This window comes from Aplidium turbinatum, chromosome 7 (genome assembly GCF_918807975.1).
Source record: "Aplidium turbinatum chromosome 7, kaAplTurb1.1, whole genome shotgun sequence".
NCBI lineage: Eukaryota > Metazoa > Chordata > Ascidiacea > Aplousobranchia > Polyclinidae > Aplidium > Aplidium turbinatum.
This window is the reverse complement of record NC_137478.1, coordinates 32042316-32098863: the sequence shown is the minus strand read 5'-3', so window position 1 is coordinate 32098863 and position 56548 is coordinate 32042316. Positions and strand designations below refer to the sequence as shown.

The 56548-nt window shown below is 38.0% G+C and overlaps 2 protein-coding genes across 2 annotated transcripts; both read right to left on the bottom strand.

Moving 5' to 3' along the window:
* Window positions 1-3245: 3245 nt before the first annotated feature.
* LOC145773989 (protein NLRC5-like) lies at window positions 3246-11318 on the bottom strand. The gene is made up of 6 exons (XM_082585118.1): window positions 10160-11318; window positions 9208-9294; window positions 8818-8886; window positions 3857-4131; window positions 3438-3620; window positions 3246-3349 (listed from the first exon to the last, which is right to left on the bottom strand). Exons 1-6 carry the CDS (start codon window positions 11106-11108, stop codon window positions 3296-3298), a joined length of 1617 nt encoding a protein of 538 aa, XP_082441244.1. The 5' UTR covers window positions 11109-11318; the 3' UTR covers window positions 3246-3295.
* A 116-nt stretch (window positions 11319-11434) lies between these two features.
* Window positions 11435-26943, bottom strand: LOC145773992 (uncharacterized). The gene is made up of 8 exons (XM_082585120.1): window positions 26803-26943; window positions 21728-21768; window positions 21413-21566; window positions 17638-17727; window positions 15054-15225; window positions 13973-14206; window positions 12779-12971; window positions 11435-12051 (listed from the first exon to the last, which is right to left on the bottom strand). Exons 1-6 carry the CDS (start codon window positions 26876-26878, stop codon window positions 14185-14187), a joined length of 555 nt encoding a protein of 184 aa, XP_082441246.1. The 5' UTR covers window positions 26879-26943; the 3' UTR covers window positions 11435-12051; window positions 12779-12971; window positions 13973-14184.
* Between the last annotated feature and the right edge of the window lie 29605 nt (window positions 26944-56548).

The following is a 56548-nucleotide window of genomic DNA, read 5'->3' as shown; positions in this document are numbered from 1 at the left end:
TAAATACATCAGTAGAATATAGATAAAGAAGTAAAAAACCTTATAAGATTACCAGTAGCCTACCCAGCAGGGTTTAAAAATTCCACCAATGAAGAAATGTAGGCTAGTGTATATCCAAATTTTTATATGTATTAGTAATAGCTTACCTCTGCTTGCTAATTGCATTATTTTACAGATATATACTGAATCGAAGCTTAACATTCTGCCCAAATTGCAATATACCAAATACAAAAGTTCCAAAATTGATGACACTACATTTAACATTTAAAGAAAAATGTTAATGTATTTCATACAAAATGCAACACTATAAACAAATTCCTAAACTAGAAAGATTTTGATAACTCATGGTAAGATTGATTTTCCCAATAACTGGACATTTTGCCCAAATATTTTTACAAATAAATACATTAGTAGAATATAGAGAGAGAAGCAAAAAACCTCATTAGATTACCAGTACCCAGCAGGGTTTCAAAATTCCACCAATGAAGAAATGTAGTGTATATCCTAATGAACATCAGTAATAGGCTTACCGGTACCTCTGCTTGCTAATTGCATTTTCTTACATTTACATTTTGCGGGTATATACTGAATCGAAGCTTAACATTCTGCCCAAATTATATACCAAATACAAAAGTTCCAAAATTGATGACACTACATTTAACATTTAAAGAAAAATGTTAATGTATTTCATACAAAATGCAACACTATAAACAAATTTCTAAACTAGAAAGATTTTGAAAACTCATGCTAGGATTGATTTTCCCAATAACTGGACATTTTTGCCCAAATATATAGTTTTGCAAATAACTACATTAGTAGGACATAAAGTAAAAACCAAAAACCATATAAGGTTATTAGTAGGCTACCTAGCAAGCTTACAAATCTCACCTGTGAGGAAATACAGCTTGTACGTAAGCTTACTGGTGAATATCAGTAGCCTACTAATAAACTTAACAATTTTCAAAATAGATGAAATTGCATTTTACATAATTGACTGGAAAATATTAATGTATCTCATAAATTATAACAATTATGTAAACCTTCTAAACTGATAAAATGTCGAAACATCACGATAAGATTGATTTGCCCAAATAAGTGCAGATTTTTGCCCAAATTCGCGGCGTTTTTTTTTCAGCGGGGGAGCGACCGCCCCCTCTGCCCCCCCATCTCCTACGGCTATGCACAAATGTGACCACTTTTGAAGTGTTTTCATCTTTGCATGATGCATATATGGCTTATATCTGCATTTTATTTCTTTGTGTTTGCATGTTTACACGTTTAATAGAAAACTATGCTGGTTAATACAGAAAATCTCTGAGTAAAACTAACAATCAGAAAAAGTGACATTTTATCAAAAGTAAGGACACTTCAGAATTTTTTTTGCTATTTTGGTGATTAGTTTGAAGTAACAGAACGCAATACATAAAAATTTTTCCGCAACTAAAAATTTCCCGAAATTTTGTTACATGGTGTTATCCTTTTATTATCCTTATTAATTAGAGACTTAGAGTCTCTCAATATTCTTCTAAATTATCCTTTTTATTTTCCTTGTATAAAAAATAATGCCACAATTAGATAGCCAAAACCCTGCACTAGAGGATTAGAATAAGCAAAACCCTACAAGCGCACTACTTTTGTTATCGAATCATAATGTTACCCTTACCCAAACTTTAATCAGCAAACTAGTTCAAACGAAACTAGCAACCCTGACAATGGGTATTTAGAAGTAACGCTTGCAGGGCTTGGATTTAAGTTTTAAAAAAGCGATTTAATCTGGCAACACTGTATACCAATAAACTGATTTCACCTACAATGTGGCTCATATCGATGGTTACTTTATATTGTTATCTTTTTCTATGGTTACTCAAATCGAAGTTACAAAAAATATTTATCTAATCTGGCAACACTTTTAACAAATAAGTTAATTTAAATTTTTATTGAAATTACAGTAGAACTCGGTTAATCCGGATTCGATTTGACCGGCGATTCCATCCGGATTAGGCAAAGATCCGGATTAACCGATGACGGTTTTTATCAAGCCTGACGTTACCTAGATAGAAGGGTATCGGTAAAAATCACCGAAATTGAACGCATTAGTGTGGTCATCTGTCAATTCCGAGACGCACGATCACTATATTAGCGATAGAATTCTTTTGAAATGCAGTAGCCTATGCATGTAAAACGATTGTATTTGTAGACTCTGCGTCTAACGCAAGAACACACTGGCAAAAGTTATATCTTCAGACATGCGTGTCGGAATAATCTGTAGTCACTCAAAACTTTTGAAAACAGTTACGGAAGACGAGTTTCTTTGGAAAACTTACAAAAAACCAAACAAAGTCTTCTATTGGAAAAACATCACCGACATACCGCCGAAAATTCCACCGACATCTTTTCAAGTTACAGTACGAGTTTGGGCATTTGCGCACGAATTTTGCGTTAGGAGGGATTATTGTTCATGAAAAAAAGAAATCCGCAATAATTTATTGCGTCACATTAACGGAATAATAGATAAGAAATTTCTCGCAATAAGCCAGGTTACGTTTTAGCATAAAATGGCAAAACTGTCTGGAAAATCCGGATAAAGCGATAGAGAAAGCGCAACTTTTGTCCGGAATAGGCGAAGATCCGGATTAAATAATCCGGATAATCCGAAGCTGTTTCTTAAGAAAAAGATTACAAATCATTTGTACTTCCAGTTTCATCCGGATTAGGCGAAGATCCGGATTAACCGAGTTCTACTGTATTTCATAAAACTAAATAAGTTTAAGAAACAAACTTACTTTTAATGGTAGTAAAAACAGTCTTGTCTTTTCAATGTTTCTTGACGGTGGCCCAATAGATAGATAAATTTACGCTGTTGGAAAGTAGCCTACTGGTTTTAGGCATTCACTGCATTCAGTTTAACCTCTAGGTATCTTGTTGCGTGTTTTAATTCTGATTCTTGCTGCTTACTTTATTCATTTTATCAGTATGTTTTTGTGTCGTGCTATCGTTGCTGAACAGGTTGTGTTAACCTGTTTTAGCCACCTTGATAAAGTCAGTCGTGCTGACTGACGAAACGTCGGAAATACAAAAGCTAGTTATCATCTTTAACATCAGGAGGTAACCTAGTAAATAGTCACCAGAAGAACGCAAATTACTTTTATTAACTTACTTTTGTTGATTGTTGAACATTTTTGTTGATATTACGTCACCTGATGTAAACAAGCAGTTTGTTGTATTTTTAACTCAACCAAACAAAATCACTGGATGACATAATTTTATTGTAAACATCAACAAATAAATAAAAACATCAACGATCCTTGTGCGTGAAGGGACGAAAGATGTCAACCTTGATCTTCAACTTCTGTAAAACACAAAGCGAGTAATTGACGTTGATTTAATGTTGACACAATTATTTGTTATAACGTTGATACAACGTAAACAACTCTCACTTTATTGTCCGTCCGATCCAATGCTTCTTGTAGCTTGGATCTTTGTTCCATGTTCGGATGTCTCCACTCCCCATCTCCATCATCGAAGGATCGCCAAACCACAACTTCCTCTTCAACTTTGTGCAACACCTCGATGACGTCATCGACATATAGGCAGGTGCCATCGAGATACATCTGAACAATCTAAACACAAATTAATTATGATGCAACAATCAAACATAAACAATTTATTTATGTTGTGACTTTTTGTTTATTTATTTTATGTTTACAAGAATTGTTAGAAAATGATTAAAATTGGAAACTGGAACTTACTTTGTGAAACTTGTTGAAACTGAGACGTTAAAACAACGTAATGCGACGTTGAATCAACGTCTGACCATGAATCAATGTGTTGGTTATAAAAGTTAAACATGACTCACGGATCCAGGCATCGATTTGATCGCCTCCTTCCATGGAAGGAATTGATTGGAATTCATGGAGCACCAGGTCAGAGAAAGCTTTCCAAGTCGCGTCGGCATCGACTTGATGAATGACGTCACAGCATGGATGTTATTCTGAGTGTTGGAGGATCCCATCAATATCCACCCTCCATCAAAATGACTTCCTGCTGTGACTGTCACTTCCAAGTCGTTGCCTTCCCGCAGGATCTTGCTGATGGCGATGATGGAGCGCCAATCATTGTGACCTAACAATGCTGGAATAATATCAATCAATATTAGCTCGGCCAACCAGGTTGTCGTCTAAAACCACAGTTTGGTTCTAACCATAAAATAATCAAACATTGAACACAAGTTGTTTACTAAAGAACAAAACATTAATTCATTTATATCTCAAACAAAAATATAAACAAATTATTTTGAACAAAACTTTTAGGTTTGAGACAAAGTTCTAATTTGAAAATAACCTGAGTAGACTTTTGATAGCTGGTCACAAAATCGCAAGTTTTGTCTTTAACGGCTTCAAAGTTTTATCAAATTAGGACAAAATACTTAGTCTAACTTTGCAGGTGGAAACTAAACTTTTGTTAAACCGTTAAACTAACCAGAGCTTGCAAATTAAATTGAACTTTGATTTCTTTTGAGATAAATCTTCGAAGCAACTTCAGAACCTGATCATAAAAATTTCCCAATCAACCATTTCTTGCTGCAGCTCAATCCAAGCTGATGCTTTCTTCAAACTCAGAAGACAAGAACAGAAACAAACTTTAAAACATTTGTCTGATGAACCAAACAGAATGATGACAGAATTGAAAACTGAACCAACTATTTCTTGCTGCAACTGAGTCAAAACCGATCCTTCCTTTCTCTTCAACGTCAACGACTGAAAATAAAATGGCTGTCGCCTGCAGATTTGGGCGGGAGTTTTTGTGCAAGGTTGCCAAGAAAATTAAATCGGAAAAATTAATCAAAACGAAAAACAGTAAAATAAATTTGTAAAGCTTAAACCAGTGAAAAAAACACACAATAATTTCAGGTTTTATCAAAAATAGATTAAAAATGACAAACGAGTTGTAAGTTGCAAAAAATACGCGCATACTTAAAAAAAGCAGGATGAGCTTGCTGATAAACTGCAAAGTTGGCAACTCTGTTAGCAACCAACACAAACTGTCGTCTGCAGCTTTGCGCGGGATTTCTGCGTGGTGTTGCCTAAAATAATTTACCAACAAATTTATGTAGCAATTTGTGCCAGAGAATTCATTGTTTGGATATTTTATTGAAGTTACTTTGAATTAAACCATTTCTTGAAATTTAGTGTCATAATTATTGAATTTAATGTTTCCAAGAAAACTTTTAACGTTCTCTTATTTCAGTAGACAATAGCTTTCAGAAGGGCCATAGCAGTGCCGCTCTTAGGGTATTTCGGGCCCTGTGCGGAATATGCTTTGCGGGCCCCAACGACAATGATCCAATTCAGTAGCGTAGCTAGTTGTTTTGAAAGGGGAGGGAGTTTCGACGGCCGGCGGGCGATGCGTGGCGAAGCGTGCCGAAGGCAACACCCAAGGGTGGGGGTTTGGAGGGCCCCCACCAGAAAATTTTTGAAAAATTACTTTGAATTTAGTGCATTCTAAGAGCATGTTCAACAAAAATTTGAGTATGAATATTACTGTAAAATGTTGCTGTCCGGTGGCATAGCAAAAGGATAGGATCATTTTTTTCCATTGGAAAAGACAAAAATTAATGCACTTTCTGAGTAAATTGCAGGCCCCCTAAATTGCGGGCCCTGTGCAATCGCACGGTTTGCACACTCCAAAGACCGGCACTGGCCGTAGGCATTGCTCTGTAGAGCAGACAGAGATGGGTGTGAACTTGACCTTGAAGATCACAAGTGATCTTGTAGATCACTTTTACTTCGGTGTTCTTGATCTAAGATCACTTTTTTTTGTGTGATCTTGAATGTCAATAAGATCAAGATCACTTTGGAATTTAAGTTGACTTACTAAATATTGTAGAGACAATTTTTTTGAACTGGTACTGTATGATACAAAGTAGCCTAATTAGTGGTAACTACCACCAGTGGTGGCTCGTGCCATGGGGCTGCAGCCCCACCTGAAAGAAAGAGAAAAGGGAAAATATGTTTTTCTCTGTGTTTGTTCGACCCAGTTACTTTTTTCACTTAAAAATTGCGGATTGCAAATTAAAATATTTAGAGTTTCATTAGGCAACACCGATTTTGGACAAACTGCTTTGCAGCCCGAGATTATGGATTTCAAGCGCTCTGATTGGCTAAAAATCATCCTTGAAGCTCCACCTCTTTTGGTATTTTACAGCAATTTTTAAATCTATTGGGGCTGCATGGAAAACAGCCCCACCTAACCGAATAACTTTAAAGACTGTTTAAAACTTAGTTTTTATTTCGTAGAGTAGCGATGAGCCATGAATGTAAAAGTGTTGGCTGTAGAGTTAGAGTATTCAACAGGTTATTGAAAGTGCTAGGGCATCTCAAAATCACTTGAACCTTGTATGCAACGGCCAGGCTAGTCAAGACTAAGCTCAATACTAGTAAAGTTTGTCTCTAAAGCAATACTGTTAGATTTTTTAAATAGGTCTACAGCTTAGGAATACATCAACTTTTCAACAAAATTAGAATGCATTTTTTCAAAATTTGGGGTAAAAACATGCTCAGAACACACAAAATTTAATTTTATGTGATTTTTCAAATTTTTTCTGAAGGGAGACCCCTCAGACCCCCCGCAAAGTCGTTTGCAGCCCCACTGCTCACAAACATCACCAGCCGCCACTGACTACTACCATTAACCACTGTTAATATGAATACTTTCAACTCTTCTAACGCTCATTGTGTGTAAATTTGTAACAGTACGGTAGATATTTAGTGAGCTCTTGAACTGACGACATCCAAAGTGGCTCTCTGTGACCTTCGTGCATTTGCAGTTGGTGTATTATTTCGTTGTTTTTTTTGGGTATGGACAGCTTTGTCTGATGTTATTATTTTTAAGATGCATTTTGAGAAAGGTCGATAAAATAATATGTACGCTACCTATCATAGTTTTCTTTTTATCCTTATGTCATTTGATGGACTCCATATAGGTCCATATTTTTAAGTGTAATGAAAGTGTTTACTTGATAGGCTAATAGTATTACCGTTCTTAAAGTGAATGTTGTTTGCTGAGCATCAATTATTTATCAGATCCCTTTTTTTTTGTTAATAGACTGACATTTTAGCAATGAGTCGACTTGTAAAACTTCAACAAGCTCCTAAAGAAAGAAATACATCAAGTTACTTCCTGAAAAGTACTCATAATATGAAGATAAACACCTTGGCTCTCAAGACCATTCAGTGCTGTTGAATGGAAAATGTTTTCAAATTGTTGAAAAGAATGGTAACAAAATCAAAGTTATATGTATGTAATGTACAAAAAGTGATAGCCTACTATTTGTCTGCTGGCGTAGACTCCACAAGCAATCTCTTGAGACACCTACAGTAAATATGCTGTAATTTTTGTATCTCTCAAGCAGCCTACATCTGTAAAATAAACTTTTGTGTGACAATGTTGTGTAGCAGTGTAGTTAGATCGAAAATGTTTCAATTTTCATATTTCTTACAAATAAACGTTTTAACAATTAGTGGAACTAACATTAATCTATCTTCATCTGCAGAAACTCCATTCTAATATTTTGGAGGAATATAATTTAGACAAGAAATGTATCAAGCGCTCAGCCACAGCCAAGAATGATGCCACCAGCAGTGGTTGTTGTTCACCAAAAACTGCCAAGCAGAAGCAGTTAATACAAACGAATATGAAGATGCTTGCAAAGCGAAAGCAAGCTGCACCATTTCCAGTAAGCAATTCTGCTGTGGTAAAGATTCTATCGCTTGCGGCCAATAGGCTTTTACCAGTAAGCCTAGTGGAGCTAGAAGAATTTAAGCATCTTGTTTTACGTGAGTAGGCTATAACTCAAACTGTTTAGTTTATTTCATAGCTAATCTTCTCATGAAAACAATTTATTTTACTAAAATTTCAGTCATAAATCCGACTGTCCAAGTCATATTTAGACGTACCCTGGCCAGATCTCTCACAACAGCCAATACAATGAAAGAATACATACAAACAAAACTAGCAACTGTCAATTATGTGTGTCTTACATCTGATATATGGTCAACTAAGCACCGAAGTTTTTTTTGGAGTCACTGCTCATTGGGTAAATATTGATCAATAGATATTTTGTGTTGTCTTGAAAATGTGACCGTTCAGAATGGCAATAGATCAATAATTTTCTAGAGAAGTATGAAAGGAAATGTCCACCCTATTTCAAAGAAGTGGACGCCAACCTCTGCTCATTATATAGCCTACAAAAAAGACATGTCAATTGTCAAGTAACGTTAAAAAAACTAATCTAAGGGTAATGTCTGTATGAAACGAAAGTCTTGCCTTACATCGTTTTGTTTTGGTTTTAAATCTTTATCATCGGACTGACAAAAGCCTTGAATAGGTTATTCCTGGTAGTTACGCATAACTTACTTGTAGAGGTTTTGACACAGGGCCGGTTAACGAGATTGGCAGAGTGAAGTTTCCGATTATAATTATTGAAGTCTTGTTGTGTGTGAATTAATAATTCACTAGGTGCCGCCGAATGGAGAGCAGTCCTGAAATGCGTTGCTCAAGCTCTTACCCCGAGAGTCGAACCAGCGCCCCGTGATCTTGAGCCGGGCACGTAACCACTGAGCTAACGGGGCTTATTCACGTGATAATTTTACAGTTTTTGATTGTTTTTAACTTGAAATTTGAACACTTTTTAAAAATAAAACCACTCAAAAAGCAATGCAACATTGAGTTTCAGTGCCTTGAATATAGGCTACCCTGAAACTGGTGAAACATTTTAGCAAAGAAAACTGTGTTGACCAGGTAAAAACATTTACTTACTTGCAGCAACTTTTCGAGTTTTGTTGTACAGCTCTGAAATGAATGTTTTCTGCTTTTGCAACTTCTCACCTGAAAGAAATTACATTCTAATGAAAATTACGGCTTGCCATCATCACCTTTGCTGACACACAGCCACACCATTGCCAAACAGCACATTAGCTTTATTAATGAATCATTGTAAGCTCAGAAAATAATTTTTTTACTGAAATTTTTATTATTAATTTTTATTGATTAGTAAATCATTAATTAATTAACCAACAATCTGGTGGGGAAATGAACTTTTCAACGTTCTAAGTGAAGAAGTAAAGTAGCCTGTGTTTTAAGTTACTTCATATAGTGTTGTTAAAGTCCTAATTTACCACACAAATGTTAAATATCTTAATACGTTACCTGGTGAAGATAGTCGGGTTTGCTGGGAAGGTTCTTGGCGTGGTAAAGCAACGGATTCTTCTGAAGGTAACTGGATGGTTGAAGAATCTATAAAAATGCAAACAGGTTTGCAATTGCTGATTGCTGATATAGATTTTAAATGTTACTCAAAGATTACTTTATGAAGTTTATTAATCCTCCGACCCAGGGCTAGACACACAATTAATTGCCAACGTAGTTTCATAGTTGTTAACACGTGCCGCGATTAACTGGGCAATACAATTTTTTTCCAATGCTTGATTCGTTTTACTGCATAACGTATTTTTTACAATTTTGTAGTTTTCTCTAAGTTTAAACCCTTTTTTTTTTCTACGCAAAACTGTATATTTTGAACCCATTTTACGTGAGCAATACATAGCCTGACTTGGTTTAACAAGCGCTAGATGTACAACCGAAAGTGTTTGCAAATTTTATTTTATGTCATGCTGAATGCTGTGTTGAAACACAAAAAACTAAACAAATTCTAAGTAAAAACAGAGAGAGACTGTTCACCAGGCATTTTATAATAAAAGTAATTTGCGTTCTTCTGGTGACTATTTACTAGGTTACCTCCTGATGTTAAAGATGATAACTAGCTTTTGTATTTCCGACGTTTCGTCAGTCAGCACGACTGACTTTATCAAGGTGGCTAAAACAGGTTGTGTTAACCTGTTTTAGCCACCTTGATAAAGTCAGTCGTGCTGACTGACGAAACGTCGGAAATACAAAAGCTAGTTATCATCTTTAACATCAGGAGGTAACCTAGTAAATAGTCACCAGAAGAACGCAAATTACTTTTATTACAAATTCTAAGTGTTAAAATCTTAAGTTTTTTCAGCATTGTAACTATAGAATTGCAAATCAAGGATAAAAATGGAAGACCAGAAACAGTGAGCTCTTTGCAACAATGATTTTTTATCAATCGTAAAGTTACCATTTCCTGTGCTGGGATCCAGCAAAAGACCGGATAGAAATTGTACAACAATAGACCAATGATCACTGAGCAGATTGTGTTGGACGAAGGAAGCGAACTCTCTTAGTGGCATTTGATGACAAAGATACAAAGCTGAGAAGTATTCCTGGAAGGTTTGATGTGTGAAATACAATTGTTGGTTACCTTCCAGCAGAGGACATGTTTTGTTGGATCCTAATAAAGGTACCACAAAATCCTGAACTTCACTGATGGTCAGATTTTTTTGTTTAAGAGTTCTAGCATCAATAAGTACTGTACCCTCTTTTGTCGCTTTATAGGCGATTTTAGACAATTTCATAACAATTTCATCCGACAAAGAACCTGCATGGCCAGACGTTTTAAGATTTTTAAGCACAGAATGAAACACTGTGGTCATTGTGGAAATGCATTTCACTTGTCCAGATGAACCCAATGAAGCTCTGACATAAAGTTGTAACATAAGTGGGTTGTGGCATAATGATTCTAGCTGGGGTGCTTTACTGGTTAACGATTCCCAGAGTTCGTTGGCTTTACTCTGGTTATTTGTTAAAGCATCAAACAGTTTCCTCATATCTGAAGAGTTCAAATCACGAAGAAAGAAAATAAGATTTGGTCTGCAGTTTTTAGGAACGGAAAGCATCGCGTGTGGACGAGAAGTGAAAATGAGATGGCAGTGACGTAGAAATTGTCCTTGGCAAAGGCTTGAAACTAGTTCCTGAGAAGTAAGTGAGCTGTTGATGTTGCATTTCTTTACAGTTTTTATGATACTCCATTCCACTTGATCAAATCCGTCAAGAATGATACAAACTTTTTTTGGATTGTTTTTGATCCATTCAAAAGCAGAAGTAGCTTCGTTCTCGTTTAAGTTGTAGTTGCTATCTTCCAATAAAAATTGTTTCAAAGTGAATGTGTCTTCATCACAGTCGCTCATGTTCAGTGGCGGCTCGTGGCCTTTGGTGATGGGGGTGCTGCAAATTGAGATGGCAAGTATGACATCATAATGTAACAGGAACAGACGAGCGCCGTAGGCGCGAGCCTCCTAGGGGGGTCTGGGGGCATGCTCCCCCAGAAAAATTTGCACTTTTATATGCTCTAAAATGCCATTCCTGGTGTTTTCAGGACAAAAAATAAAAATTTTGAGCAGTTGAAAATGTGGACTTTTAGAACTTTGAATTAAAAAAATTGCTTATTCTTAAAGGTTGGTGCAAAATAGGAAATCTGAAGTAATAGATGAGAACATTTTGCTCATACCATGAATATCAGTAAATCATTTTATTTTTTGTCATTAACGCATCCGAGACCAAAAAGATACTACTAACTACAATATCTCGATAGCCTATAGGCCTACCAGCACGTTTATGAATGGGAAAAGGTGGCAAAACCTTGAAAGGTTTAAAACGTGCCTGAATAGAAAATCATGTAGTAGGCTATGTCTAGTTAGCACGGCCACAAAACCCAAAAAACAAACAGTAAACAATAAAACATAAACAAGCACAAATGTAGTAATGAATGACATCCTAATGAAAAGTGTTGTGGATTGAATTTGTCAGTTCCAATATTGATGTGGATGAGCACTCAGCCGTAATCATAATAATAATAAGATGGAGAAAGAAAACCGGACATAAAAGAAACCCATCCTCAGGCAAAAGCCCGTTTCGATATGGCCCAGGAGAGGAGATGTTGAGCTCTTTCTATGGTCAAACTGCACACCACACAGTAGCCTACGACGATTGAGGTTTGAGATCCAGTTTAAGTTATTGCTTCTTGTCCTGGTGGGTGACGGAATGGGTGAGCTGGTAGATGATGGTGTTTACGAAGCTCTCGTCTCCTTTGGTGTCGTGTTAGTTATGGAGTGTTGCGTTTGCTGTTAATATCTACAAACATAAAAGTACAGCACAAGCAGTCAACATTATTGTTAGGTAGGCCTAATATTTTGTAAAGTATTTCGAATTTCAACTGGAATCTTCATAAGAATGCAAAAACAGCCTTTCTACGTTGTCTTTCTATTGTGTATCCGATCCGTTTTGTTTGCTTAAATGAACATTGCTTTAGTTTGTGGACAAAAAGTGACTTTGTATCACTCTTTCTAATTGAAGAAGGAAATTCGTTCCATGTTTTTGCACCTGTGAATTCTATTGAATGCTGAGTTACAAGCGTTTTTGAGAAGTATGGAATGTTTAGAGAATCATTATCATGGTTTCTTGTACACAGGCTGTGAACCTCTTTGACATATTTAAAACGGTTGGAGAAGCAATCTGGTAGTAAACTGTTGTGAAATTTAAACACGAAAACACCATTTTCCAGTTTGAACACAAATGCTCAATTGATATCGGGATCTTGCTACAACTATCATTGTTGGGGCAAAAAATACGATGAATTCAAAGCAGACTTTTTCTCCTAATTTACAAGTAACAAGGAAGTGTCCAACATGAGAGTGACAATCTAGCCTATACAATATACATTGGTTAAAATTATTTGCAGTATCATATATATAATGTACATAAAGCACTGCTTTGTAAATAGTTACCAGTTTTAACAAATTAGATAGGCTATTAATAAACCTAACGCAAAACATTAAAAGATTAATTAATCAGTACATACTTAACTTTAGGATGTCTTCTGAAGACTTGATTATGTGTGTCTGTGAATAAATAAATACAAAACTGTTGCCATTGATTGTCCAGACATTTCTTTTCCCAAATTGGTGTTTTGCATCATTGACGAGTTGAACTCTCCACTAAGTAGTGAGTTACTCAGTCAAGGCCATGGATGATCCAGCAAAGTTTTTCTTTTGCTGAAATACAAGATTTCTTGTGGATTGTCTGACAAATTTTATTATGATGGGTTATTTCATCACTATGAATAACAAATAAACAAAAGACACAAAGTTCCTACAGTGGATGCTGCACATGTACTATAACTAGGGTGGATACAACTTAGGTAAACAGTGGGATAAACTACAAAACATTAGTTTCTTACAAATAAACTGCTCCATATCAACTGGAACCAAGCTTATTTATAGACAAAATCCATTCTTCTTGTTTTCTTTTGAGCAAAAAGGTAAATGATTTTGTCGTTAATGTCTGGGAGATGAAAAAAAATTTCTCCGTTGAAATGACGGCAAGAGCATTTAGTGATTAGAGCCTTTCTTGATTGATAATGATGGTACTCCTCAGAAAAGTTTTGATTCTTTTTAATGTTGAAAAGCAGCGTTCAGGCTCTGCTGTGGTCATAGGAAAGGTCAGGGGGAATTTTAACAGTTTGGAAATTTCACTGAGAGCATCATTTAAATTACTTTTCTGAATAAATGTCAACAATTCAAATAACGCGGAATATTCATGCATGTCCGACCTGCTGCAGAATACTGCAAGTTCAGTTTCAAACTTTTCTTTTTCTATGATGATGATGGGATATGCTTCAACAGTTACTGCCACCTCATGTATGGGCAGTTTATTCTTAAAGCTATTGAAGCTTCTCTTGTTGAACAATTTTGCAGCTACTAATTGTTTGGTGAAGGAATATCTAGCCATTATGTCAACGCATATGCAGTCACACACCTCCTTCGCTTCAGCCATAAGTGTTTTTGAAGAATTCTCACAGTAGCCTACAGTACTTTTGAGTTTCTTATCACAGAAATTGCACTTTTGAAATTGCTTATATATTCATGTACTTTCAACACATCAATATCTCGAGATTGCATTTGGTTGAAAATCACTTCAACATGAGGCATTATTTGATGAAACAGCTGCAACCAACAGAGCAATTATTTTTCGTTGGTAAGTTAATGCAAAATACCTGTTGCTTCTGAAATGGTATGATCAGTACCGGTACGGTAGTTGATGTAGACTGTATTTCATCAAGGCAGAATTTTAAGGGTTCCAATTGTTCATGAACTTTATTAACTGTTCGTATATGAAAGTTTACATTGACAGCATCACGTTGCAGCCTCCCATGTCATAACCTATCCTTCTACCAGTCTACAACTTGCTGCACAAGTAGACTAGCACTTATAAACCATCAACACACAGCCTGAAAATAACAATGCGATGTGGAATTAATGTAAATATGGCAGACCCTGCTCAGCAAAATGCTGATAAAAAATCTAGCCAATTAAGAAGTTGCGTTGTTCTTACAGTTACACCCCTAGATTTTTGAACTAAACTTATTATCACAAATAAACAATGAACCTAGCTTAAATTTAATTAAGTAAGAACGATAATGATAACCTAGTCTAAGCTTTATCTTTTAGTGCAGAAAGCAAAGCACATTAGTCTAACAATGTAACAGCATCAGTCGCAGCCACCTAACATTATGCTTGAAAACGATGAAGTGTACTTGCAACAATAGCTAGCCTGACAGGCAACTGCAAAATTTGCAGTTCGGAATTGTGCAGTTTTAAAGCAACCTCAGCCAAATATGACGTCACCATTCCTGTTTGTTCTTTTTTTATAAGATCGCAACTGCAGAGCTTGCAGTTCAGAGCTTCCAAATATAAAACTTGAAAAATCATAATAATTTTTAAAATTTAGAAATTATGAAACTTCTAGTCGGTAGGACTAGGATCTATAGAGAAAATAAAAAAAACGTAAAATTAATAAAAAAAATAAATTCGGAAATGTGCAGGGGGTGCTGCAGTTCTGCAGTTTCTATAGACGAGCCGCCACTGCTCATGTTCATGAAAAGCTTCCTTAAAACAACAAGATCACCACGATGACAAAGACGCCTTGCCAGGCGCTTGGACAAGGTTGTTTTTCCTACCCCAGGATATCCAATTATTGAAACAAAATGGTTCTTTTGAGCATCCAAAACTAATTTATTAAAGTCAACTTTTTCGTCAGATTTTGTCAGTTTAAACTCATGGATTTTGGGATCATACTTGTTGTCATTGGGAACAAGATTTCCTTCGTAAAATTGAACCAAAAAGAGTTCAGCACACACTTCTGGCAAACCATCAGACGAGATGTTAAAATGGCACAGGTCGACATCATACTCAGGATCATACAGCTTGAAAGTTGTTTCTTTCAGCTTTTCTATTCCGATGTTTGAGCCTAAAAAACAAAAAATAAAATTTATTAAATTTTTGCATTAAAAAGTAGCAAATGTGGATCCTGACTTTTTTCAATTGTTTCTTGCAGTTTTTCCCGCACATTCTTACAGATGTAACAACTGCGGAAAAAATATTCAAAACTAAAAAAAAATGAACTGAAAATGTAATTTAAGAAAACACATTAGTATTCACCTTTTGTTAGGTTTTAATAAGCTGTTAGTAAACTTATCTTTATGGAACATAAGATAAATAAAAGATGCGCTCACACTCCACAGCATGCAACGCTTTCTACCCAGACAGCCACTTCATCTGGTCCAGAATGCCTACAGATGAAATGCGTGCCGCAAATCTATGGAAGGTTTTGACACAAGGGACTGTACATAAAACACGTCCTCATAAAATTGCGAAATATCCCCCCCTCCTTCCATTTCCGCACCTTTCATCCTTGTCCGTGCGGAAAACATTACCGATATCGCCGAAGTGTAAGTGGCCATGGCAGCTCTATAAACTTGTATTGCTTGCTTGAGATTATAAATACACTACTTGTACTGGAGTGGTGGTTTAGAAACCTTCTATAGTCAACTATTTCTAATCCTCACAAAGTGCAAAGCTGAAAAAGCTTTATATAAAATTGGATTATTATGCCACACTTTTCAAGTACTGTACACAAAACTCTCTTTCGCCTGCATACAATACATGTTGGTCTAATCTAGTCATCTTCGTTCATGACATATAGAAAAAGTACGTGGCTTTAATCTTTTTGCTAGTGTTACAGGCAGGGCTGTGAAGTCGGAAGGATTTTGACGTGTCCGGAGTCGGAGTTGTTAAAAAAGACCGACTTTAAACAAAACGATTTACAACAAAATTTTAAGTCGCCGTTGCAATTTCTATCACAACTTAAGTGAAATCAAATTTTTTAAAAATGAAAAAAAAATGTGGCAACCTTCATAAATCTGGAAACAGTGAAGTCGGAGTGGGCCAGTTACAAGCCAAGGACTCGGGATCGTATACTTTTCGCCCGACTCCACAGCTCTGGTAACCGGGTTGAACAAATTTGCTAAATACGCCTCTGCAACTTTTGGAGCCAAACTTCATGGCATTAGTATCAGTTATACTTGCTGAACTAGGAACATAAAGTCCACGTGAGATATGCACTACAAGGTAAGGTGCCGGTAGGAAACGGCCTCCCAATACCACTTTCCAGTTAGATCTCTAAGATCCACAACAAGAGTCATTATCACCTCCAACTATTTCCAGGAGACACTGACTGTGACAAAATGGTATTCTGCTCATTTCTAATTTGCTGCTGGAGACTTGATTTCTTCGGGCTTGATGTGCTCTGCAGTAACTGAATATGAGTATTATTATGGATATTTCGGTTCCGCAGTTTGGATCTAATGTAAATTTGGAACCGGTTCTTGGGGATACGCCATTCTACTACATTGTTGATGTTGGTGTATGTCTGAACCAGGGATGGAGGAACCATTTTAAAAGTAGGTGGGCCCAAAGGCGCAGCAGTCATCCAACTTTTGGGGGGTTTCGCCCCTCAGACCCCCCTAAACTTTGCTGCATTCCAAATACTGTATTAGACTTGACATTTTTTCCTCAAAAAGTTATTAATACGATCATTGAAAGCAATAAGTTCTTGGCAAATTGAGGTGAGATCAACCTGATCGATCAAGTTTTTGTGAATGTGTTCAATTGTTCATCCTATGGTTCAAGTGCTCTTGGGTTAATCTGCTTTTTAAGTAATTTTTCACCAGTCTGTGGCACGAAAAAGATCTTTTTCAGTAGCATTAAACATAGGGATTTTCAGGTAAAATTGTATCAGTTTTGATAGATTTAAGTAAATGTTTTATCTATTTTAACAGCTTGAGTTCGTTTTCGAGAGAATTAACATCAATATCCCCATCTAGCCTGGTTTAAGTGCTTTCTTTTAGACTAGAGAAAAAGTTGCTGCATCCTCTACCCTTGCTTCAGCTAAAATTACTTTCTCTATATTACAAAAAACTGCAGGTTATCTTGGTCAAATCTTTCGCTACCTTTTCAAAAATATTTGGTATTGAAATGTGGGTGGGCCAGGCCCACCCAGAAAATAAAGTAAGTGGGCCTAGGCCCACGTGGTTCCTCCATCCCTGGTCGGAACCCCTCCGAGTTTTGCAATCAGACGCAAAACCTGGTTGTGAAATCGGTATGGAAACAGGTATGGATCAGATGATTGGTAAAATGATTTTGTTGTATGTCTACTGCTAAAAGAATGTCCGCATTCCAGCAACTCTCCCTTCCTCTTGTTCACAAAAGTTTGCAATTTGTAACCTCCCCTCCTAACCCCCTTCTCCTTGACTGCGGACGTCATTTATAGACATTTAGTAACCGTATGGTGAAGATTAAATTAAGATTTGTTTAAACCTACTTTGTCGATGCGAGGGGTGAGAAGATGCGGAAGTTGATCTCGGTGTTGTTGGCTCATAATGCTCATTGTGAGAAGTTGCTTCCAATGTACCTTTATTACCATGTGATCAAAGTTAATTAATGAAACTGCAATTATATTATCTACGACGGTTGAATAACATTATGCTTCTTTATAACCAGCTGAATCCACTACTGTTGCATTGATTTGACGTCTGCGGACGTGGAATCAATGTAAAAACTCTAATCAGCAAAAACTGTTGTTTTTACATTAATTCAACGTCCACAGACGATGAATCAATGCAAAATTCTAATCAGCACATTCCGTTACTTTTGCCTTGATTTAACATCAGGTTCTCATGTTGAGTAGTGACAATTCTTTTTCACCCAATCCAGATATCAAAGACGTTTAATATAAAATGAAGGCATAAAACAATGTCACTAATTATTCAGACGCAGTAGCGGAGCTAGAAACAAATTCATTGTTGTTTCAAGGGAGTAAAAATTGTAAGAGAAAATGAGCAACGCTTGCGACCACCTTCCATCCTTAGATTCGCCGATTTACAAACAAAACCGGTTAATTATTCTATTGCGTCAAAATGACGGCTATCTAGATTTGGTTGTGACGCTATCTGACCGAACAATTCAATTTATAAATTTGAAACAAAAAGCTTTAACAAAAACTTATAATTTAAAACTTATACTGTAATTTATCCAATCGAAAGTGTTCTAGCTATTTTGTTTTTCGAGGTGACACGTGACCAAGTGCCTCACTGGATTCGCTACTGCACACAGAAGATTATCTGATTCACTTTCAAAATGGAAATCTTGTAATTACTGATTTTATTCAGCTAATATGATTTCTGCTCCTCAGGTCAATTCATTTCATTAAAATGGTTAATTATTATTCAACATAAACGTTTACAGTGTTTAAGCTTTTTTTTTCTTTAAATTTCACTTCCGTACAAGTCAACTCCTAATGCAGCAAAGCTTGGACAGTTTTCTAATCCACTCTGGTACTTACACGTACAATCACTGACAAACATAATGACATTTAAACATTGAATCAACATCAAACCGCGCGATACCAATGTATAAAGAAATGCTAACAGACGCCAATTAATTCTCAACGCGTTTGATAGCGCAAATTATTTATTATGATTTTTTTAATTAACATAGCACCGTTTGTGAAGAAGAGTGAATTCCGGCGCAGTCAAACCTTTGTGGATCCAGTTTCGAGTTTGAAAAGTGACAGAAATTCATTTTTAATTTGTTTTCTACCCACAAGATAAAAAATAGAAAAAGGGTGATTGTTTTATTTTACAACCTAATAAACCAAGTTTGCAGAAATGAAAAGTTTAAATTTGGTTTAATGCAACCTTTACTTTAGTAAACGTAACGTCAATTTAATTAACACAGAGCTAGTTTACAATTTATATATAAGCCCTTCTGATGATCCTCCTTTAGGTGAAACAAGCTGTCAAGGATTTCGATAGTAATAACTATATTTGATTGTATTTTTATGTTTTTAGAGACAGCAGCAAGTCGTGGGTTAGCTCAGGACTTCCCAAACTTTTTTGCCCGCGGCCCCTTTTAATCTCCGAAAATGTTTCACGCCCCCTTACGATTAAAACGACAAACAGTGCGAAATATACATTTGTGATATTTATTGAAAAGCTTAAATCTAACGAAAATCAAAAACAATCTACCGTTCTCAGTTCAGTTTGTTTTTATTTATTTCTGACCATAACAACGAAGCCTATGGGCAGCCTACTGGAAACAAAACAAAAAAGCCAACACATTTATTCAATGCAAAATATGGATGTTTTCTCTTAGGAGGGACAAATTAAATTCGTTTAGTTTTTCAAGCAAATTGGACATTTGACATAACTCTAAAAGCTAGATGTTATTGCGAAAATGGTGGACCAAGAGTGAATTTTATTCTACTGGAAAAATCACGATTTCGATTTTTAACGTTAATTGGCTAACCATGTTAAAGCTTTGACTTTTGAAAGCCACTTCACTTCACGATGCAGTGAAAGAGTTTTTAACTCCGATTCTATTTCACCTCATAAATTTTCAAAAATGCGGGCAGCCTATTGAGTGCGCGACTCTTAATAAAGTTAATAACTGTCATAGCATCTCGCACATAAGTGTTAATATGCAGTACCTTGTGCAAATTAGTATACTTTCTGCGACCCCTGAAGGTCGTTACGCGATCCCCAGTTTGGGAAGCCCTGGGTTAGCTGATTGGTATGAATGGGCGACAATACGATTATATATTTTGTGTTGGAAAACCAGTAATATTCGTTAGCAAGCAAGAGAATGACAGGACGCCTTCCTAGAGATTTGTGGCATTAGTTTGATTTATAACTGAATGTAAAATCCTTCAATTGTGTGAAAACAACAAGTTTTTATCCCCAATCGCAGAAAAACAAAGGATAGAAAGTTATGTGTGCGACAGTAGAGCGAGCGAAGGAGGAATTGTAGGAAGACATCAAGCCTCCACTCTTTATAAGAACCAAAAACTATCTCTAAGTAGAAAACTGCAAGGTGACTATATGGTTACATATGTAGCACAAGTTTATTGCATGTTTGTTGTAAAAAGTGTCTCTTCCCTTTTGATTTTTTCTGATTTGACGGTTTCATAGATTAGCAGAGTGAAGTTTTTCGATTGTTGAATGGCGGGGAATTATTCCTTTGACTAGGTGCCCCTGAAAGGAGAGCAGTCCTGGATTACGTTGCGCAAGTGCATACCTCGAGAGTCGAACCAGCGCCGCGTAATCTTGAGCCTGGCGCGTAACCACTGAGCTAACGGGGCTATTGTTAAGTCTTATGTGACAGTGCATGCTTTATCTCAGAAAAATTATTGTTATAAGTGGCTATGCATAATTGTGCTAATACCATAGCATCTTTTCACATATAAACTAGGTAGGCAATTGCCTACCTAGTCCCTTTGCTTGCCCCTCTAGTTTGAAACTAGGTGAGCAGTTTTTAAAACTTAATTATTGTTTAAGGTAGATCCAAGTTTTATCCACGTTAAAGAATGAACAGCTAAATGGAAAGCTTCAGCATACTTTTAGAACTTATGAGCCTACCTTTGACCTTACTTATAATATCCTTGATGTTCCATTCAAGCAGATTATTAATTTGTCTTGTGAGTAGGCCTACCTCAAATTTTGTGTGAGATTCTAAATGTCTGAATTAGGCTACCAAAGTTTGTTTCCTGATTTTCATCAAAATAAAATACCAGCTCTTTAAAATCATCTAATTCTGCAAAGATTCAATTCATTATAATATCTTAGCAGTTGTATTTCATATAGGCTATTATCATAGTTGTTTCTTTTTACTTTAGTACAAGAGACCTCAGCAACTAAATGTTGTTAGATTAAATTTTATTACATTATTATGTACAAAATATTGTGGGCGGGGATGAATATAGGAATCAATTATTTGTCTCAAAAGTTTAGTCTAGGCATAATATGCCTTTTCACCCACAATTTGCCTAAGAAATCTACATTTTTAAGCTTAGCGTACATGTTTTACGCTCGGGAAAAAATGCTCTTTTCCCATCATTTACGAGCGAAAAGTGCCCTTTTTTAACATAACTCTCGCGCTAAAAGTGCCCTTTCTTGAAAATTTGCCCACCTAGTTCCAATTTGTGAAAAGATGCTATGGCTAATACAGATACAGTAGTTTGTGCTAATACATACAAAAGTAAACTATAAAATAAACGATCTTCTTTGCAAAACATGTCTCAGCAAAAACAAACATCTCACCTGGCGGATGGTGGTGTTGGTGGATTACGGTATAAGATCGATTGACTGTTGGATTTTGAACAACCATTCCAGCTGAAAGTATGCTGTTTTCAACTTGTCCTACATGAATTGATGGTCCAGAAGACAAACCACTGCCAGATGCCACTGAATGTTTCTAAAAAATACGAGTTTGAAAGAAATAGTTTAAACAGTTAAAAACATATTAACAGTTAAAAAAGTAGCCAATCAAAACAAAATTATAAAACCCATCCAGTCATTTTCATGTTGGATAAAAGAATTTAATTTTTGTGATAGCACAAAGCATTTTCTCCTTACTTTTCTGCTCTGAATTTGACCTTCCAGGTTCTCCATAGTATCTGGAAAGTAAAAGATGGATTCACACTCAAAAAAGAATAATCAAGACATCTTGACATTGAATCTACAATATCGACGTGGCGATCAAAGATACGATTGTTATTAATATCCAGTCTTGTACGTTGGCGCCGTCAATTTGACGGCGTCAACTTTTTGTTGACGCTGAGGCTAGCACCGTCAGTTTATTTTTTATTTGACGGAAGTGATAGCGCCGTCAATCATTTGCCGATTTTAAGCGTCAAGCGCTATGCGTCATTTTTTGTTTTCATGGAAAATCTCGTTTCACAATAAGAGTTTCACAATGTATTCTGGCCAGCGCGACTCATCCAAATTACCCGATTTCGCGTTGGTTGGAATAGCTACCAGGAATACAAGCGGAAGAAGTTCGCCAAATGGTGATCACTGATATCAAGAACGAGGGATTAGAGAGAGAAAGCGAAAAATCAATGAATGTCATCGCGGTGGTTGAAGGTACTTTATTTCAAGAGCTCTATGCCGTTGAAAAGAGCGATGTTGGTGCAGTGGACCTCGTTAAAAGATATATATATATGCTAAGCAACTAAGCCATCACAGCACGCTTGGAACAGTGATATCTTTCCGAGTAAACGTTTTCAAGACTTGTTTTTGAAATACAACACACCAATAGCCTACCATTCAGCGCTGCTGTGGAACGCATGTTTTCATTTGGAAAGGACATTATGCGTCCCAAACGCAGCAGATTGTCAGACAAACGTTTTGAAATGCTTGTGTTTCTACAAGGAAATAACTAATAAGCTAAAGCAGCTAGTTACAATACAGTCTCAAAACATGAAACCTGCTCTTTATTTATAACTATTGTTAGCCTAAACTTGGTTGAAAGACTTTCGTTTAGTGAGACCCTGGCTAAAATAGCGCTAGAAGTTAGCTCTGACGCTGACGCCGTCAATTTCTTTACGAGCTTACGCAGTACTTTACGCCGTAAAGTTTTTAGGCAATTCGCGCTGACGCTGACGCCGTCAATTTATTTCATTGACGCGTACAACACTGTTAATATCGAAATCATGGTTAACGGAAAGCATTGAATCAAGTTTGATATCGATCGTTTTCACACTGGTGGTCGACCGTGGAAATATTGAAGTAGTTGACAGCGCTGTGTTCGATCTTTGGGCTTCACCATTAGTGGGTTCACTCTGATAACGTTCTTTGTAGGCGTCATTCATTAAAGATTGCCTACTCTTTTCATTAATGAACAGCGATAAGTCAGCATAAAAGACAAGCAACCTTGTGAAAAAACGCAAACAATGTAGACCAGTGCTACTCAAACGCCGGTACGCGTACCGGTGCCGGTACGCGAGCACTTGGCTGCTGGTACGCGGTCAGTTAGGAGAAATTGTAAATTGAGTAATTTGTTTTATGTTGATCAGAACGTCTATATAATAATTTTTAGGCAACGATAATGTTCAATCTGCTTTCCCAGGTATAGACTGTGTGGTGGCCCGCTACTACGACGACTTCCAGTTACGTCACAAAGAAATGTTATTTCGTTGTAATTGTTATCCAATATTTCAACAAAGTATCGCAATGTTCGATGCGAGATTATCATCCTTTTTGTGTCTTTGTGCTGTGTCCACGTGCTTGACTATACCTGCAGCGTCCAGTAACGAGCAGAAAAGTGAGAGGCTCAATCGATCGGCCACACTCTGACTTGAAAATATCAGATGATTGTAGTGAGTTGAGCATGTTTTTACATAGATTTGTTGAAGGTTTAAACCTTGTTCTTTTTTAGAAAGTGAGTTAGCTGTTAGCCCATATTAGCCTATAAAAAGTATAGGCCTAGTTTTAGCTAAGTTTTACAAATGGCAAAGCGTGGTCCTACTCCTATGGACAAATATATGAAACAGAGACAATCAGTTTCAGACCTACATGATGATTCTGATTCAAACGAAAGTAATGCTGGAAGCACTGAGGTGTTGACTGTAAAAAGAAGTCGTTCAACATTTGTGCGAAAATATGATCCATCGTATTTAAGCTATTTTATAGATGAACAATGGCTTGCTTTGCTAGCTTACATAACTGACATTTTCGTTGTTATGAATGGCCTTAACACTTCAATGCAAGGAAAAAATGCTTCACTTTTTGCAACAGCAGATAAAATTGACGGCATGTAACGAAAGTTGAAAGCATGGAAGATTCGAGTCTCGAACAATTGTTACGACATGTTTCCTAAGTTAGCTACTGTTATTGACGATGCTGGAGACAATTTGGACGTAAAATGTGTTCAAGATACTGCCACAGAACATTTGTCAAATTTGGTGGAACGTATATTCAACATTATTTTCCGGAACAAAAAGATTCACGAAGAGGAAATGAATGGATTCGAAACCCATTTGCACCAACTGTAAACGTAGAAGAGTTCAATATAAGTGTCGATTTAAAAGTTAAATTATTGGATCTATCTGCTGATGAAGGTTTGCGAAAATCTTTTGAATCAAACTCCCTTGCAAGCTTCTGGGTCAAAATAAAAGCAGAATATCCGAGACTGTGTACCATAGCTATTAAAACACTGCTTCCATTCCCTTCTACATATCTATGTGAAGCCGGCTTTTCTACCATGAGCTGTTTAAAGGGAAAACACAGAAACGCGTTGGATATCCATGCTCCTCTTCGAGTGGCATTGTCTTCCATTGAACCGCAATTGGATAAGCTGGTTGTAAATAAGCAAACGCACACTTCGCATCAAAATTCGAAAGACCATTAATAAAAATGTTTTTTTACTTGTTTTTTGTGTATTTGTTACAAAAGTAATAATGACTTTGCTCTTGTCTTTATTTCGCAAATTGACCGGGACGCCAAGTGATAGAAGGTGCTCAACCGGTACACGGCGTAAAAAAGTTTGAGTAGCACTGATGTAGACAACAGGTGTGAACATTTTCAAGGGTTGTCAGCCCCATTAGCTCAGTTGATTGAGCGTCCGGAGTTGCGCACGGAAAATTGCAAGATTAAGCGGCGCTGGTTCGATTCTCGGTGTGTGTGCGCTTGAGCAACGCATTTCAGGACTGCTCTCCATTCAGCGGCATCTAATGCAGGGGTTCTTAACCAGGGGTACGTGTACCCCTTGGGGGTACGAAGCACCAAAGCAGGGGGTACGACATGCAGTGTGGAATTATACGCTATTTAGGCATATGTGTGAAGAATGCGTAACAAGTCACTTTTGTATATGTCTATATACTGGAGAGGTTTCTACTTCTCAGGGATGGATGCAAGACCCATTTATTTTCAGCCTACATTCTATTCATGATAATGCCCAAATGAAAGACTATCTTATTGAAATGAAACCTAGTAGTAAAAGCAAAATGGAGTTTGATCCAATGCAGTTGGATGACTTCTGGTGTACACAACTCAACACATTTCCCCAGTTAGAAAAAAAGCTTTAGAAATCTTTTTGCGACAATGCGACAACCTACCCATGTGAAACTGGGTTAACTCTTGTAAACATCAAAACTAAGTCGGGCAATCGTTTGGATCTAAGAGATGATATGTGTGTGTCTATCTCAATGAAAGTACCTCGTTTCAACATAATCATTGACGAAAAGCAGCAACACAAAAGCCATTCGTAGATTGACTGATAAATCTTGTTGAACTTACAAGACTGTTTTTAATGCATACATTCAACCGGAATGGCCCGTTTCGGTGAGTCCGATTCGGTGAGTCCGATCTCTTAACGGGGGATTTTTTCAATTTTTTTTTAATTATCGTGTACCGTAGCCTAATTATCATTGACGTTTTAGGGTTAGGGTTAGAGGTTAGGAACTCACCGAATCGGACTCACCGAATAGTAGCAGACCCACATTCAACACGTAAGTTATAAATGCACTGAGTTTAATTCCTATTATTACAATTTTATTTGCTTCCGTTGGCCATTGTAGACAGGGAGTAGGCTACAAGAAAATTTCATGAAAGCTCAAAGGGTACGAGCGCTAAAAAGGTTAAGAAACACCAAGAAACACTGATCTAATGGATGGAATAATTCCCCCCCAACAATATTTCAACAATCGGAAACTTCACTCTGTCAACCTGGGTAACCGGCCTTGCGTCAAAAGGTTCTACAAGTATGCGAAACTACAAAGAATAACCAATCAAGGCTTTGTCAGTCCGAGGATAGAGATTCGATTCTCGGGGTGTGCGCTTTAGCAACAAATTTAAAGACTGCTCTCGTTCATCAGCACCTCATAAACGGAATAATTAACAGGCAACAACAATTGGCAACTTCACTCTGCCAATGTCAGTAACCATGCTTGCGTCAGTGGTTCAAGGTCCCTACAAGTATACAGAACTGCCTGGAATAACCTATCAAGGCTTGTCCATGGGCTTCTAAATAGTAGCATCTGGACTGGAAACGCAGTGACCAACAAAAGGCCAAACAGTTGGTACAACAGTGGGCCAACAGCCAAGTAACTAACCCTGTTTGCCCACTGTTGGCCAACTGTTGTACCAACTGTTTGGCCTTTTGTTGGTCACTGCGTTTCCAGTCCAGATGCTACTATTTAGAAGTCCATGGCTTGTCAGTCCGAGGACAAAGCTTGAGACCAACAACAAAAGCAACTAAGGTTGGTTACAATAAGGAGAGATGCCTTATTTGGTAACAATTTTTCAATTTCAATTTTAGCATCTGATTTTCAGACGTAAGAGAATATTGTTTGATCCTTGATGTATATATATATATATATATTTTTTTTTTCTAATACTTTAATTACAATGCAAACTGCACTCAAAGAAGTTCATAACATAACTGTCCTTAGAACAGCTCAAAAATTACCAAACGGTGTCCTACAGAAGGTTGTGGTAATTTTAAATAGAAAAAAATCCCGTTAATTATAAAGTTAAATTTGACGCACACAAATCGATGCTACAATCATAGTGGTTGAAAATTTTCGTTCTCCTGCAGTAAGATGTAGCAACACATTTCAAGTGGTGATATTTATATGTAAAATGTAAAAAATCATGAATATCCAAGTAGACTAATTTACATATCATAGAAACCCTCCAAGCAAACTTACCAGGATTGGTTGACAAGTCACGTTCAACCACATCTTTCTTATTTGGAATAATTGTTCTGGTTTGTTTTTGAGACATTTTGTGTTTAGTTCAAGGAACTTGAAACAAGAACAAGCTTAAAACTAAGTAGGCTACTGTATCTGTAGTTGATGCTGGAAAACGCAAATGTGATTGATTTTAATGTTGCTTTCCTCAAGAAAAACATGGCGAATCAAGCAATGATAAAATTCCATTGAGCAAGCCAACATAAACCTTTATCTTCAATAATAGTTTCCACTGACCCTTATTAATTTTCATATTTGTTTGGCGAAAAACCAGCTTGTTTGACAACAAATAATACAAACTAATCCACGCGGGGTTCAAGTTATTGTTCTAACTCAAACTTACATTCATCACCAAGACTAGAAACAGCGCAGTTTAATTCAGTTATTTTGTTTTGACTTTCATTTGAATACAACCCAGACCTCAAACTCGTCAATTGTGCGTAATAGATAATAATGTTATGGTTTTATTTATTGTCGCTCTACAACAGCTAAGGTCTTTTAGCGACAGGGCTTATTTTTCCTTTATATCAGATTTACAATGTCATCACATTATTACCCGACTCATTCTCACTGCGCTATGCAGGATAGAACACAATCGGTACCGTTTTTAAAGTCTTCGGTTTGACCCGACCTGGAATCGATCTCCGATCTACCAAAACCACTCGGACACTGAGCTGGTTGTGCGTGAATAGAACTAAAAGTGCTGAGCAAATAGCCTTTTATAGCGGAATGGTCACATGAGTAAACCGTAAACAGAAAAAATGGAAACTTCTTTGTGGGAACAAGCAAACCTCCAGCAATAAGCGATTTAGTTGATTGCGTTACATCGTTGGCATATGTTGAATAAACGTAAATAAAAATATTAAGGTTTTGCTTCATAAAGAGTCAACTGCTTTTTGCCTTTGCTTGCCATCTGCACTTTCAGTCTTTCACTGCGAGGGAGAGTAGAAAATAGTTGACATACAAAATTTTAACACAGAATTTACTTGCGTCTCATTATAATTGAACACAAATCAGCGATAAAGACAAAGGATGGTGTCTGTAGAATATAGTTGACATACAAAATTTATAACACAGATTTTACTTGCGTCTCATTATAATTGAGCACAAATCAGCGATAAAGACAAGGGATGGTGCCTGTAGAATGTAGTTGACATATAAAATTTATAAAACAATATAAAGTTTTAAGCCATATTTTAGAAGATGAATTTTTATTGTACACATTTACTATTGAGCACAAATCAATGACAACGGGTAAGGGCTGTTGACTGTGGTGTGCTAGTCTTTGGAGAACAAGAGAGTTGACACAACAATTGACGCAGTTCGTACGAGGGCTGATACACTTCATACAACAATCCTAGTCTTTGTTTATATTTAAAAATAATATTTTGCTATTGTTTGGTGTCGCAATACTCACTGCCGCAACATTCATCCCGGCCAATAGCCTTGTGTCTTTGATTCTCTCGTGGGAGAAATTTCGAGCTTGCCTCGTTTGCAACCATCATCACTAGTGAAACAAGTTCTGGCAAATACATCTCGTTTCATTGTATTGTTGTTTTGCATTCACATTCTTGGGATGCATTCTTGACGTATTGCAGCTTGCTGCTTACATTGTACAACCACACACTTCGTTAGATTTGCGTTGTGTGGCGTTAGATTAACCCAGTGCTTGGCATTGCTTTGTGATTGTGGAAGATAATTTACAAATTTTAATGTTAAGATTATTATCTGCTTTAGTTATTCAGCAAAACCATTCATAAAGTAAAGTTTTAATTAATATTCTACAAAAACATGGATTGCTATGTTTCAAATAAATTTGAAAAGTTGATAAAATTGTGTTTGTGGCAGTTGGTTGGAACTAAAACAATTGCGGTTCTGCTTGCATTTAAAAAACATCTTGGAACACTTTTTCTTAATTTTGACGGTGCACAGTCCCTGACAAATTTGTTTCAGTCGCGTTGGCAAATTTTTACGTGACGCACACATTTATATTATGGCAATTATTGCCTTGACTAAAATTAACTTTTTGTTTTGCAGGAATGATTTTTGCGGCCCATCTGTAATCTCGCAACTCTACTCACCACTGTTCCTCGCTCTTAGCAATGTAGCCTACCGTCATATTCCCAAATGTGCACTCTGTATTTGTTCATAAACCAAACAGCACTTGCAGTTGCACTAACTTACAACATTAGCAAACGTTAACTAAAAACATGGAAATGCGATTTGTGTCGGACGCTCCCTCAAAGACGCGCAGTGTTAATTTAATATAATGTTGGACATTTAAGCTCGTTTTAACATTTCTCCCTGACGCAGATTTTAACACTCAATTCTCTAACATGTCATGGAAAACTCTAACGCTATGGCAGCCCTAGCCTAGCCTATTTGGAAATCCCGTTCTTTTGAAACCCTGCTTGGGTGAGAATTAAACCTTCATCGAGTTTGTACTAGGTTGTCCAACATGTCTTAATCAGCATAAGTCTTAACCACTTAGCCACGTCTCTAGACAATGAAACAACAGCTTCATGCTACAACTTCAATTAATGTTTACAAATCATGAGAGCTCACTTCGACACTCATTCTGGCTGTTACTAAATACTGCTTACCTTCACCAGGGGTGTGATAAGCTTTGTGAGCCTAATAGCTGATAAAAGTCGAGAGAAACAAACTGGCAACCCTACTCTTGTCAATGCCAAATGTTTAATATAATGAGAATCGCACCTTTTCATCTCCCAAAGTTTGAGCATTTACTTTCAAGAACAAGTTGCTCATTTTTTAACTATGTATTCACAAATTGTGTTTATTTATTGCATCATTTAGCAAGAAATCTGGTTGCTTTTGATTGTTGGCACACTAAAGCCGCCATTTTTTTACAATGGCCTTGCATGAAGTAATGAAATAAAATTTGAACCTGACAGTGAATGTTGAAATCAAACTTGAACAACTACAGGAGGTAAGTAGGTGCTGTTGCAAGTCACGTGGTTTAATCAAGGAAACCTCGTGTTAGGTCAATACATTTCACAACAAGTTTTACAATATTCTTGTTATTAAGTAACTTGAAATAAAAACATAAATAAAATAACTTAAATTTAAATGATTCTTTGCAAGACGCATTTCACAATTGAAAGAAGTTCCTTTCCCGTTAGTACAATTGATATATTCAGCCTCCGGCTCCGGTCATAAGTCTGGTGGGACAGCATGGCTCCCTAAAGATACGGCCTGATTTGTCACATTTTACAGAAATTTCCAGATTTTGCTAACTTTTTGCTAATGTTTAAATAAGTTTTTCTAAAAATTATATTTTTACGCTTTCTGTACTGTTTTCCCCAGATGACACAGTAGGCTAGGTTTTAACATCCTCAGATGTTGAAAAACAAAAAAAATTGATTTCGAAGATTTTAGTCAGACTGTTGATTTTTCAATAGCAGTCTGATTCAGCGTTTTTCAACTTACTTTTTCTCATTTTCTACTGCTTCCCCAAGGCAACAAAAAGCTTTTATATCATTAGGAGACAGCAAAAAGGAAAAAAATTTCAGAAAATGTCAGTCAAGCACTAGCAGTAGCTGTAATCAAAATCTGTAAAATGTGACAAATCAGGCCGCATGGGTACCACTATAATGTTATTAGAACTTAAATTGGCTTTATTGCTTCCCCCGCCCCCCGTTTAATTGAATATTCAGCCACCGGTCATAAGTCTGGTAGGACAGGAAGAATTAAAGAACCAAGATATTTTGAATTGCTGGCACGTTGAAGCCGAGTTGAGTTCACGATGAGCTCGTCTCTATATTAAAACAATGGGATGAAATCAGGCACCTGAACCAAAGTGATAGAATCATGTTCGGGAAGCTTCAATGGATTATAGATGAAGAGTGCCCGGTTGGCATGGGCAAGCTGCTCCACACCTTTGATCTTGCTTGTTGTGTAGCCTTCTATGTTGAGCTGCAGAATGGTGGGGCGTCTGAACTTATCAGTTTCACCTTGCAGCTGTGCTGTCCGGGTGGAGGCCCTTTGTTGGCAAGTTTCGTTTCTCATCTGTTAGTGTGCAGATGGTATTCACAGGATGGGGCATCGTGAATCTGGGGCGCGTAAAAGGATAGACCCTCGGCCCCAGACGCTCACACGAAGACGACGAATGGATTAGATGACCATGCACTTCATTTATATTGTCGGCCATTGTGACGCAATACAGGTTGTAAAAGGCTCCTGTGTTATTGCACAATGGGCATTTTCAAAATTGAAAGGAATTATTCATCAGAAGACGTTGTTCATTGCAATTCGCTGTAAACGTCCACATGCAACACTATAATTGTGTATGTAGTGCAGTGGCAATATGACACAGGATAAAATTGAATTCTTCAATTGCCAACTATCAAGATGTTAGACATAATCTTATCTTTATTAACAAATCGGTTCAAATTGTATTTACTTTGTTCAAATAAAGCATGGTAATATTGCTAGACCTCCATGTGTGGGAAATCAAACAACTGCAAATCATTCAAATCAACAATGACAACTTAGCTTGATACCGCCAAGCGCAAATATTAATAATATAGCTTTGGTAGAGAGGTACTTTTTAAAAACCATAGACAGACAGTCGATAACAACTTAATAACATTGAATTGCATAATTCAAAATTAATACAGAAATGAAATAAAGACATAATTTCAAACGTTTTCGGCAAAACTTTCTGCCCTCTTCAGGAAAATATCTTAAATCATCTAAAGAAAACAATTATTCGTGAAATGTTAATAATAAATGACTGAAATTCAATAAAACTGCACTGACCTGCGTACAAGCAACAACTGACGAACAAACACAAAAGGTGGTAGCAATTTGTCATAATTATGCGGGAGTGTGGTCACGAGACAAGATAGTGAGCGGACAACATAACATAAAATAAACGTTTAAGCTAATACAAATTCAACAAAAAAGATGCCCCTCCAGCGAATAATTGTTTGTTGAGCCTGGGGTTGTGCTGCTTAATTTGGAGTGCCTCATGAATTTTAGTTTCAAACTCTGATTGACAGTTGCGAATTATCTTGAATGAATCTAATGTAAATTTGATGTTGGAACAAATACTGCAGTCATAAATGTGGTCTTTGATTGCACTATGTTTATTGATGTCTGTTAAATTTAGGTGTTCCGTTGCTCTTGTTACCAAGTGTCTTGTGGACATACCTATGTATGTCGTGTTCGTGTCGTGTTTGAAATTATGTCTTTATTTCATTTCTGTATTAATTTTGAATTATGCAAATCAATGTTATTAAATATTAATAACTCCGCTATAAGTATAATCTCTTACAAATTGTTTGTTCATGATTAATTGATCGTAACTAAAAACTTCTAAATCGCTTCCTCATTGTTTGCAGGGCTCTTATGATCTCAACAATGTAACATCGTGCGGGACAATAATAGCTCGGTAAACGATCGGCGACGTGCAAGTGCAAACTAGTTTGTGGCTTTGCTAAGTGGAAGGTTCTTCAAACAGTTGGTTCATGATAAGATTAATTTGTGCAACATATCAACGAACAATGTGGGTGATGCTAGGACTAGATACAGCGACCTTTAAACTGTTTGTTTGATAACACTGGTTCTTGTAAATTGCCAACCTGATATCGGATGATCATAGCCGTAGGAGATGGGGGGGCAAGGGGGAGGTCGCTTCCCCGCTGAAAAAAAAACGTCACAAATTTGGGCAAAAGTGTCCAGTTATTTGGGCAAATCAATGGTTCCATATTTCAACATCTTACAAGTTTAGAAACTTTACATAATTATTATAATTTATGAGATGCAACAATATTTTCCAATGAATGTAAAATGTGTTATCGATTTTGGAAACTATTGCATGTGGTGGGCTATTGCAGTTTGGGCAGAATGATAAGTTTTGATTCGACAACAGCAAAAAATAAGTGTAAAAGAGCACAATTGGAGAACAGAGGTAAATTCATTACTGATATTCACTAACATGTAGGCTGCATTTCTTCACAGGTAAGATGTAACCCGATGTAACTTGTCTTTCAATCAATGGATTTATGAACTAATGCAAACAGACTGTTAGTATCAATCTTTGTATTTGGTACATTACGACTCAGCTCTTCGGAGGTGAGCATCTGCTTTGTTTCTACTTTTATGTTTGATTGTAATATGGACCATCTTGAGTCTGATGCAACAGAAAAAGAAACAAAAAAATAATACATTTGTTCACAGGTAAGATTTAAAGGCCTCCTGGGTGGGCCTACTGGTAATTTGATGAGGTTTTTTGCTTTTTTCTCAATATCCTACTAATGTAGTTATTTTTAAAATCCATTTGGGCAAAAATGTCTCGGTTTTTGAACAAATCAAATCTTACCATAAGTTTTCAACATTCTACCAGTCTAGCAACTTTGTATATTTGTTTATATTGTTGTATTTTGTATGAAATACAATATAAATGTAGCATCAACAATTTTGGAAGTTTAGTATTGCAATTTGGGCAGAATGTTAAGTTTCGATTCACTATCTGCAGAAACTAAACGTAAAATAATGCAATTGGCGTGCGTGCTGAAGAAAGCTTATTATAGATATTCGCTGGGGTATACACACCAGCTCTCCCGTGATTTGTCACAACCTAATATCCGCCATTTTCAAGTTTTCGAGATAAACGACTTTTTGTGTTTTTAGCTGTAAAATTAACAAGGTAAAACACTCGAAGTTGACTTTTGGAAGGCTGGAGCGGACAACCAAACAAAATTTTTAAGAATGAAATTTGAGCCAGGTTTTTTTTTGTTTATTAAAATATGGCTTATATTTTGTTTTGCCAGATAACCAGTTATAAAAAAAGTATTAGGTTTGTATGATAAAACTTAATATATACTCTCGATGTTGACTTTAACCGCCTTATTGGCTTATTTAATGTTATGTTTTTGTATGATAAAGCCTCATATAAGCTAAATGTTGACTTTGACCACACTATGTTGGCTTTGTAAGCCTAATCAAACCTAAAGTACCGGTAAGCCTCTGGATTTCTCCCAGAACTGTGTATCATTTCATCACTGTAATCTCTAGATGACTTTGCTGATATCACAAAAGCCTGCTAGGTTAAAGGCTATCGCTGACTCAAAATTAGTTGCTGGTAGCCTACTTAATAACCATGCCTTCATTTAAGGCAGAGGTGACGAACCTGCGGGCCGCATGCGGCCCATCAAAGAGTTTTGTGAGGCCCGCAAAACGATTTGACAATCGCTCATGCATTAAAGACAAAAGACATCTCAAAGCTGTTTTATGCATTCACTAGTACACCTTTTCTTTGCTATTTTCTTGCCCTAAACACTAACTTTCAAGGTTTAAAGTTAGAAAATAGGAAAGCTATAAGGCAAAGTTGTTTAAACACTATTCACCAACTTCACCTTGTATTTTTGGTCGATTCCAATCTATGACGTCATAGAATTTTGACAAGCGCTAAGTTGTGTGGCCCGATAAGGCGATAACTCATCTGTAATTGACAAAGTGGCCCGCGACCGCAAAAAGGTTCGTCACCCCTGATTTAAGGCTACCGTACTTCATTGGCTCATTGGCTGCACAGCATCTGGGACGGTTGATTAAAAATGACCAAACACACTGAGTAGCGTACTCCCGGGCCTCTGCTTTAAAATCTTAATAATCATATGCAAGCTAAGTTATTTAGCGTACCGTAAAGTCGTAGGCTACGAAAAATCAAACTGATCGGCGAGACGTAAATGATACGGCATTTAATAAAAAGAAAAGCTAGTGTGTTCGGATGGACATTTTTAGGCTAGCCTACATAATTAAGCTTACTTAGTGCTTGACAACATTTTCGCCCAATCTACTTTATCAAACGCTTTTAAATCCGCTTCATGCAACTCAAGAGATGTAAGATGTTGTGAAATAGCCTGCTGCAATTGCTTCTGAAATTATGGCTGTCACGTGACGATATCCTGTTACGTGATTGGAGTAGATGAATATGTTAGGTTTCAGAAAATTATTTTTGCACAGATTAGAATATGTTAGGTTTTACCCACCAATTATCTCGAAAACCATACTACATTAGGGCACAAATTTTTGTCAGGAGATGCATGAAGTCTTTAAACGTAGAAAAATGCAAAAAAGTCATTTTCGACAAAATGGCGCATATTAGGTCTATCAAAATCACGGGAGAGCTAGTCTACATTTCTTCATCGGTAAAATTTTGAAACCCTGCTGAGAACTGGTAACCTTATAAGGTTTGTAAAAGTTGATGATGATACTGTAAAAAATATATATATACTGATGTAGTTGTTTGGACAAATCAATCTTACCAAGAGGAATGCTATTCTCACAAAACTTAACTTAATTAAATACTACAAAAATAGCTTATATTTAGATACGGCCAAACAAGTTAAACATTTCTGTGACCTCTGAAGTTCGTTAGGGGACCCCCAGTTTGGGAAGCTCTGGATTAGATGACGTTGCACTTTATTTAAATTGTCGCCTATTGTGGCGTAATAAAGGCTGTAAAAGGCTCTGTGTTATTGCACATTAGGCATTTTCAAAATTGAAAGGAATTATTCATCAAAAGACGTTGTTCATTGCAATTCGCTGTAAATTCTTAAGCAGAAATCTTCCCTGCACATGCAACACTGTAATTGTGTCTGTGGTGCAGTTAATACGACACAGGATAAAATTAAATTCTTCAATTGCCGACCATAAAATGTTAAGAATAATCCTATCTTTATTAATAAATCGGTAAAATCTTATTTAGTTCATACAGTAGGCGACACATGGCTTCAAGAGTTGCTTTTTACAACCGCTCAGTTCGTACGTTCTCTATTGAACTGCTATCATAGTCAGTGGGCAAGTTGCTGCGCTATTAGATGTGCCACTAGAGTTGTAACATGGATTGTTACAAAATCGTTAAAACAACAAACTAGTTTTTGCAAAAGCACTTTCTTAAACTTTAACATAAAGTTTATCCTCTAAAAGATTAAACTGTGTCTTTACAGTAAGATGCGGGTTCACTTCCTCCTCAAATTCCTCTCGTCGGCTGCATAGCCGAGTGGTGAGAACCCTGGAACGGCAATCGAAAGGGCGCCGGTTCGACACCGCTCGAGCATGCGGCTGTGTCTGTGGCAGGACAATTAAAGGCATGCCTGAAGGTGGACACGAAGATTGGCTTCCCGTCCACTTAATCTAAATCTTCAACCACCGGGTGTAAGCCTGGATACGACAAACTTCCTCCTCCTTCAAAGACACGTTTCATCCAAACAATATTGTCAGCGGACAAGCGAACAACCAGGTAAGTTGGCGGTTGAGCCGCCGAGTTGAGCGCATACGAAGCGCATGTGCACATTGTACAGCTCCAGAACAACGTCAATCGTGAACGTGGAGCTGCGTCGTGATAAGTTGGCTACAACATTTGCTCTCCCGTCTATGTGACCAAATATCTTCATATCTAAATCACAATTTCAAAAATAAGCTCACTAGTTTTCACTATTGTACAACATGCACTGGTGAAACAAATTAATAAAGTCAATATAATCTTGAAAACAAAAACACTTGTTTCAAATAACTTAAATTTACTGTTAAAATTTCTCTCTGACATTCGTCCGGCGGCATAATTTTACAACGCTAGCATGTGGCATATGTGCAATTGTAGCTTCATATATGTTGCATGGAAATCAGGGTAGGTATGCTTTTTGTATGGTTTTTATTGGTCCGAATGTTTCAATACACTACTCAAACTAATCTATTATGATTGCTGGCAGTTGCTCTGTCTGTGTAGCGCCCTGCGTTTCACCTTAGGTCTTTTCAACTTTTCTTAACGCTTGTTACCGCCTTGAAATTATTGTTCTGTTGCATATATGTAACGTTACCAAGTAAGTCAAATAATTCATGTAGTTTGGCAAGTGTGCTTTGGGCTTCCTGAAGTATGATTAGGAATTTGCTTGCCTCTTAAGAAATCGTATGCCAATCAGCTAAACACATTCTTGCAACCGGCACCTTTCAATCACATATGCGTAGTTTTTCGTCTTTTCAACGTTATAGCTTACAGATGCTTCATTCCTCAGCGACTATGTATATCGCGTTTTGGCCGACCATTCGACAGACAGAGAATTAGTTTTGATGTAAGGAGGATGTCAGAGTATGGTATAATTTTGGTGCAGCTCACTATAATATGATTTTGGTGCAGTAGTGATATTAATTCTGGCCCCGTCAGTCAACGTTCAGTGTGCAGTTTCCTGGTTGGACTTATGATTTGGATTACGTTCTGTTCTGGATTGACGATTGCAATATTTTAAGTTATGTGGTGACAATAAAATCATACTTGTAATAAAGAAGTACAGACCTCATTCTCGGATCATTTCTGCCACGTTGTTGTGCCCGAAATGTCCCTGTAGACTAGTATTACAGCTAGGTATGGGCGGATAAGTTAAGTTACCCGTTGTCCGCTACATCTGCCAAGCCAACAAACGGAAACAAGGTGAAACTAGCAAAAGCTTTGTGGTTTGCGTCCAACCTGTTTGCGACGAACATTCACATGCAAAGACAACTTCTCTTATTTGTGAAAATGAATAAAAAGCTTTCTCAATTATCGTTGATACTGTAGATAAGGTGTTTTGTATATTTTTGCTACAACAAAACATATTTCTCCAAAATAAAACATTCAGTCTTTATTGTTTGCCACGAAGCAAGTTCGAGAACTAATGGACTAGTGAACAATCGCGTTCGAATTCTTAGATGAAAACAATCGAAAAAGACCGACTTGAATCTCCTTGTATTTTAAAGCTTGTTTGTACATTGTAATTTATAACTTATTTTGTACACAACAAATTTATTTGAAGTATTTTCAGTCTGTTTCTACTTTTGTACGTTGCTGGTTAGGCCTATATAACCATATTCGTGATGTGAGCTGAATATGTTTTTCATCGTATTACGTTGAAAAGACGCAATGGATGTATTCTTGTATTGCCCAATTCTGAATCGTCATATAAACTCAAGAGAGATGTTCAATTTTTATTCTGCTGGAAATGTCATGAATTCCAACGTAACAAGATTAAAATAAATTAAAATTAAAGTTGACTGTTGAACAATTCAAAGAACTACATCAGTGATTTACAAAAACTCGTAAATTACAAAAGTTTCTCAAAAGTTGTTCATTATTCAAAGCAATAGAATTCACTAACTAGCTTTACCGCACGCTTTTATGATAAACTCTTTGCTCATTGTTTGAATAACCATGGACTTCTAAATAGTAGCATCTGGACTGGAAATGCAATGACCAACATGTGGCCAAAAAGTTGGTACAACAGTTGGCCAACAGTGGGCCAACAGCCAAGTAACTAACCCTGTTGGCCCACTGTTGGCCAACTGTTGTACCAACTGTTTGGCCACATGTTGGTCACTACGTTTCCAGTCCAGATGCTACTATTTAGAAGTCCATGGAATAACCCTCATTCAAGGCGAACAATTTATCATCAAACTCAACAATAACAGCTTAGCAAACAATGGTGCCTCAATATCAAGTCGCAAACGAGCGTGACTTGTAAATCATGACAGCATCCAAAGTGTTTGTTCATTCGGTGCAAACCGGTTAAGTGCCGCCAGCAACAAACCCATGACCCTCGTAAAGCTTCACTTAATGACTTGCAAGTTAAACAAAAAACTTTCCAAAATGTTTTATGAACCAACTAACTGTCGCCAACATTAAAATCATGGTCGACTGTTCTTTAAAATTTTAATATAGGTTTAAAAGGTTCATCGTAAAAGTTGAGTAAATTTTGGCTGACGCCTTTTTGTGGCTGCGCCTCTCCAAACTGCGCTGACACTGTCTGATTTTTGAAGCGCTGAGGAGCAACGCATATCTGGATGGATATAGCACCACCATATATGAAAGCACATTACATTATATAACAAATTTTCAAACTATTTTGATTTTTATTGTTTGTGGATGATTTCGATGATGATGATGTCGCTAAACCTTCTTGTGACGTCACAATTGCTGATGACCATTGATGGAACCACTGAGATAGACCCTCGCCACTTTCCAGCCCAGGCAACCAACTTCGCTTCTGGTGGATCGTGGTTCGACTCCATGTCTGGTTAGCGAGTAAACAGTTTACCCTCAGATTAAAAAAGCTTCTTTGAAAACTTAATCACGACAGTTTCATTTACAAAGTGAGCTTTGAACTACAGACGAAGGCCCGTCCACCGAGTGAAGTATCCAGTAGTCGAAGTGTTGCCTGAAATCTTTCATCCAGTAGATGGCGCGTAAACTACAGCTTTCTTTGACGTAGGTTGCTCAAGCGTAGAAATAGTCTCAAGAAAGCATAAGCAAAAATGGCAAGGGAAGGTAGGTAGACTGCGCGTGTTTGATATTGACATGCTGATGATTGAATTATTGATCATCTGTAATGTTTGCTGATGACTCCAATTTGTTTTTATGTGGTAACAATGTTAGTGAGCTTTATAGACTTGCCAATATGGAAATGTTAAAGGTAACCAACTGGCTGGCAGCAAATAGGCTGTTGTTAAATGTAAATAAAACTAAGCACATTTTATTTAGCAATAATCATAAAACAAAGTGTTTTAACTTCACCCTTATCTGTGCATAATCTACACATTGAACGTTTTAACAATGTTAGTTTTCTAGGCATTTTAATGAATGGAAATTTGTCATGGAATCTCATATGATTCATTTGCTACAAAAAGTGCGACAAAATTTTGGAATAATCTGCAAGATTAAGTCTTACTTAAAAACTGCGAATTTGATTTTTCTCTATCATTCTCTCATTGAAAGCAATCTAAGATATAAGTTTCCACGAAACAAAATTCAACAAAAATTGTGCACTTCAAATGAAGTTTGCTCATTAGAAACCCAGATTGAGCGGAAATACAAAACTCGACGTAATTTTATATTTCTCGTCGCCTACACAACAGACATCAAATACGTCATTTTCACATTTACTCAACGTCTGCAGACGTAATCAATGTATCAATGTAAAAATGACGGATTTTATTGTTTGAGCCAATGTCAACGGAACTCGTTGAGATTAAATAATTTCTTTACATTAAATAAGATTTTACATCAAAGTTTCTCTTCCTCGGCCAGATGTGAAATCAACCAAAAAAACTACAAAAAGACAACTAGATAAGTACAAATAGTACTTTAAATAATCAACTGCAATTAATAATAAATTAATAAAATAATAAAATTTATTTTATAAAGTAATAATTATTGAATTAAAATTTGAATAATATATAATAAGTAATAACTAATAATTACTAACTAATAAATAACCACCATAACATAACTAACTACTATAAAGAGATAACTGAGAAGGTGAGAAGTGGTACCAGAATTGCCGCAAGTAAAACGTGCAGGAACCCAAAGTTATTGTTGACGCAGAACACCGCATCGAATTACAACCAACAAATCATTGCTTTCTAACATTGGTTCAACGTTTGCATACGTAAAATCAATGTAAAAAGATACCGCTTTGTCAGCCGGAACGACTGACCAGCCGTCGCACTAACATTACCGGACAGTTGATCAACCTCGGAGTGCAAACGTCATCGCCGATGGACAATGTTTGACCTTGAACACGCGTAGAACATGAACGAGACATGAACAAACAGAACAAAGAACATGCAAAGACGAACAACATCCGAATGAAGATAATAATAATGTCTTGGTTTCTTTTATTGTTTCTACACCACAGCTAATGCCTTTTAGCAACAGGGCTCATTTTTAATCTTATATCAGGTTTACAATGTCATCACATTATTACCCGACTTATTCTCACTGCGTTATGCAAGAAAGAACAAAATCGGTACCATTTTTAAAGTCTTCCGTTTGACCCGATCTGGAATCGATTTCATATCTACCAGCACTAGTGACGAAGGCGAAACTATTTGGCCACTGGTCTAGCACCGTACAAGGATGACACTGGCTCTACAACTCAATTCTATTACTTTCTTAACAAAATGTAAAATTTGAGTGTTAGAAATGAAGTGGCTGCCACCAGGCCAGTAGCAATTGCAAAAACACTTCAAGATTATCCTTATCACGCCCAAAAAACTTGATCCAGAGTTCACAAGCTTTCTTGTCGACCATCCTTTTTTTACCTGACAGGAAATCAGTCATTTTGTACATTGATTCAACGTCTGCAAACGTTGAATCAATGTAAAAAGCAACTGATTGCCATGCCCGTTATGTGACCGAGTGGTTTGGCCTTCGTCACTAGTATTGGTAAATCTGAGTTCGATTCTAGTTCCGGTCAACCCGAAGACTTTGAAAACGGTACCGACTGTATTCTTTCTTGCACAACGCAGTGAGAACAAGTCTGGTAATAATGTGATCCTAAACCTGATATAAGATTAAAAATGAGCTCTGTCGCTAAAAGGCCTTAGCTGTTGTAAGAGCGACAATAAATAAAAATCCATAACATTATTAATTGAGCATCAAAACAATATTTGCATTTCCATTTGAAAGATTCCAAACCTTATCAAAATACTTGCCTTTCTTAGATAGGCTACACCTCTTCCAAAGTTAAATAGTGGGATAGAAACCCTGTAGAAAACGTTTTTGAAGATATGCCTGAAGCAAGTTGTTACAAAACATTATGATGTCATAGAAACATCACTGTCTTTCTAAGTCAAGAAAATGTTTCTATGACAAGCAGAGCAGCCAGGTCATCAATCAAACTGACTTCATCCACAGCCCAACATGATGCGGTGGTGCAAAGGCAACTGGCTAGTTTTGAATAAAATCACACATCGATTCAATGTTGGATAAAATTACATCGATATCATTGGTTTAAACCAGCATTTAGTGACCCAATCAGGTAAAAACATAAAATTCAACATAAACATATCAAAAAGACTTTACGAAGGTGCAGAGAAAAAAGCAAAAACAGAAGGCGCAAGTTATAAAATTATTTCAATCAACCTTTTGCATGTTGTTGGTCACTTCAGTTTTATTCAGTCATTTGCTGCTTTCAGTGATGTTTACGTGTTGTTTTTGTTTGCTCCAGTAATGAAAGAAACCTATTCTTTGTGACACAGCTAATATGTAATTTGTACAGCGGTTTAAATATCTAACTGCACGCTGTATAGTAGTAGTAGACTGGGAACCATTTAGCAGGGTACCATAGTAGGGTATCATTTTTATATTTTGTCGTGTTTAGACTTAACGCCTTGTAGTTGAAGATTTGTATTAAGTATAGGCCTACGTGAAAGCAAGGAAGCCAATTTTCATGACCACCTTCGGGCATATCATTAAGGATCTTGCCAAAGACACAGCCACATCTCTGAGCCACATGTTTACAATGTCGAACCCGCGTCCTTTTGAGCGTCACACTAAGGCTCTCACCACTCACACTTGTTGAAGAACTATGGGGAAAGGTTTTAAACTCGCCAACTTTGAAGACACGATGTTAAAGACTTCTAGTTTGAACTCATGAGTTTGAAATATAAATTATTGTCATTATTATGTGAACCCAACAAGGCCAGTTGTGAAGTCTTGATAAAAAAAGGGCAAACCTAGCTAAAGGATCTGTCGCCTTTCCGCGTATGGATGGGTTGGGGTCACCAGCTTAGCCTTTTGCTAAGCGTCACACGGTCTACGAAACAACTGTGATGGAAGTCGCTTCGGCGACGCGACCGTGTAACTGTATAACAATAACTGCGTAGCCTACTTATTACCGTATTCACTGTTCACTGCGTCCAGTAGTTTATTCCACGTTACTGTACATCCAAAGGTTGAGGGTTGTATCTCCAATATATAACCATTACTTTGATACAAGATCCGAAATAAATCGATTATGCATTTAAACATATATCCAGTGCTTGACTGTAATAAGCGACCGTTAAGCAGACGTCCAAAACGAACTAACTTTCTTTCTCAAGTTTCAGAAATAAAAATGGCTTCTTACAAGAGAGGAGCGCATCTCTCATAACGAAGAAACAAACACTGCGCTCTCACTAAATCTAACGTCACATTCCAGAACTGTGGAAAAGAGGACCAATCACGTGCTACTACGAGCTTGTATCCCCAGTGATGCACAAAACACATTATTATTTGGGTTCCATGGAGGGGAGTACCGCGACATAGCTCCCCCTCTAAGTGGGTACGAAGTTATGCGAACACACGACAAGAATACAAAACGAAATGACAAAAATATTGGTAGTTCTGGGTGAATCGGCTGATGGTCGTTGTTACGGCATGAAGCAGGCGGAGAAGAATGATCGTTGTTCTTCTAGCATGACGGTCATTCCGAGTAGCAATCCGGATGTGATAAAAATCCCGCGGAACGGCCGCAGTATCGCGTGAGCGATCGACATGCAGAGTATCCCTGCTCGCGATGACATAATGTCCGTAATTGTCCAATCAGTCCTTAGATTTCTTCTGATCTTTCAAAGTTGTGTCACCCAGTCTACAGCAGTGTTGGAGGTGAATATCTACAAAGTATATACAAGGCAGTAAGAGTCCTTCATAAGGAAGGTGTCTAAAGTAAGTCAAAAATTTTGAATCACACTCATACTCAAAGATGTTCAAGACTCACCAGAGAAACGAAGGGACACGAACACAGAATCCCTAGACTCAAGGTAAGGTAAAAAAAGGAACTGTGTACAGCAGAAAGGTACGGTAAAGGCAAGGGTTCATCACTTCCGGAAACGAGTAGGTAACCTGACTTCTCTGCCGGTACGTGTCACGTAGTGTGAAGCGGTCGATGAGACTGGGAGCTCATCGGAAACCCCAGGATCATCCTGGGAACGAACGTACTGCATAGAAGAAGTCGAAGAAGTTAAGAACGTATCGTCTCGAAACGGCAGTGACGTTTCGGCATGACTTGAAAAATCCTCATCAGGGGAAGTGTCCATATAAGCAGGTTTTAATCTGTCAATGGTAACTGTATCAGTGCGACCAGCGATGTCAACGGTAAAGTACTTCTCACAACGATCGATTACACGGTAAGGCCCGTCGTAAGGTGGACGTAACGGTCCCTTCACTGCATCATGTCGTATGAAAACGTGTGAGCATGTGTCAAGGTCAGCGTCCATATAAACAGAGCGTTTGCCATGACGCGGGCGTATGTAAGGAAAATTGTTGACAAAATCACGTGACTGACGCACGTAGTGGGAATTGACAGGACCTACAACGGGGTCTGCAAAAAAATCACCTGGTAAACGAAGGGTGGTGCCAAGTGTGGCTTCAGCAGAAGAAAAACCAAGATCTTCCTTTATCACTGCACGAGTGCCCAGGAGTGCCAATCCGAGGTGGGAGAACCAGTTGTTTGGGTTGGATTGAGCTCTGATGGCAGTTTTGAGTGTGCGATGCACCCTTTCAACTAATCCGTTGCAAGCAGGGTGGTAAGCAGTAGTTGTACGATGATCACACCCAAGGTATTGGCATAGCTCTTTCCACAGGAGAGAGGTGAATTGTCGACCACGGTCAGTGACCATGGTGACAGGGGCGCCAAAGCGTGATACCCAACCCCAGAGAAAGGCATCAGCACATGCACGTGCAGTAATGCTGGTCAACGGTAGGGCTTCGACCCAACGCGTGTGGCGGTCAATAACGGTGAGGAGATACGAATATCCGCTGGACTCAGGTAGTTCTCCAACGATATCAACATGGACATTCGCAAAACGTTTGTCAGGAGTAGGAAAATGAGATAGAGGCGCCGAGACGTGCCGTTGAATTTTGGCGCGTTGACAAGAGACACATGTCTTAACCCAAGCTTTAATGTCAGCCTTCATGTCAGGCCAAACGTAGCGTTGAGCAATAAGGCGTTGTGTTGATTTGATTCCTCCGTGGTTGAGGTTGTGCAGTTTGTCAAAAACTGTTTGGCGATACGTCGTCGGCAACAGGACTCTAAAGCGTCCAGTTGAGGTATCCCCCTCGATGGAGATGCCGTGTTCAGGTAGGAGTCGTTTTTCCAACGTAAGAGAGGTAGGACTCATACGAAAGTCAGCTAAGGAGGTGTCATCGTGTTGAGCAATGGCCAGGTCACAAAAGTCGAAGTTGATACCATCTTCATAAATGGCATTGACTGCAGCGCGACTGAGACAGTCTGCGACCAAGTTTTCACTACCCTTTAAGTAGCGAACATCAGTGGAGAACTCACTGACGTAGGCCAAGTAACGTAACTGTCGTGCTGTGGCTTTCGCCATCGTTGCGCTGAAAGCTGCAGCTAGCGGACGGTGATCTGTAAAGATTGTGAAATCACGTGACTCAAGGAAGTAGGAGAAATGTCGGACGGCGAGGTACATGGCTGTAAGCTCCCTGTCAAAGACACTATACTTCTGTTGAGCTGTATTAAAGAAACGAGAAAAAAACATGAGCGGCTTGGCTTCGCCATCGATGAGTTGTTGAACAACAGCGCCAGCGGCAGTATCTGACGCGTCTGTGACTAGTTGGATGGGAGCACCATGAACGGGGTGAGAGAGTAACGTGACTTTCGCGAGGCTCTGTTTCGCAGTCTCAAAAGCATGCTTCATGATGTCAGTCCAGATCAGAGGTTTCTTTGACGACTTACCAGGCGGTAAGGAAGTGTACAGAGGTTGAAGGATTTCCGCACAGTGTGGTATGAACATGCGGTAGAAGTTGAGCATACCCAGGAAACATCGTAATTGTCTTACGGTGGTGGGTAGAGGAAAGTTCAGGATAGCTGAGACTTTGCCAGGAAGCGGCCGTATGCCGCTCGAGTCGAGCTGGTGTCCTAGGAACTTCAGTTCGGGTACCGCAAAGGAACATTTTTCCTTGTTGAGGATGAGACCGTAGTGGTCAAGACGTTTGAACACCTGAGATAAGTGGCGTTTGTGCTCCTCTAAGTCTCGAGAATGGACGAGGACGTCGTCAATGTAACAATAGACATAGGGAAGACCCCGCAGCACTTCATCCATGAAGCGCTGAAACGTCTGTGCGGCACCCGAGAGACCCATAGCTGTACGTTTGAAGTTGTAACTCCCCATTGGAGTCACAAGGGTCGTCTTGTGACGATCCTGTTTTGCTATGGGTATCTGGTGGTAGCTCTTCACGAGATCCAGGCTGGAGAAGATAGTGGATCCAGAGAGGTGGTCTACAAAGTCGTGAAGATAGGGTATGCGGTAGGAGTCTTTCGTGGTTTGTTTGTTGAGCAAGCGAAAATCACCCGTGATTCTGTACCGCCCATTTGGCTTGGGTACAAGGTGTACTGGTGTACCGTATGGAGAGTTCGCCGGTTCTATAATGTCCAAGTCAAGGAGCGTCTGCAGTTCCTTGCGGAGACCCTCCAGCTATTCTGGAGATAGTCGTCGTGCCCGTTGGCACACAGGTGGACCATTGGTAGGAATATAGTGTTCCGTTGTGTGGCGAACTGGACGGTTGAAGTTCTCCAGCTCAAAAACAGAAGGAAACTCTTCCTCTAGGAAAGCTAGTTCAGCAGGAATCTGTGCCGTGCTCGCAGAAGGTGAACAGGCATCAGAATAGAGTTGAACTTCAGAAGCATCAGTAGGTGAAGTAGACAAATCCGTATCAGGAGCAAAGTCAGTACTCGATACAGAGGGATCGGCTGGGGTCGTCTGTAGGAGACGGCCGTTAACAACGTCAGGTGTTAAACAAAAATGGCGTAAGAAATCCAGTCCAAGAATGGGAAAATCTACGTCTGCAACGCGGAACGTCCACTCAAATGTGCGGTCAAAACCAAGCGACAAAGTCAATGGTCTTTCGCCAAAAATGTTAACCGCAGTGTGATTGGTTGCGCGTAGACTGGATTGCGGTTCGGAAACGTCGGTATAACAACGCGGCAACAACGAAAAGGTCGATCCTGTATCAACACAAAAGTTAATGTCAGTAAGAGTGTCAAGAATCATGAAAAGAGCGGAATGTGTCGTAGGTCCTGCGGAGCCGAGGCTGCCCACTCGTCCATCCCTCGGCGTTATTCGTTTTTTGGCTTGCCTCTTGGGACCCAAGAGCAAGGTTTTTCACAGCGATGTGCCTTATTACCATATGTGAGGTGGTAATAGCATAAAACACGCCTTGAGTCATTGGACCTCGGTTTGAGTTTGAAGTCGGTGGAGTCCGTAATTTTCGGAGTAGAGGTACTCGGCTCAGAGCGCCTAAAATTCGCAGGCGAGCTCAGTGTAGACATCGAGGTTGTACATGAACGAGAGTCAGAAGAAGCAGTAATGGAGGTTTGGAGCTCCTCCAGGCGGTCCGCGAGTGAAGAAATGCGGTTCTCCAAGTGGAAGTTAATTTCTGGCTGTTTATTGGTATCTTGCGTGGGAGCAGAATTAGATGGCTCTCCCGCAGCAATGATGTCATCTGCTCGTTCGGCGAGCGTTTGAAGATCGTCACCCTTACAGATGGTTAAAAGTTGTCGCACTCCAGGAGGAAGACGGTCAAGAAAAACTATGCGAAGGAGAGGAAAAAAATTCTCAGGAACACGACCGTTTATAGCAACTAACTGACGTAAACGCTTTAAGAGCTCGGTCGGCTTTAAGAGCTCGCCTCGATCTTTGTTACCATGTAAGAACTCGTGAAGTCTCTCTGTAGAAGACTTCATATTCTCGGCAGTGATCAAAGTTTTAAAATTTTCATACGGTAAATCACAATGTACACAATTATCCAAAATTTCTGTCATATCAGCCAATTGCTTAGGATCAAATTTTTGTACGATGCAATCGAACTTATCACGTGAGCTCATGTCAGGGTGCTGCATGAACGCAGATTCACACAATGATAACCATAATTGCACATTGCTATGAGTAAACACAGGTAATTTAAGTTTTTTTGATACTGGTACGTTTGCCGACAAGTTCATAATATTTTGTACAGCAGTGTGAAAAGCCTCTGTGGCGTTATTATTTGCCTTAGTATTAATGCTACGCACTACGAAATACAGTAAGGTAGTTAAAAATGACGTCACAATAGCCAAAAGTGACACTACAATAACAATAAACTCCATGTTGGTTGAATTAGGCCAAGTTAAGTTACATAAAAAAATTGTTGCAACGTTCCAAATCCAATCACGTCGGGGTCACCAATGTCGCCTTTCCGCGTATGGATGGGTTGGGGTCACCAGCTTAGCCTTTTGCTAAGCGTCACACGGTCTACGAAGCAACTGTGATGGAAGTCGCTTCGGCGACGCGACCGTGTAACTGTATAACAATAACTGCGTAGCCTACTTATTACCGTATTCACTGTTCACTGCGTCCAGTAGTTTATTCCACGTTACTGTACATCCAAAGGTTGAGGGTTGTATCTCCAATATATAACCATTACTTTGATACAAGATCCGAAATAAATCGATTATGCATTTAAACATATATCCAGTGCTTGACTGTAATAAGCGACCGTTAAGCAGACGTCCAAAACGAACTAACTTTCTTTCTCAAGTTTCAGAAATAAAAATGGCTTCTTACAAGAGAGGAGCGCATCTCTCATAACGAAGAAACAAACACTGCGCTCTCACTAAATCTAACGTCACATTCCAGAACTGTGGAAAAGAGGACCAATCACGTGCTACTACGAGCTTGTATCCCCAGTGATGCACAAAACACATTATTATTTGGGTTCCATGGAGGGGAGTACCGCGACAGATCTTAAAGCTCACATATGACACAAAGTCTGCGTTTTAAGATCAGGATTACTCCACGGAGGAAAAAGGGGACCCAATTTTACCTTCAGCCAAGGCCAGCTACCTATTTGCAGTACTCTCATTTACGGACTTAGATTATAATGGAATCCTATTCATGATCAGCTCATAACCAAATTTTGATTTTAATTTAAAAGGAATGGGTATAAGCATTCGATATTCAAAAAGCAACGAATAACGCTATCGAATAGTGACAACTAGTCGTTACTTCCAACCCTGCCTATTTGCAGTACTCTCATTTACGGACTTGGTTATAATGGAATCCTATTCATGATCAGCTCATAACCAAATAAGTTGGGAAGGCTTGCAATACGGTAGAAACAACTTTACTTTGATTGTTCCTGGTTTTATTTAAGGTGAAATTCAACCCATTTCAAGTCTTCGAAACCAACTTTGATAGCAAACGTTCAATGAACGTTGCAATGCAACTTTGCAACTAATTATGATCGATCACTTGTCATGGGAGTGCCTTTGCAACTCGTGTCGCTTTGTCGTGCGCTGTGTGGGGGTGTGTCAGGGGCGTCAACTTAGCAAACCAACGAAGTCAGATGCTTGGTGCAGTTCAGTGTTGCCATTTGTTAGTCTGCAGTTGTATTAACAAAATCTTAAGTTGTAAACTTTGGCTTTAAAAAATATTAATCTAACTTTTTCTTCCAACCTTCAAATCTGTATTTTTGCATCGATTCAACGTCTGCAGACGTTGAAGAGAATTCGTTCCCCTGAAACAGTCACGTTTTGCAAACTCGGTTGGCAAATCTTTACCATATTTACATTTTTAGCAACTCGCGTGGTTTTCTTTCTCAATTGAACTTTCTGATTTCGTCTTCACAATGACCAGTCAATATCGCGCTTTTATGGTGCAAAAACACGCAAAAACACTGTTTTAAAGATGGCCCACGAACGGCTCAAGACCTCCCTTAAGGGGAAAGTTGAGGGACAATTTCCCCCCACTGAAAGAATTTGCCCCTCTACTGAAATTTCTGCCCTCCCCCCACTTTTTAGTAAGTTTTTTCACCTCAGGTTCAGTTATATCAGTAACAGTTGCTGTAATTTAAAAAAAAATTAGTAGGCCTACTCCATCTTTTATACTTTTTATAAAATCTCCTTTCAGAGTCAAATAGTAGTTTAGCATTATTTCTTTGTGATTATCAGACCAATAAAAACTATCGTAGCATCTCAGTTAGTTTTGTTCGCACAAATTAACTGCAACCAATTTCCACTTCCAAGGTCTTTGCGCAGTCAGTCAATATAGGCCAGGGCTACTCAACTGGCGGACCGCTGTCCGAATCCGGACCTTCTGGGTGTTGAAGGTGGACCTCAGGCTTCTGGAAGAATAACTTCATTGCCACATGTTAGGGCCACTTTAAACGGATTTTTATTACGGAAAAGCAATTGTTTGTGATTATCCAAGGAGCTGGGGGCTTCGCCCCCAGACCTCCCACCGCTTTTCCCTCTTTTCTGATGTTCGATCCACACAGCTACACTGCAAAGAAACACAATACATTTTTTCCTTTTTTATTTCTTTCTTTGTGTCAGACAAAAATCCAAGTCGTTGTTTAATTTTCGTGGTTGCATATGAAATATTCACCGGACCGCAAAAATATTCAACTTGTCAAAATAGACCTGTTGTGTTGAAAATGAATTCTTAGTTCCGCCCGTGAACTCACACCCATAGATGAGAAGTATAAAATAAATGATAACTTTAATGTACAAACGATACCACCCAGTATATCGTGGACGCGTGAAAATAGCAAGACAGTCCGACCCTCGTGTCGTTATCTTCTATCGTTGATCACGGTCTTTCTGTAAACGAAAAGACCTTGGCTACTAACATGAAATAATTACGCTTAAAATGACGTTATAAACACGTTCAAATCAAAACAATCTACGATATATAAGAATCAAAGGAATCTACAAAACGGCAAACAAATCTACAAATCGATGTTACGTCGGAAGAACCGAATTATTAAACATTTTGTCGAAATGTGCTCTGTTGATCAATAACTAAAAAACAATAATGAAATAGCAACATAAACTCACCGAAATTTGGTCGGGCGATCCTTATAACTACTAAATCGATTCTCAACAGAATTGGTACGTTCATGTACTGTAGTTAACTAATGTAACATTGAATTATGAATTTCGCTAAGAACAGACTTCATATATAGTACGAAAAGAAAAGAGAAATGATTCCAATGATAGCGTCATACTCAAAAAGAAACAAGCTGCCTTTGCCGGCGCAAACTTCTAACTACGTTGGTTCAACGTCAAAATACACAGAGTAGACAAAATGTAAGATTTTGCTGACGCTCAAATAAACGGCTAAACGAAGCAGCATTCACAATAACAACACATTGGGCATTACGTAGCGGGTTTAGCATCAAAACAAACCAGTCAGTTGAGGTCAGTTGCCTAAAAAACGCTGTTTATGGCACAAATTATCAATAGGGGTTATATCAATCAGTGGGGACGTTCTCTTTAAATGCTCGAAATAAAGGAAATAATTTGTTTTTTTCTTGTTATGACCCGAAGTGACTTAGACATCGACTTCCGATTTCGAAACTAAAAAACAATGATGTAATAAGGGTGCGAACAGTGAACGTAACAAGACCTTTGCTAACATTAGTTTAGCTCTGGTATAAGCTATTCGTTTATTTATCAGAGACGCAGGCAGTTTAGCCTACATATCAATGAATTGTTTAGTCGAATTTAGCATATCAATGAATCGAAACAAACTCAGGCCAAAAAAAATTTGTTTCAAAGCGAAAGCACATAAAATATTTTGAAATTAAGAAACCACATTTTGAAAAATGAAACGAAAATTAACAACAGCCTACCAGGATAAAAAAGATTTTGGTTAGTCTACAAAGGAAAAGTGTGATGATTCAGAAGTTCGAATTTTATCTTCTCATGGTGGTCCAAGTGGAAAAAATGCAGAATTATCTCGTGTAGCAATGAATCAAACAATTTTAGAACAAGATGAAAGTTTAGAGACACCACAAAAAAATAATTTTGGAAACTGGTAATGCAAGAAATGACCCCCCCCCCCCCTTTTTTTTTCCCCACTCTCCGACATTGTGTGTTGACTAATTCAGTGACGTGCGGTGAGGTTCCTAGATGGTGAGGCACTAATTTTTTCAAGTTATGTTTACAATAATTTTTCTTTGACAACAAAAACGGTATCGTACTAATCAAAAAAAATTAGCAGCATGCTTTCACATTTATATAAAAATGAAATCCATGTGTTTTTCATGGGTTTTTTTTTTTTGTAGGTTTTGGGTTAGGTAGGTTTTGGAATCTTTATGCTCGGACTGACAAAGCCTTGATTGGTTATTCCTGGTAGTTTCTCGTACTTGTAGAGGCTCTTGACGCAGGGCCGGTTACCAAGATTGACAGAGTAAAGTTTTCCGATTGTTGAAGTGTTGTTGCCGCGGGAAATTATTCCATTCACTAGGTGCCGTTAAATGGAAAGCAGTCCTGAATGCGTTGCTCAAGTGCACACCCCGAGAGTCGGACCAGCGTCGCGTGATCTTGAGCCGGACGCGTAACCACTGAGTTAACGGAGCGGACGAGTGTATTTTGGACAAAAATATCTGTAACTTTGTTGTAGAAATTCTCTTTGTTTTTCCGCAACTTCTGAAGCCTCTTCATCTCAATGAAAATTATTGCTAGTGATGAAAGACGCTCTTGTTCAGTTCGACTTCTATTGTATGTTTTGATCCTTTTCAACGCAGAAAATGACCTTTCCACCGACGCTGTTGTAGCTGGTATAGTGAGCGCTACCTGTAGCAACTTTGTCGCCTCAGGAACTGTCTGAATTAGATCGCACTGGTACAAAAACTGAGAAGCCGTGCTGGAGCTTTACATTTATTTCTGACTGTTTGTTTGTGAGCTGTAGAGTCCCACAAGATCAGCTTTCAATTTTACAAAGTCGAAGAAGTTTACATCACTTTTTGACAGGCTCTGCAATTTGGTGTCATCAAACTTTAGAGCCTATTCGGAAAATTTAGAACAATCTTCCAAACCCAGAAAGGTCAGCTCACTAAAATTGTCAATCCTCAGCTTTAGTTGAACAATGATATTATCCAAAACATTGTAAAACATTTGTTTTCGTTCATTTTTAATCGGTTTCCAATATCAGTGTCGGTAAATCTCAGCTCAAGCATTGTGCAATTCTGCTCAAACCGTTTATAAAAACTATGTCGAGTATTTGCTCGCAACAGAAAGAAATGTCCATTATTTTGTTTTGAAGCGCTCTGAACAAAGCATCAGTCGTATTAAAAATTCCCTCATAAGCCCTAATCAAAAAGACGGTCAGCGGTTTTGCGTCAGAAGCCTCTACAAGTATGCGAAACTACCAGGAATACCCTATTAAGGCTTTGTCAGTCCGAGGATAAAGATTCAAAACCAAACCAATTACTAACTGGGTTGCCACGCTACTGTCACATTGTTTAGAAATCTGCTATTTTTACATCGATTCAATCTTAATTGACGTTGAATCGACGTAAAAATGGCAGACTTGATTATCACGATTATCTCCCAATTTTTTTATGTAATGAAGACTGAATAATCGACAATTTTGATTCTGCATGAGAATAAAATCATTTAAGTCCGCCCCGATAGCTCAGTTGGTTAGCGCATGACTTCGTTAAGAAGCTTTAAGATCACGTGACGCTGGTTCGACTCTCAGGGTGTGCGCTTGAGCAACGCATTTTAAGGACTGCTCTCCATTCAGCGGGAAACCATTCACCTTGCAGCTTTGATCAACACTTTTACTCGTTAATCACTTTTACTACGTAAAGTAATGTAAATTACAACACAAACTTTACTTTTATAGATGTTCTTACGCCCGCAGCTGAAAAACATGAAGAAGGGTGCGTTGATATACAACACTAAGGGCGGAATTCAGATTTGCGTCTCAAAATAAGAGTGTTATGCGTAAGTCAGACTTATATAGGCCAGGCTTATACGAGAAGCTTATTTGCGATGCAGAAACTCGACTTACGCGCGACTTATATAAGACCATATTAAGCCTCTTTGTTTTCGCGCGAAAGAGAAATTGCTATAGCAACTCTTTGGTTGAGGTAATGAAGCGTGAAACTGAAGGCTGTAAAGCTGAGCTACATTCCTGCTGAACCACCAAATAAGGCAATGTTGTGCTTTAAACTCACAACTAGAAAAAAGCACTTTTTTATGATGTTGAAATACGTTATAGTTGCATCACTAAGTCGTTCGTTAACTAACCTAGATGCCAAGTAATCCATGACTCAGCAGATCTAGCACAAAAAGTTCATTTACAAGCAAGGAATACTCATTTAACAATGAAACAACGTAAAACAACGTTATGCCAATATGCACATGGCTTTCGTTTGCAATAATTCATAATAATATGAAACCAAGGAACTTTCAGAAATAATTAATTAAACTACCATTCAACGTTTTATAAGCAGAGAAAACTTTTTCTCGAACCGTAGAAAATTTCATTATCAGATCACCGCTTCAATGCGTGATGGAAATCTACAGATAAATCTGCATCAAGCATTGCAGAGTGCAAAAAACAGTGTTGCAGAACGCGTTTTCGAATATTAAATTCTCATCAGTGCAACTACGTTTATGAACGCAATAACAACGGTTAAATTTAAACTCAATACAATACTTGAAAGAATCAGGTTACTCAAGTTATTTTTGATGCCTAAATAGGAAAGTTTTGACTTTGCTTGCACAATCATGGCCAGGATTGACACATGATGCGCGGATTTTTGACAACAGCATCATTCGAGATAAACTTGAGAATGGAGAAATTGGTGGAATCCTATTGGGTGACAATGGGTATGCACCGAGAAATACGCGCTACAATTCTGCAAACAGAACTTTGACTAACCCGGCCAAGCCGCCATCGCTTCTCTGGAAATGGCCAGTTGCAAAAAATCGAAGGCTTATCAATAGCTGCAGTATGGGCGGTATTGCATGCGATCGGGTTGTCAACGTTTCGTCATTTTTAAACAATTCAAAGAGTTCCATAGTTGCAGTTTTGCTAAGACGGAAACGTTGACAAAACTGCTTGTCGCTAAGTTGATTAAAAGGATCTGCATGATCGCGAACAGGCCTTTCAATGTGAATATTTGCATACTTGTCGCCTTTCCGCGTATGGATGGGTTGGGGTCACCAGCTTAGCCCTTTGCTAAGCACCACACGGTCTACGAAGCAACTGTGATGGAAGTCGCTTCGGCGACGCGACCGTGTAACTGTATAACAATAACTGTGTAGCCTACTTATTACCGTATTCACTGTTCACTGCGTCCAGTAGTTTATTCCACGTTACTGTACATCCAAAGGTTGAGGGTTGTATCTCCAATATATAATCATTACTTTGATACAAGATCCGAAATAAATCGATTATGCATTTAAACATATATCCAGTGCTTGACTGTAATAAGCGACCGTTAAGCAGACGTCCAAAACGAACTAACTTTCTTTTTCAAGTTTCAGAAATAAAAATGGCTTCTTACAAGAGAGGAGCGCATCTCTCATAACGAAGAAACAAACACTGCGCTCTCACTAAATCTAACGTCACATTCCAGAACTGTGGAAGAGAGGACCAATCACGTGCTACTACGAGCTTGTATCCCCAGTGATGCACAAAACACATTATTATTTGGGTTCCATGGAGGGGAGTACCGCGACATACTCTTTATCGAAGAGTTGCCTAAAAGCAATGGTTTGCAAAGTTATGAGAAAACGAAAATACAATTATATGCAAAGTCTTTGATGAGGTCAATAAGCAGTTGGCGTTCAGAATCGTTGTAATTAAATCCTCTTGGTATTTTTATTGAAATAAGAAATGATAATGCAATTTACATTAAAGGGTTACGGGAATTTGTATAAACTATGTTTATCTAATGTTTATCTAAACTATGTTATATGTTTATCTAAAAACGCAGTAAACTCCCTCATCAAGTTGCTCACTGAATTTAAAGCAGTAGTTCATATCTTAGCGATAGTTAACTGACGCGAAGAAGTGTTTGCGTATAGCTGAGCTATATTCATGCTAAATCAACAAATAATGCAATGTTGTGCTATTTAAATCTACAACTAGAAAAAAGTCTTTTTTTGTGACGTTGAAATAGAAAGGTTGTAGTTGCATCAGTAAGTCGTTCGTTAACGTAGATGCCAATTAATCCATGACGCAACAGATCTGGCACAAAAATTTCCTTCACAAGCAAGTAATACTCATTAAGCACTGAAACAACGTTAAGACAACGTTATGCCAATACGCACATGGTTTTCGTTTGCAATAATTTATCAATTTGAAAGAATCAGATGACTCAGATTATTTTTGATGCCTTGAAAGTTAAAAATAGTACAATTGTAGGAATACTGTTGCCAGTTTATGACTAAAAGGGCGGGCGCATAGACTCCCTTTGGTCTGAAAACTGTCAAATGTAAGATAGTTAATAGACTTGTTTTTTCCTGGCATTGCAGACAAAGGAAAAAGTATGACCAATCACAATTGTATGTTTGCAAAAGTGACGTTACAAGCAGTATTACTAAACTGCGTGTCAGCGTCTGGTTATTCAACAACACAAAATAGGCATTTCAAAATTTACACCACCAGCAATAACACTAGTAACCTACTATTGTCAGCGTCTGAAAGAAGTCTAGTTATTCAACAATCAAACCAACTGTCAGACCGAAACTCTGCCTGCAACCAAGCTAAGATAACAGGCACACCTGCTTCACATTAAAAACTATCAAAAAAGTCTCGTGGCCTTTGCACCAGACGGTCTATTTAAAAAAAAAATACTGTAACAAACCGCCTACTTTCAATACCTCCAGTATTAGCCAAACACTTTTCCTTCAACAGAGGCTTAAACCATTTCCGCAGCTGGCTTATATCTTTTGGCTTTTAAGCCGAGTATAAGCCTTGCTAAAGCGTAAGTCTGCTTTCTGAATCGCAAAATCGACGCTTAACGCAGACTTTTGTCCAGACAGACTTAAGCCACCTTAAGTCTGGTTTCTGAATTCCGCCCTAAGTGTCGTTGAAGAGACTATATAGTAGAAGAAACCTTTAAGTACAGGTTACTTCCCCTCCC

Bases quoted from the DNA above. Each gene is read 5' to 3' on its own strand.
- LOC145773989 (XM_082585118.1), bottom strand. From the start codon at position 11,108: ATGAGCGACTGTGATGAAGACACATTCACTTTGAAACAATTTTTATTG. The intron at 4,132-8,817 runs GTAAGTAAATGT...ATATTATTCCAG, and splicing joins AACTCGAAAAGTTGCTGCAA to CATTGTTAGGTCACAATGAT. The intron at 3,621-3,856 runs GTGAGTCATGTT...ATTTGTGTTTAG, and splicing joins TCAAATCGATGCCTGGATCC to ATTGTTCAGATGTATCTCGA.
- LOC145773992 (XM_082585120.1), bottom strand. From the start codon at position 26,878: ATGTCTCAAAAACAAACCAGAACAATTATTCCAAATAAGAAAGATGTG. The intron at 15,226-17,637 runs GTAGGTTTAAAC...TTTGTTTTTTAG, and splicing joins TCACCCCTCGCATCGACAAA to GCTCAAACATCGGAATAGAA. The intron at 14,207-15,053 runs GTATGATCCCAA...TGTTATTTTCAG, and splicing joins CTTGTTCCCAATGACAACAA to GCTGTGTGTTGATGGTTTAT.